Below are 61,135 nucleotides of genomic sequence, written 5' to 3'. Positions count from 1 at the left end.
CCTAGAGACTCAGGGTCGGTACCATTCGATCGGGCTTGGCCGAATTAGTGTACACGGAGACCACTTCCAAGTCTCTACCACCTTCAGAAAAAAAGTTATTCAAGAATATGTAATCCTCTCATGTGTAATCACGGTTTTCATCCCTATTCCCTAACCCTAACCCCTAACCCTATTTACATAGGGAGTCTATGGCAGCTATATCAAAGGAAGGTCCTAGAGACTCAGGGATGGTACCAATCGATCCAGAATGGGTTAGGGTCCAGAATGGGTTAGGGTTACCCTAACCCATTCTGGACCCTAACCCTAACCCGTGCCCTAGTTACTATAGATGTACACTACATTACATTACATTACAGTCATTTAGCAGACGCTTTTATCCAAAGCGACTTACAGGAAGTGTATTCAACATAGGTATTCAAGAGAACTACTAGTCACCAGAAGTCATAAGTGCATCTCCTTTCTTAAACAAGCATCTCAAAGCATAAGCCAGAGCAAAAGTATAGTGCAGAGGCAAATTACTATGAAAACAATAATTGCAACAGACTAATCCGAATATAGTAAGTGCTACAAACTACTACGAATAGGATAAGTGCAGTAAACAAATACAAATTCAATAAGTGCAGCAACTAATACGAGTGCAATAAGTGCTACGAGGAAGGCTCCGGGTAGTACTTCTTGAAGAGGTGAGTTTTCAGCCTGCGCCTAAAGATGGGCAGCGACTCTGCTGTCCTGACGTCAGTGGGGAGTTCATTCCACCACTGAGGGGCCAGGACAGAAAAAAGCTGTGACCGGGTGGATCGGCCGCAGGGACCTCTGAGCGACGGGGCAACCAATCGCCCCGAGGCAGCAGAGCGAAGTGGTCGGGCAGGGGTGTAGGGCTTGACCAAGGCCTGGAGATAGGAAGGAGCTGTTCCTACACTACAACCAAGTATGTAGGATCTTCAGCAAAAATGTTCAAAAAAGGATCAAGAATCTGTGGTTTTCATCCCTTATCCTAACCCCTAACCCAACCCCCCTTTACCCCATCCCTCTTACCTGCTACCAGCCACCCTTGTCCCCCCCGGCCGCTCCCCTGGCTCACAGCTGGAGCATCGGGGTGGGATGCAGAGTTGCCCAAACAGGCAGGAGAGGGTGTTCAGATGTAGACACATCACCCCTCTCCATCTCTGCTGCTTTGAATAGGAGCCACCGTTTATCATCTTCACTTCCCTAACCACTCACCGTCTTCCCTGCCCTAATCCCAACCAATGATGCAGCCAAATACCCAACCAGATTTTTTTCTACCACCTTTAACAACCACATACGACTTGCACACACCCCCATAGACTTTCACCTTTTGGGCCAAAGTACATACTGCAGGGGGGACTCAGAGTGACATGCGCTGGCCCGTGCCTTGCCTTAGGTCTCTATTCAACTAAGAAGTCGTTGGAGGACGTGGGGAGATCTATGGGAATACGCTACATCCTAGGACATTCAGAAGACCGGATATCCAACAATGACATGTTTATTACATGTAACGTGACACGAGTACTTTTCCTGAAGCCATTTCCATTAAGTCCGCACTGCTTGCTCCAAATTACCTGAAATTGTTAGTGTGTGTGTGTCAGACTTACCTTGATTTTTAATGAAGAGGGCAAGTGCCTACCAACTTCCCACGATACTTTTAACTAACCCCAACCACTTTGGAGATATGTCATAACTCAGAACTAACACAAGGTCCCAGACACTCAGGGATGGTATCATTTGATCCGCAATCCACTAATTAGTGGGGTTAGACACCACTTACAAGTCTCTAGCACCTTCAGAAGACCGGGTATTTATGAACGAGCTGTTAATCGAATATAGGGTTAGCGTTTTTAGGCACCCCTTTATAACATATTACAAGCACTAGTCTCTACCACCTTCAGAAATGTTTTATAAAAAAAATCCCTCCTCCTTGATCGGATTCGAACCGGAAACCACTAATTAGTGGGGTTAGAGACCACTTACAAGTCTCTAGCACCTTCAGAACAGAAGATACCACACGCGAGCACCTGATCACACGTTAGCATACACGGATTACACACACAAACGCACACCCACTCCCGAAGGTCCTAGAGACTCGGGGATGGTACCAATCGATCCGGAATGGCCCACTAACTGGGTGTAGAGACCACTTCCAAGACTGTACGACCTTCATAACAGACTTTATTCCTGAATGTCTGATAAAAAAACATTTAGGCGAATTTCCGGAAAAAATGAACATAGGAAGTCTATGGCAGCTATATCAAAAAGGGTACCAATCGATCCGCAATGGCCTCATTAGTGGGTGTAGAGACTACTTCCAAGACTGTAGGATTTGTTATTCAAGAAAAAAAAAATGTTTGGCCAAGTTCTACCCCTTCCCAAGGTCCTAGAGACAAGCTAGTCTTACATATTAATGCCTATTTGGCTTTGACCTGACCCTTTCTACCTTCATGGACACGCTCTCCGTCTCTGCTTTCCTCACACCATTCTAATCCAGACTAATCAATCAAACACACTTCCTGGACGCTTGTTACTCCCACTTCTTCCCTGTAAATTCTAGGCTGGGACTGTTGGCTGCAGAGGACCTGATAATACCCATACAGACTTTGTTCTGACTTTCTACAACCTTCATTTGGCAAATTATTCATTAAAAACTGCAAGCCACGCCCCTTTCCTTGAAAAAAACTAATTAATATATTAGTTTAGCTTTTTTTAGCTTAGATCTATGGGAATACGATTTCACCCTAACCCATAACTGATCGAACGGGCGTACCCGAATTAGTACAGACGGAGCACACTTCCAAGTTCAGAAAAAAAGTTATTCAAAAAACGTATGGTGAGATTGTGGTTATCATCTCCTATCCTAACCCTATGATAATTCCATTTAACCCTAATCCTGTCGACATTGCCTTAATGGCAAGATATAATACTCAGACTTGTCGTAGAGACATAGTACCCACACCATTGAAAATCCAAATAACTAAACTTTACATTCACTTTAAATTTATTTAGATAATAAAACAAACAAAGTTCATAGTTTATCAAAAAATGAAATTAAAAGTAAAAAAGTTAACACTGCACAAAAGGTGAGCAGCAGGTGAGATCAGAAAACAATGACGAAATGTTTGTTTGGAGCATCAAGACATCTTCTGAAAGATGAACACCAGATAGATACCTGGAAACAAGAGAGAGGACACGCAAAGGATTTACTCAAAATGACACATCTTTATCAGAATGATAGCAGATATCAGAATGAAGCTCTGGCATCAGTATGTGTACATGTTTGAAGTTGCCCTGTTATTCATCAAACTGTTGAAATAATTCTGCTGCTTTAAACTGTATCAGTTAAACTGTAACGGTGACGTAGAGATTAAACTGTATCAGTGACGTAGAAATTAAACTGCATCAGTGACGTACAGTATCAGTGACGTACAGTATCAGTGACAGAGATTAAACTGTACCGATGACGTAGAGATTAAACTGTGCCAGTGACGTAGAGATTAGACTGTACCAGTGACGTAGAGATTAGACTATCAGTGACGTAGAGATTAAACTGCATCAGTGACATAGAAATTAAACTGCATCAGTGACGCAGAGATTAGACTGTACCAGTGACGTAGAGATTAAACTGCACCGATGACGTAGAGATTAAACTGTGCCAGTGACGTAGATTAGACTGCATCAGTGACGTAGAGATTAGACTGTACCAGTGACGTAGAGATTAAACTGCACCGATGACGTAGAGATTAAACTGTGCCAGTGACGTAGATTAGACTGTACCAGTGACGTAGAGATTAGACTGTATCAGTGACGTAGAGATTAAACTGTATCAGTGACGTAGAGATTAGACTGTATCAGTGACGTAGAGATTAGACTGTATCAGTGACGTAGAGATTAAACTGTATCAGTGACGTAGAGATTAGACTGTATCAGTGACGTAGAGATTAGACTGTATCAGTGACGTAGAGATTAGACTGTATCAGTGACGTAGAGATTAAACTGTATCAGTGACGTAGAGATTAAACTGCACCGATGACGTAGAGATTAAAGTGCATCGGTGACGTAGAGATTAAACTGCATCGGTGACGTAGAGATTAAACTGTGCCAGTGACGTAGAGATTAGACTGTACCAGTGACGTAGAGATTAAACTGTATCAGTGACGTAGAAATTAAACTGCATCAGTGACGTAGAGTACCAGTGACGTAGAGATTAAAGTGTACCGGTGACGTAGAGATTAGACTGTATCAGTGACAATAAAGAAACTTACTGGCTGCTTCCCACTCAGATCTGCTGAGAGTGCCCTGTACACAAAGAAAGAAAACTCTTAGAACAAACATGACTCAAACCTGGACAGGCTACACTGAACCAACAGGAACCAAACTTGAATTGTGTGCATTCAAAAGTCCCACCAGTGGTAGTTTGACTCCAGCTCTGCCGCAGTGCTCTTCAGCATGGCCATACTCTCCTCTGCTGTCTGTAGCCTGTCGACCTCCGTCCTCACAAGGAAACGGCTGAAAATAAAAGAACATTTTCACTAAACAGAAACAACATGCAGATTCACACATTAAATGCATATCAACTGCATGTTCAGTACACAGTAGAATAATCTACCGAGTAAACCCGGGTTAACTGTGACACTACAAAACGAACCACGAACTTAATACACTGGACTTAGACAAAGTAGATTATAAATTATAAAGTAGAGCAGGGTTTTAATGGGTTAGCGGGTATTTTTACAATAAAGTTATAACTTAGATTTGAGTTGCAGAGTGCTGCTGTTCCGAACGGCTATCTGATCGTTGACTCCAGGTAAGTTAAGGAATGTTCACTTGTAAAGGGATTCAGCATTCATGTAGCAAGCGAGTACTGCAGTCAATGAGACACTGAAGAGCCCTGAAGCTCCGCCCACTCTACTACACAGAGCGCGGTGGGATTTCATTTTATTCACATTTATTAGGGCCGGAGCACCGACCACGTCAGTCCAGCGAAGGCCCTATTGAAACTGTAATGTTTTTTTCTTACGATTATTATGCTGCAAATGAATTGGCTTTGGACAGCCTTAAGACATTGATGATGCATTATGCTAAATATTGTGTTTTCTTTGAGCGCTGTTGCCAGATTTTTCTATGTCTTGGGGTTGTCAAAAACTCATAGAACTTTGCACAAGTGTCATTGCTGATGGAAAAAAAAGGTTTCATATGGGATTCGGGCTTCGCCTTTCAAAATTGCCCCGATAGCACCCCCTACAAATTTTCCAAAAAGCAGCCCCAGCACTAGGTTATACGTACATGTATGACATTTGGTATGCAAATGCATCACATGTATACTTAAAAAAGATTATCTTTGGACAATGCTCTAAAATCAAGTCATGTCGGACATTTTGATTTTTGTGTTCAATTACCCCTCATTTTGGACCATTTCTAGGCACTTTAATTTAATGAATTCCTCCTAAGAAATTCAAGAGATCAAATTCAAATTTGGACAATACAATCTAAAGACCTTCTGATTATAGGTTATCAAAAGCTTGTTTGGTGGAATGGCATGGCCCTGGTCTGCTGGCCATTTGACCTGATTCACCATTAAACAAGAAGCTGTGTGTGTTACATAGCGCAACATAGGGAATAAAGGAAGTTTTTGTATATTTGCACAAAGAAAATTCCAGCGACACCAACACATCTAACTCGTGTGCGCATTGTCCCCACGGCCTCTTCAGCCAGCGTCCTGCCGGTAACCGACATGCAGAGTGCCAGGCTCGTTCAACGCTGCTTACAGCTTTAATATATATTGAGCTAGTGGCAGATCAAAAGTTCACAATATCAGATGAAGAGTTCTCTAAATAAACAAAGAACGGACGAACAGACTCCTTGATTTAGTGTCTGATGTCTCTTACAAATAATTATTGATCGATAATATACTGTTGAACCTACAGAGACGATGTTTACGACTGATCATTGATTGATAATATGTTCTACCTACATAGATGATGTTTACGACTGATTATTGATTTATTGTATAATGTTCTACCTACATAGATGATGTTTACGACGGATCATTGATTGATAATATAATGTTCTACCTACAGAGATAATGTTTACGACTGATCATTGATTGATAAAATAATGTTCTACCTACAGAGACGATGTTTACGACTGACTATTGGTTGATAATTAACAATTTCATTTCCAGAGCTGCTTTTCCAACAGTTTTACCTGTAGAGCCATCATCTTCATCATGAGGCTGCGATGGTGCTCCTTCTTCACTTTCTCTTCAAAGAACTCAGAAAATCTCTGCTTCAACACCAACCGCATGTTGTAACGCTTCGCCATGCTGACATAAACACAGAGACACAAGTAGAGTGCAGGATAACCTTCAGAACGAATAAGGTATTGTACAGTAGTGACAGTTTAATTAAAAAATGATGATTAATATACTCTGTATGATGTGATTCAGTATGGTTTCTTGTGTGATTGTGTACTCCGTCCTCTTTATAGGTCACATGGTAAAGAGGAGGTTACTTGACTCAAGCTCCATCTGTTTGGAGACGCATGGAAGCCGCTTCATACCTCCTGGATGCGTCTTCCTCACATGTCTTCACATTATATGTATCATGTGTAATGCAGATTGATATGTTGTAATTGTAATATAGTTTGTATTCTATAGAGCTTTTCTCCGTCCTGCAGAGGGATCCATCCTCTGTTGATTTCTTACATTGTTTCCCTGTTAAAGCTTTTTTTCAGTTGAGTTTTTCCTTTTTCCAATGTGAGGGTCAAAGGACAGAGAATGTTGTATATTCTACAGATTGTAAAGCCCTCTTAGGCAAATTTGTAATTTCTTATATTGTCCTTTATAAATAAAATTGACTTGAATAGAAACTCTAGTTTTACAGTAAAACGGTTCATAATTTAGTCATCGGATGTCCATTATTCTTATTAGTCAAACATATTTGCTCTCTGAAAATATGAACATCTTTGGAAGACTTCTGCAACATGAGCATCAAAACAGTCTTTAAAACAGCACTGATTTATTTAATGTTTCATTACAAAACAATTTTTTTTAACATTACCATCTCTTAGTGAAGTGTTAATATTAGGAATAAAATCTTACTGTTCAAAAAGAGGAAAGTAGACGAGGGACTCTGGAACATCGACAACGTCCTCGAGGCTGAAGTGATACTGACACCCAAACAGAGGATAGGAACCTTTGGACTGAAAGGAAACCTTAAAAACCTCGTTACCAAACGACAGAGAGTCCGATGCCTCCAAACGTTTACTGCCGAGGAGGAGCAGAAAAGAAAAGGAGATACATTGTTAATCTAAACTTATGTTTGTGTATTTCTACATCAACAATCAGAATAACATTAACAATATCTACACAGGTTTAGGAATTATTCAATCCATCATGTGATTATTTCAGCATCTAAAAACAACATTAGTCTCTGAACTTCCTGGAAGGATACAGCAGGAATCACAGAGTAGTGTTGGAGATAAATCTTTATTCTTACACAAGTTCGAAGGCGTCAGGAGTCGTACCAATGAAGAAACCTCCAGGTTTCAGACGCTCACAGGCATTTCTCAACATCATGTCGGCCTTCTGTTCGCTCTCGAATGAGTAATGATAAACAAACTGACAGCTGCAGATGTCAAACATCAGCTCTGGGTCATCCAGCTTCTCTGACAAAACATCCTGTAAAGACAGGTCAAAGGAGATGTGATGTTAGGGCTGAAGTTCCATAGGGGTTGTTGTTCTAACTAGATAAAGGGCTGAACTGTTCTAGGTATGGTTCTAACTACCGTATTTTCCGCACTATAAGGCGCACTTAAAAGCCTTTAATTTTCTCAAAAAACGACAGTGCGCCTTATAATCCGGAGCGCTTTATATATGGATTAATTCTGGTTGTGCTTACTGACCTCGAAGCGGTGTTGTGTGGTACACGGCGCTCTGTCAACATGTTTTAGTATGACTTAGTAAACTACAAAGCAGCACCGCAGCAGCATCACGGCCACCGTAGTCAGGAGCGTCAGGAGTAATACATACTGTGCTTCACCATAATATTACAGTGTGTGTGTATAAGGACCAACATGGCTCCTGTCAAGAGACACACTTACGACGCGGACTGAACACTCAAGGCTGTCAGTCACGCAGTAGAACATGGGAATAGAGCAGCTGCGAGAGAATCCAACATTAATGAATCAATGGTACGGAAGTGGAGGAAGTTTGACTGACTGACTGTTTTGTTTCGCTTAATGCGTCTTATAGTCCGGTGCGCCTTATATATGAAAAAAGATCGAAAATAGACCATTCATTGACAGTGCGCCTTATAATCCAGTGCGCCCTATAGTGCGGAAAATACGGTAGATAAAGGGCTGAAGCTCTCTAGGTATTGTTCTAACTAGATAAAGGGCTGAAGCTCTCTAGGTGTTGCTGTTCTAACTCGTTAAAGGACTGAACTGTTCTAGGTGTTGTTCTAACTAGATAAAGGGCTGAAGTTCTCTAAGTACTGTTGTTCTAACTAGATAAAGGGCTGAAGCTCTCTAGGGTTTTGTTGTTCTCACTAGATAAAGGGCTGAAGCTCTCTAGGTGTTGTTGTTCTAACTAGATAAAGTGCTGAAGCTCTCTAGGGTTTTGTTGTTCTAACTAGATAAAGGGCTGAAGCTCTCTAGGTGTTGTTGTTCTAACTAGATAAATTGCTGAAGCTCTCTAGGGTTTTGTTGTTCTAACTAGATAAAAGGCTGAAGCTCTCTAGGGTTTTGTTGTTCTAACTAGATAAAGGGCTGAAGCTCTCTAGGTGTTGTTGTTCTAACTAGATAAATTGCTGAAGCTCTCTAGGGTTTTGTTGTTCTAACTAGATAAAAGGCTGAAGCTCTCTAGGGTTTTGTTGTTCTAAAAGGCTGAAGCTCTCTAGGGTTTTGTTGTTCTAACTAGATAAAGGGCTGAAGTTCTATCTAAATAAAGGGCCTTGCCTTGGAACAGTCTGCGTTGATAAATTGAGCACTGAAGATTTTTTCGTTAACGTGACTTTTCTTCCTCATGTCTTCGTACCGACTCTGACACTGCTCCACCGACACTCCAGCTATATCTGAAAAATAAAAACACATACGTTATGGGTAATTTATTCACATAAGACATTTCCTCTTTAGAAGGGTCTCTTGTAAGATGGTGCTATGTGAGTCTCTGTCAGGTCAGGATAGCCCCATCGGGATAGCCCCATCGGGATAGCCCCCGTCAGAATAGCCCCATCGGGATAGCCCCCATCGGGATAGCCCCCGCCAGGAAAGCACCCGTCAGGATAGCACCCGTCAGGATAGCACCCGTCAGGATAGCACCCGTCAGGAAAGCACCCGTCAGGATAGCCCCGCCAGGATAGCACCCGTCAGGATAGCCCCCGTCAGGAAAGCACCCGTCAGGAAAGCACCCGTCAGGAAAGCAGGATAGCCCCCGTCAGGATAGCACCCGTCAGGATAGCCCCCGTCAGGAAAGCACCCGTCAGGAAAGCACCCGTCAGGATAGCCCCCGCCAGGATAGCACCAGCCAGGATAGCACCAGCCAGGATAGCACCAGCCAGGATAGCACCCGCAAAGACAGCACCCGCCAGGATAGCCCCCGCCAGGAAAGCCCCATTCAGGATAGCCCCATTCGGGATGGCCCCAGTCGGAATAGCACCCGCCGGGATAGCCCCCGCCAGGACAGCGCCCGCCAGGACAGCACCCCCATCAGGAAAGCCCCCGCCAGGATAGCACCCGCCAGGATAGCCCCAGTCGGGATGGCACCCGTCGGGATGGCCCCAGTCAGGAGGGTTTACAACAAGAGGTAGAAGAACCTGAAGAAATGTGATTATAACAACAAATAAATAATACAAGTACCTGCACAGACCAGGTGATTGATTCCTCCTCTCCTCCACTTCAGCAGGTCTCCTCCTTTCCCACAGCCGAGGTCCAACACAGAAACCTGCTGAGGCCCTGTTCCCCGCACCTGGTCCAGGATCTCACCTGTCAGTCAAAGAAACAGACAATCGGATTAAAAAAAACACAGGTGTTTTTCTTTTCCAGGTAAATAACTTTCTTTGACCACCTACTTTAACAGTAAAGTTACTACAAATACAGATATTTCTTTTATTTTTGGGGTTCCTCATAACTGACATCCATCCATCCATTTCCTTCCGCTTATCCGGGGCCGGGTCGCAGGGGCAGCAAGCTAAGGAGGGTCCTCCAGACCTCCCCAGCAACACTTTCCAGCTCCTCCTGGGGAACCCCGAGGCGTTCCCAGGCCAGACGAGATACATAATCTCTCCAGCGTGTTCTGGGTCTACCCCGGGGCCTCTTACCAGTTGGACGTGCCTGGAAAACCTCTAAAGGGAGGCGTCCAGATCAGATGCCCGAACCACCTCAGCTGGCCCCTTTCGACGCGAAGGAACAGCGGCGCTACTCCGAGCTCCCTCCGGATGTCTGAGCTCCTCACCCTATCTCTAAGGCTGAGCCCAGCCACCCTACGAAGGAAGCTCATTTCGGCCGCTTGTATTCGCAATCTCATTCTTTCAGTCACTACCCAAAGCTCATGACCATAGGTGAGGGTTGGAACGTTCGCCGGAAGCGAACCATGGCCTCAGACTTGGAGGTACTGACTCTCATCCCGACCGCTTCACACTCGGCTGTAAACCACCCCAGTGCGTGCTGAAGGTCACGTTCTGAAGAAGCCAACAGAACCACATCATCTGCAAAAAGCAGGGATGTGATTCTGAGGTCCCCAAACCGGAAACTCTCCTCCCCCCGGCTGCGCCTTGAAATCCTGTCCATGAAAATCACAAACAGGATTGGTGACAATGGGCAGCCCTGGCGGAGGCCAACACGCACTGGGAACAAGCTCGACTTTGTGCCGAGTATCCGGACACAGCTCTCACTTTGGTCATACAAGGACCGAATGGCTCGTAGTAACGAACCAGGTACCCCATATGCCCGCAGTACCCCCACAGGACTCCCCGAGGGACACGGTCGAAGGCCTTCTCCAAGTCCACAAAACACATGTAGACTGGATGAGCAAACTCCCATGCACCCTCCAACAGACCTGCAAGGGTAAAGAGCTGGTCCGCTGTTCCACGTCCAGGGCGGAATCCACATTGCTCCTCCTGAATCTGAGGTTCAACAATGTCCAGAGCCTTTAGCATCTCCGGTCGAATCTCATCCACTCCTGACATTTGTTCCTCATAACTGACATTTGTTCCTTATTACTTACTCCCTGTGTCATTCCATTTTATTACATTTATGGCTCTACAGGTTTTTTGCTGAGAAAAATGTTGACGTGTTCAATACTTATTTTACCCGCTGTATATGTTCTCATAACTTGTATATGTTCCTCATAACTTGTATATGTTCCTTAGAACTGTGGTCATGGTGGGTATTTGTGCTCCACCTGCTTGCCAGGAGGACAAGAGCGTTTAGACATCACCGACTGAAATGGAGTTGCACGGCCAAACTAAAACACAAGCAACACGTAGTACGTTGCTACAGCACCATTTTGTTTTGAATTGAGAGTTAATACTAATTAATACCGTTAATTTCTTGCTGAACCTGCAATATCTGAAGCAGTTTGTTTAGTTAATACGTTCACATTAACACTTTGCTCAGTCGGCCTGCGTGTCACACAGAGTAATACAGTATATTACATATTATTAACTGTTTTAGCAAAGTTATTGTGCCACTATTTCAACTTAGAAGACGCAGCGGAGCCGTTTTGACTAGGAGGAGGTTACAGGTAAGTAACTTGGCCTGTGTTGTTGGCAGTGTAGAGGGAAACTTTCTTTTTTTGTTGGTCTACTCTACATCCACATTTGACAGTCAGTAAATAATTTAACGTGTGCTCAACAAATTTAAAATACTGTCAACATCTACTTCACAACCCTTGCATTTACTTCATGACCTGGCTGCTGTTAAAACCATTGTTTCTTGTCAAATTATATTAGAACTTTAGTGTCCTAATCATTAATAGGAAAGAAACAGGACAGTCCATCTATTTTCACTTGTATTCAAAAATAAATAATTTCGCGGCTCAACAAATTTAAAATACTCGGCACTCACACAACCCTAACGTTACTTCATGACCACTGCTGAAAACCAATGTAGCATTGAAACACACTTTAACACACACACACACACACACACACACACACACACACACACACACACACACACACACACACACACACACACACACACACACACACACACACCTTAATGCACATTAACATTAGTGTAACGTACAATAACGTACGTGTAACGTACACTAACATACACGTCTGTGTACGTTACACTAACGTACACAGACGTTAGTGTAACCTACCTTAATGTACGTTAGTGTAACATACATTAAGGTACGTTCATGTAACGTACCTCACTCCCTGCTAATACCCCAGAGAACGATGAGGGCAACGCAGCATCACTGATCGGTTTTCTCTTCATGTTCTCAGATCTAAATCAGCTCAGTGAGGCTGATGTTTTCATTGATAGTATTGAACGGTCAATTACCAATCAGGACACTCTTCAGCCAGTTGTTGAAGTTCCTCATGAAGAAGATTTTGCTTCGACTTCGCGCAGCCAGACCGACTTCCTGCAGGCTGTTGTAGTGAGTCGCTACCTTCACACTGTGATCAATCATCTGCTGGATAAATCACATATCAATAACTTCAGACAATCAATAATCTATCGGATGTGATCGGAAAATGTATAATCAGTGTGGAAATCTACCAGCTTCTTGGTGGGGGAGACCTGCCCTTCCTCTTCCTCTTCCTCATGTTTCCTCTTCATCGGTGCCTTCTGTCGTCCTCCTCCCTCCCTCTCTCCTCCCTCCCTCTCTCCTCCCCTCTGTGTCGCTCCTTCCTCCTTCAATGTCTCTGTCTTGGCAGAATGAAGCTCCATCGTTCAAACTGAAAGACAGAAACAGGAAGAGTCTCATGCTACATTCACACTTCAACACAGTTTTATAAATAAAACATACAAATAATCTTGTCTATATTGACCCCCTCGAAACGCATATCACATGACCACTCACGTACACTGGTGATACAGGTGAGTCTCAGGAAGTCACGACTCAGGCGAGTCCCTCAGTGAGACACGACTCAGGAGAGACCCTCAGTGAGTCACGACTCAGGCGAGTCACGACTCAGGCAAGTCCCTCAGTGAGACATGACTCAGGAGAGACCCTCAGTGAGTCACGACTCAGGCGAGTCCCTCAGTGAGACACGACTCAGGAGAGACCCTCAGTGAGTCGCGACTCAGGCGAGTCACGACTCAGGCGAGTCACGACTCAGGGAGGACAGGAGAGACCCTCAGTGAGTCACGACTCAGGCGAGTCACGACTCAGGAGAGAGTCCCTCAGTGAGTCACGACTCAGTCACGACTCAGGCGAGTCTCAGGCGAGTCCCTCAGGTGAGTCACGACTCAGGCGAGTCCCTCAGTGAGACACGACTCAGAGTCCCTCAGTGAGACACGACTCAGGAGAGACCCTCAGTGAGTCACGACTCAGGCGAGTCACGACTCAGTGAGTCACGACTCAGGCAGTGAGTCACGACTCAGGCGAGTCACGACTCAGGCGAGTCACGACTCAGGAGAGACCCTCAGTGAGTCACGACTCAGTCACGCAGGAGAGACCCTCAGTGAGTCACGACTCAGGCGAGTCACGACTCAGGCGAGTCAGTCACGACTCAGGCGAGTCACGACTCAGGCGAGTCCCTCAGTGAGACACGACTCAGGCGAGTCCCTCAGTGAGACATGACTCAGGAGAGACCCTCAGTGAGTCGCGAGTCCCTCAGTGAGACACGACTCAGGAGAGACCCTCAGTGAGTCGTGACTCAGGCGAGTCCCTCAGTGAGACACGACTCAGGAGAGTCACGACTCAGGCGAGTCACGACTCAGGAGAGACCCTCAGTGAGTCACGACTCAGCGAGTCGACTCAGCGAGTCACGACTCAGGCGAGTCCCTCAGTGAGACACGACTCAGGAGAGACCCTCAGTGAGTCGCGACTCAGGCGAGTCCCTCAGGTGAGTCACACGACTCAGGAGAGACGACTCAGGAGTCAGACCCTCAGTGAGTCACGACTCAGGCGAGTCCGACTCAGGTGAGACACGACTCAGGAGAGACCCTCAGTGAGTCACGACTCAGGCGAGTCCCTCAGTGAGACATGACTCAGGAGAGACCCTCAGTGAGTCGCGAGTCCCTCAGTGAGACACGACTCAGGAGAGACCCTCAGTGAGTCGTGACTCAGGCGAGTCCCTCAGTGAGACACGACTCAGGAGAGTCACGACTCAGGCGAGTCACGACTCAGGAGAGACCCTCAGTGAGTCACGACTCAGGCGAGTCACGACTCAGGAGAGTCCCTCAGTGAGACATAAATTGAGTTGATGATCTAAAACTAGAGGTTTGGTTCCTTGTTACTCATACTGATCAGAGGTACAGGTGGATAGAGATGAATGCGGTCTACACGGTAAAGGCATTCATATAGACAGCAAAAGAAATCAGTATTCAAAGTATAACATCAAAATATGATGTTAATTGTCTCTGAGGGGTTTGAGGAGCTAGAAACACAACAGTGGAGGAACCTAGAGCAACAGGGAGTCATCATCATCATCATCTTCATCATGATGATGCTGATGATGATGATGATGATGATGAAGATGATGATGAAGATGATGCTGAAGATGATGCTGATGGTGAAGATGATGATGATGCTGATGAAGATGGTGAAGATGATGAAGATGATGTGTTTCTCTTGTAGCTCAGTCTGTTGTTTTCTAGTTTGTTTTCATTATCAGATTTCTGATGAACTGAACCAACCTTCACTTTTAACTCTTTGACTTCTGACTGGTCTGACTGGTCCCTGTTACTGGGAGATCCAGAGACGAGGAACTGTGTTTTTTATTTAAAACAGCTGACTTTAAGTAAACCAGGAACAACAACAACAAACCTGTTAGCTGTCATACCGGAACCAGACGGTAACAAACACAAACATTCATTTGAATGTAATGTTAAGAAAACAACTCTGCTCTCCGTTAACGACACGATATCTCCAACACGTTAAAACACATGAAACACTAACACATGAAACACTAACACATGAAACACATGAAACAAATGAAACACATGAAACACATGAAACACTAACACATGAACACATGAAACACATGAAACACAAACACATGAACACATGAAACAAATGAAACACATGAAACACATGAAACACTAACACATGAAACACATGAAACACTAACACATGAAACACTAACACATGAAACACATGAAACACTAACACATGAAACACTAACACATGAACAAATGAAACAAATGAAACAAAAGAAACAAATGAAACACTTACGATGCTCTGCAGAACGGACGCGTGCGCGCTGAGCAGCTTCCGCATGTGTCCTTTATGTGGCTACGTCATAATACTGCGACAAACCAAACAGAACAGTCCCAGGGTACATCCCAATGTCACATTAATACTATTAATACTATTTAATAATGACACACAGTATTAATACTAGTATTAATAATGACACACAGTATTAATACTGTGTGTCATTATTAATACTAGTATTAATACTGTGTGTCATTATTAATATTATTAATATTAGTACAGTGATGATTACTGTGTTTCATTATTAATATTAGTACAGTGATGATTACTGTGTTTCATTATTAATATTAGTACAGTGATGATTACTGTGTGTCATTATTAATATTAGTACAGTGATGATTACTGTGTTTCATTATTAATATTAGTACAGTGATGATTACTGTGTTTCATTATTAATATTAGTACAGTGATGATTACTGTGTTTCATTATTAATATTAGTACAGTGATGATTACTGTGTTTCATTATTAATATTAGTACAGTGATGATTACTGTGTTTCATTATTAATATTAGTACAGTGATGATTACTGTGTGTCATTATTAATATTAGTACAGTGATGATTACTGTGTTTCATTATTAATATTAGTACAGTGATGATTACTGTGTTTCATTATTAATATTAGTACAGTGATGATTACTGTGTGTCATTATTAATATTAGTACAGTGATGATTACTGTGTGTCTTTATTAATATTAGTACAGTGATGATTACTTTGTGTCATTATTAATATTAGTACAGTGATGATTACTGTGTGTCTTTATTAATATTAGTACAGTGATGATTACTGTGTTTCATTATTAATATTAGTACAGTGATGATTACTTTGTGTCATTATTAATATTAGTACAGTGATGATTACTGTGTTTCATTATTAATATTAGTACAGTGATGATTACTGTGTTTCATTATTAATATTAGTACAGTGATGATTACTGTGTTTCATTATTAATATTAGTACAGTGATGATTACTGTGTTTCATTATTAATATTAGTACAGTGATGATTACTGTGTGTCATTATTAATATTAGTACAGTGATGATTACTGTGTTTCATTATTAATATTAGTACAGTGATGATTACTGTGTTTCATTATTAATATTAGTACAGTGATGATTACTGTGTGTCATTATTAATATTAGTACAGTGATGATTACTGTGTGTCTTTATTAATATTAGTACAGTGATGATTACTTTGTGTCATTATTAATATTAGTACAGTGATGATTACTGTGTGTCTTTATTAATATTAGTACAGTGATGATTACTGTGTGTCATTATTAATATTAGTACAGTGATGATTACTTTGTGTCATTATTAATATTAGTACAGTGATGATTACTGTGTTCTTTATTTATTTAGTGATATTACTTTGTGTCATTATTAATATTAGTACAGTGATGATTACTGTGTTTCATTATTAATATTAGTACAGTGATGATTACTGTGTTTCATTATTAATATTAGTACAGTGATGATTACTTTGTGTCTTTATTAATATTAGTACAGTGATGATTACTTTGTGTCATTATTAATATTAGTACAGTGATGATTACTGTGTTTCATTATTAATATTAGTACAGTGATGATTACTGTGTGTCTTTATTAATATTAGTACAGTGATGATTACTTTGTGTCATTATTAATATTAGTACAGTGGTGATTACTGTGTTTCATTATTAATATTGTTCTGAACCAGTTGGAGGCGAGAGAGTGACTTGTGGTTAATGCCAGAGAGGAGGGAGTTACAGTAGTCCAGTCTGGAAAACACAAATGCATGTATGATTTTTTTCCAGGTCTGGGGGAGTGAGGATAGGTTTTATTTTGGAGATGGTTCTGATTTGGAGGAAACAGGACTGGACTACTTTTGTGATGTGGGGTCTGAAAGTGAAGTCGGAATCAAACAGAACTCCTAAGTTCCTTGCCGTGGAATTTATATTTAAAGACAGAGGACCAAGTGCATTTACAATAGGAGTGATGGGGTTTGGGGGACTAAATAAAATGATCTCAGATTTCGAATTATTTAGTTGAAGAAAGTTTTGAGCCATCCAACAGTTGATATCCTTAAGACAGTCCATAATAGCAGCTAGGCTTCTTGGGTCGTCGGGTCTCAGTGGAAGGTATATCTGTGTGTCGTCTGCGTAGCAATGAAAAGAGACATTATGACGTTTGATGATTTGACCTAGGGGGAGCATGTATATGGAAAATAAAATTGGACCTAAAATAGAACCTTGCGGAACATCACAGGTAATGTTAGAAGTAGAAGATGAGTAATTACCTATGGTGACCGAGTGGGTTCTGTCAGTGAGGTAAGAATAAAACCAACTAAGTGCAGAGTCCTTGATGCCAACCCAGCTCTTAAGACGGTTGGTCTACCGTGTCAAAGGCTGCATTTAGGTCCAAAAGGATTAAAATCGAGCTCTCCCCCCTGTCAGCTGCTAAAAGGAGGTCATTGGACACCTTGAGGAGGGCCGTTTATGTACTGTGTAAAGCTCTAAAACCTGACTGAAACTTCTCAAACACATCATTAAGACACATAAAGGCTAGAAGTTGGGTTGAAACAACTTTCTCTAAAACTTTTGATAAAAACGGAAGTTTAGAAATAGGCCTGAAATTGTTAAGAACCGAGGGATCAAGATTCGGTTTCTTTAAAAGTGGTTGGACCTCAGCATGTTTAAGACTGGATGGAATATTTCCTGTTGCTAACGAGCTATTAACAATCAATAAAATACTGGGCCCGACTGTGTCAATAACCTGTTTGAGAAATTTAGTTGGTATAAAATCAAGGCTGCACGTGGTTGATTTCATATGGGATATGGTTTCTGCTAAAGAGGAAAGCAATACAGGATTAAAACTGCTAAAATAACTTAGAATATCCCTACTAACATGTAAAACACGGTCTGGGGGACAAATTTGTTGCCTAATGTCCTGTACTGCTCACACAGCTCTTGTGAGGCATCAGTGAAATGAGAGGGGGAGGGGTGACCATTGAGTCAATTATTTTGAATAAAAGTCTTGGATTTGAGTGGTTTGCTGTAATTAAATTAGAGAAGAAGGACGTTCTACTTCACCGCATCTTTCCAAATTTCATAAAAAACATGTAAGCCTGTTTTTTTCCATTTTCGTTCCTTACTCCTGCAGTCTCTTTTTAAGTCTTTGGTGACCTCGTTTAGCCAGGGCTGGGGTGTTGTATTCGACCTTTTGGTTTTCAAGGGGGCAACAGAGTCCAGGACATTCTGGCAGGTGTGATTAAAAATGGATACCAGATCCTCTAAATGAAGATGAGGATTAAAAGCAGTTAAAAAAGCAGTAGTAAAAAGCTCAGAAAACTTGCTAGCAGACAGAGAGTTAAAAACTCGGCAGCAGACAGGTGAGCTGTCAGTAAGTGTTAGAGGATGTAGTAAAACCACATTAAATAAAACCGCTTTGTGATCAGACACACAGATATCCTTTGTCTCAAAGTTGTCAGGGCAGAGACCACTATAAATGACCAGGTCTAGGGTGTGACCCTTTGAGTGTGTAGGCTCCTGTATACCCTGCGTGAGATTAAAAGATTCCAGGGTATCCATAAAATCTGGTCCCGATCCCGGTCCTGGTCCTGGTCCCGGTCCTGGTCCCGGTTCACTCGTACTCGGTGCTCGTGGTGATGGGGTCTCCGCGGCCTGCCGGGCTGCTTCAGCGGCTGCTCGGGCAGATAGCGTCCGATGAGTATAGAGCAGGAAGTCAGCGGGTAAAACGGACAGAAGAGAAGATAATGTACGCTTCCCTCCCGTGAGTAGAAACTTTGTTTAGTAAAATATAACTGTTTAAAAGTAAAGATAAAAGTCAAGCTGACGGAGAGCTGCGTCCATGCAGCATGGAGCTCCTGCTACTTTCAGGGGCTGTCGGAGACATGCTAGTCTCTAATGTTCTCCACCAGACTGTTATAGAACATAGTGGTGTCTAATGTTCTCCACCAGACTGTTATAGAACATAGTGGTGTCTAATGTTCTCCACCAGACTGTTATAGAACATAGTGGTGTCTAATGTTCTCCACCAGACTGTTATAGAACATACTGGTGTCTAATGTTCTCTACCAGTCTGTTAATTCAATTTATTTTGAATAGCCCAGAATCACAAATTACAAATTTGCCTCACAGGGCTTTACAATCTGTACACATGCAACATCCTCTTTCCTGGAACCCTCACATCAGCACAGGAAAAGCTCCCCTAAAAAAAACATTTAACAGGGAGAAAAAAGGAAGAAACCTCTGGGAGAGCGACAGAGGAGGGATCCTTCTCCCAGGATGGACAGAATGCAATAGATGTCATGTGTACAGAATGAACAGCATAACAGAGATACAACACATTCAATGTATATGACATAAATTATTCATATAATAAGAGTAGTAAGCAGAGTAACGAAGGAAAAAATTAAGACTACTTATAATAACAGCAGCAATTATTATAGTAGAATTATAATTATGAAATAGGGAATAGTAATAGTAATGTGACTAATAATAATAATGGAAGTAGCAGTGGGTGTCAGCCGAGTCACAGCAGGAGGCACGACTACGGTCCAGGTACCACAACGATTCATGGAAACCTGCGAAGCGAGAAAGCAAAAAGGGCTTCAGGGTGGAAGCAAAGCTAATATGCGTAATGGTACAGGTAATAGTAATAGTAATGTGACTAATAATAATAATGGTAGTAGCAGTTGGTGTCAGCAGGGCCATAGCAGGAGGCACGACCACGGTCCAGGTACAGCCACGATTTATAGAAGCCTGAGAAGCGAGAAAGCACCAAGACTCCAGGGTAGAAGCAAAGTCAATAAGCGTAATAGTACAGGGAATAATAATAGTAATGTGACTAATAATGATAGTGGTAGTAGTAGTGGGTGTCAGTAGGGCCTCAGCAGGTGGCACGATGACAGTCCAAATATAACCCCGATTCCTGGGAACCTGCAAGGCGAGAAAGCACAAGGACTCCGAGGAAGAAGCAATATCAGTGATGTGCATAAATAGGAGATTAATACATAAAGAAGGAGGGAGAGAGAGGAGAGAGGAGCTCAGTGTATCCTAGGTAGTCCCCCGGCTGTCTAGGCATATAGCAGCATATCTAGGGGCTGGACCAAGGAGAACCTGAACCAGCCCTAACTATAAGCGCTATCAAAAAGGAAGGTCTTAAGCCTGCTCTTAAAAGTGGTGATTGTGTCTGCCCCCCGGACTGAAACTGGAACCTGGTTCAAAGTCAAAGTCAAAGTCAAAGTGTGTTTATTATTGCATGTACCAAATTGCTTCAGTACAGCAAAATTCTTACGACTTGGCAAGCATCATTCATCTACGCAGTAGACGTCATACATATAACAAAAATAACATAAAACTCTATAACACTATGACAATAAAACATATAAAAAGTAACATTAACATACAACAATTTAAAAAAAAAACATATATCTCTGTAGCACTATGACATTATAACAATATAACATATAACATTAACATTCAACAATTAGAGTACAGTAGAAGGGCTAGCAGCAGTTTAAGTGTGAATAGAGAATAAGTTAAAAAGAAATGTTAAGGATAAGTTAAAAGTTTTTAAAATTGTGCAAATATATATCTATGAAGTGAAATGTATGAGTGGGGGAGCAGGGAGTAGGTGGAGGTGGCAACTGTTCAGAGGTTCAGTGTTTCTGATTCAGAAGCCTTACAGCCAGGGGGAAAAAGCTATTTGTGAGTCTGGTAGTCCGTGTTCGGATGCTCCGGTAGCGTCTACCAGACGGCAGCAATGAGAACAGTCCATAGCCTGGGTGGCTGTTGTCCTTTAGAATCTTTTTTGCTTTCCTCAGGCATCTACTGTTGTAGATGCCTTGCACGGAGGGGAGATGGCTGCCGGTGATACGCTCCGCTGTCTTCACCACCCTCTGCAGGGCCTTGCGGTCGGCAGCGGAGCAGCTACCATACCAGGCAGTGATGCAGCCTGAGAGGATGCTCTCAATGGTGCATCTGTAAAAGTTTGTTAAAGTTTTTGAAGACATGCCAAACTTCTTGAGTCTCCTCAAGAAGTATAGCCGCTTCTGTGCACTTTTGACTGCTGAGCCTGCCTGCATGGACCAGGTTAGGTCATCCTTGATGTACACACCGAGGAATTTGAAGTTGGAGACTCTCTCCACTTCAGCTCCCTCGATGTGTATGGGGTCCTGACCCCCCCTCTGCAGCTTCCTGAAATCCACGATCATCTCCTTGGTTTTGCAGACGTTGAGAGACAGGTTGTTGTCTTGGCACCATTCTGCCAAGACCCTTACCTCATCTCTATAGGCGGTCTCATCGTTGTTAGAGATGAGACCCAGGATGGTAGTGTCGTCTGCAAACTTCAGGATGATGTTGGAACTGTGTGTTGCCACACAGTCATGCGTGTACAGGGAGTACAGGAGGGGACTGAGTACGCAGCCCTGGGGGCCCCGGTACTCAGGGTCAGTGAGGAGGAGGTGTGGTTGCCCATTCTCACCACCTGGGGTCTGCTCGTCAGGAAGTCCAGGATCCAGTTGCACAGGGGTGTTTTAAGACCCAGGCCCCTGAGCTTCGGGACGAGCTTGGCAGGCACAATAGTGTTGAATGCTGAGCTGTAGTCCACAAACAGCATCCTCACATATGTGTTGCTCTTTTCCAGGTGGGAGAGGGTGGCGTGTGTAGCTAGGGCAATGGCATCGTCTGTTGATCGGTTTGGACGGTATGCAAACTGAAAGGGGTCCAGGGTGTTGGGAAGGGTAGAGCAGATGTGGGTTCTGACCAGCCGCTCAAAGCACTTCATAATTGTGGAGGTCAGTGCTACAGGGCGGTAGTCATTCAAGCAGGTTACTGATGTTTTCTTTGGTATGGGGATGATGGTGGCCTGCTTGAAGCAGGTGGGGACTTCAGACAGATGCAGTGATAAGTTGAATATGGAGGTGAATACTTCCGCAAGCTGGTCAGCGCACCCCCTGAGGACGCGGCCTGGGACTCCATCGGGCCCCGATGACTTCCGGGGGTTCACCCTTTGGAGCTCTCGCCTCACGTCAGCCACGGTCAGGGACAGAGTGTAGTCGTCCTGGTCCTCGGCCAGTCTTGCTGAAGGAAGGGGTTGGTTGCCTCAAACCTTCCGTAAAAGGTGTTGAGGTCGTCAGGGAGAGAGGCGGCAGGCTGATCATCACTGCTATTTCTCCCTTTATAGCCAGTGATGTGTCGCAGGCCACCCCACAGGCGTCGGGGGTCAGAGCTGAGGTAGGTGGACTCCAGCTTGTCCCTATATTCTCTCTTTGCATCTCTGATGGCCGTCCGCAGGTCACATCTGGACTTCCCCAAAGCCTCCTGGTCACCAGAGTTAAAGGCAGAGGACCGTGCTTTGAGCTTAGCACGGACATTACCATTCACCCAGGGCTTTTGGTTTGGGAAGGTCTTAACACTGACCCTAGGTACGACATCATCAATGCATTTGGAGATGTATGAGGAGACAGAGTCTGTGTATTCATTGATGTCCCCATCAGCTGCAACAAAGAACATCTGCCAGTCTGTTGTGTCAAAGCAGTCCTGCAGAGTGCTAATGGCTTCAGCACTCCAGCGTTGAACTGCCCTAGAAACCGGTTTTTCCTGTTTTAGGCGCTGTCTGTAGGTAGGGATAAGCATAATGGAGGTGTGATCCGATTTTCCGAAAGCGGGGCGGGGGAGGGGTTTGTAACAGTTTCGAATCTGTGAGTAGCAATGGTCCAGAATCTGATCACCCCGGGTAGGAAAGTTTATGTGTTGATAGTACTTCGGTAAAACTTTCCTCATATTGGTCCTATTGAAGTCTCCAACAACAATAGAAACCGCCTCAGGGTGAGCGTCCTCAAGTCCATTAATTACTCCGTAAAGTTCCTCTAACGCGCACGTTTTGTCCGCCTGCGGTGGAATGTATACTGCTGTGACAATAACGGAGCTGAATTCCCGTGGGAGGTAGAAGGGGCGAACTTTAATCGATAACAGCTCCAGGTCTGGTGAGCAGTGTGCTGAAAGTGCAGCAACATCCGAGCCCCAGCGAGAGTTAACCATCAAGCATACCCCTCCTCCCCTTCTTTTACCTGACTCGGAAGTCCTGTCCTGCCGGTAGATGGAGAAGCCGGTCGGAGTGACGGCAGAGTCAGGCACCATAGGATCCAGCCAGGTCTCGGTAAACGCCAGTACACAACAGTTTGCAATGTCCCGCTGGAAGTCAATCCGTGCGTGTAGCTCGTCCAGTTTATTGTCCAAAGATTGCACATTCGCTAGTAGAATGCTTGGAAGCGGTGGGTTGCAGTATCTCGTCCGAGATCTGCACAGGATGCCGGCTCGCTTGCCTCTCTTCTTTCTCCTCCGTCGGCGTATTGGTAGGCATACCGGCGGTAAGACAAAGGAGTCACAGCAAGCACTCCGGTAAGGTGAGTAAAACTCCGTTTTAAGTGACGAACGAATTTCCAAAAGTGCCAATCGATCATACTGAATGAGCGACAGTGCAGTACGTACAAAAAAACTAACAATAAAAACAATTATAAACATAAAGCTGCGTAGTGCATGCGGAGCCATTGTCAGTGCGACCATCCTCTCGGCGCACCACCAGATCAAAATTCCACAGACTGAGGAGCCTGATAACTGAAGGCTCTGGCTCCCATCCTACTTTTATATACTCTAGGAACCACAAATAACCCTGCATTGATTGAGCGCAGCTCTCTAGTTGGGTAATATGGAACTATAAGTTCCTTAAGATAAGACGGTGCCTGGCCAGTTAGAGCTTTGTAGGTGAGTAGAAGAATTTTAAATTCTATTCTTGATTTAACAGGGAGCCAGTGCAGAGAAGCTAATACTGGAGTAATATGATCTCTTTACTTGTGCTGCAGCATTCTGGATCAACTATAGAGATTTAAGAGTCTTATTAGAGCAGCCTGATAATAAGGAGTTACAGTAATCTAGTCTAGAGGTAACAAATGCATGAACTAGTTTCTCTGCATTGCTTTGAGACAGGATTTGCCAGATTTTCGAAATGTTACGTAAATGAAAAAAGGTTGTCCTTGAGATCTGTTTTATATAAGAGTTAAAAGACAGATCCTGATCAAAGATAACTCTGAGGTTCTTAACGGTAGTGCTGGATGCCAGAACAATGCCATCTAGAGAAACTATATCCTTAGATAATTGATTTCGAAGGTGATCTGGGCCTAGTAGAATAACTTCCGTTTTGTCAGAGTTTAACATCAAGAAGTTACAGGTCATCCAGGTTTTTATGACCTTAAGACATACTTGAAGTTTAGAGAACTGGTTAGTTTCATCTAGCTTAATCGATAGATATAACTGGGTATCATCTGCATAACAATGAAAGTTTATTGAGTGTTTTCTGATAATATTCCCTAAAGGAAGCATATATAAGGTGAATAAAATCAATCCAAGAACAGACCCTTGTGGAACTCCGTGACTGACCTTGGTTTTCATCAAGGTTTCATTGTTTACATATACAAACTGAGATCGGTCTGATAAATACGACTTTAACCAGCTAAGTGCGGTTCCTTTAATGCCTATTAGATGCTCCAATCTCTGTAATAAGATTTGATGGTCAATGGTATCAAATGCAGCACTATCAACAAGATGGTCAATCTGAGACGGACTAAAGTTAGAGTAGGAGTCCTCTGTTATATGGAGACAGACTAAAGTTAGAGTAGGAGTCCTCTGTTATATGGAGACGGACTAAAGTTAGAGTAGGAGTCCTCTGTTATATGGAGACAGACTAAAGTTAGAGTAGGAGTCCTCTGTTATGGAGACATGGTAATGAATTAAACGCTGATGGAATCGCTTCTATAAATTTAGCTACAGCACTATCAGATAGACATCTTGTGGAGAAACTTTTGCCTAATGGCGTACACTCTGTAAGTAAAAATTCTAAAGTTATTAGATAATGTTCTGATAAAAGAGAGTTCTGTTGAGATACAATAAAAAAATTATATTTCAATACCATAGACCAGAACAAGGTCGAGGGTTAAAACAGTGAGTCGGTTTATGTACACACTGACCGAAGCCAATAGAATCTAATAATGAAATAAACGCAGTACTAAGGCTATCATTATCGACATCCACATGAATATTAAAATCCCCTACAATAATAACTTTATCTGTTTTGAGGACTAAACTTGATAAGAACTCTGAAAATTCAGATATGAATTCAGAATACGCACCTGGTGCGCGGTACACTATAACAAAGAGAACTGACTTCAATGCTTTCCCGCTCGGGTTTGAAAGACTAAGAACAAGGCTTTCAAATGAGTTGTAATTTAATTTAGGTTGAGGGTTTATTAATAGGTTTGAGTCAATAACTTCAGTTTTGTCTGAGTTTAACATCAAGAAGTTGCAGGTCATCCAGGTTTTTATGTCCTTAAGACATGCTTGAAGTTTAGAGAACTGGTTTGTTCCGTCTGGCTTAATTGATAGATATAATTGGGTATCATCTGCATAACAATGAGGTTTACGGAGTGTTTTCTGATAATATTCCCAAAACGAATCATACATAAGGTGAATAAAATTGGTCCAAGCACAGAACCTTGTGGAACTCCGTGACTGACTTTGGCATTCATAGAGGATTCATGGTTTACATATAAAACTGGGATAAATCTGATATAGATGAATGTATCTTTATAAAGTTTTTATGATAAGCAAAATACATTCAACACGTTTGTTAGAGGTCAGTGATTCATTAAATTACTTTTTAGAAAAACACATTGAATATTTAAAGAAAACACCCCAAAAAGAAGTTTTAGGAGAAGATCCACAGAAGCAGAATAAATATGTTTTTCTCTCACTTTTTAACATCAACAGTTGGTGGATTGAAGGTAGAAGCTGTGTTTGGGAGGTTAAACGTCTTACAAAAGTAACCTGATTCATAAACTGGAGCTCCACTTCAGACTAACTTCTGTCTCTGCACTAACATTTTGAGCTCAACCTAACTGTAACTTAAAATCTGTTGTGAAGTGGAGCTGAGCAGCTGCCCATAATGAAATAAGGTAAGGTCAAATAAACTCATAGTGTCTGATCTGTGTTTCGATGGGATGGTTTGTGTTGTTGTTTCACTGGATTAATTGATGCAGACAGACACAGTGTGCTTCGGTTTCATAGCAGCTGATCCTGGATCAGTTTCATACACTTATCCTGTCTGGTATGTCTGTAATTCATCCTGCTGATGGAGATCTGAGAGATAACACCAAATACTCTGCTGGCAGAAGCTCCTTCTTGCTGCCGTTCAGCTGAATGTTCGCTGGCTCTCATTAAAGATCAGTTACTGTTGCAGGAATCCAGGGAGCTAATAACTGTCAACATTCTTCTCTGTAATAAGAAGAACCAAAATATGTCAGAGGAGCGTACTGTATGGTCATGTGACACATCAGACCAAATAAACATCTAGCTTGACCTTGAAGGAGTTTCACATTTAACCTCAGACAGCTACTTCAATACAAATCAGATCTGAGGTCTGTGGAGACTAAGGGGAAAAAGTTTCAGGGATTTCTAACGAAGGGATAGTACATACTAGTCTCTAATGTTCTTTACCAGTCTGTTATAGAACATACTAGTCTCTAATGTTCTTTACCAGTCTGTTATAGTACATACTAGTCTCTGATGTTCTTTACCAGTCTCTAATGTTCTTTACCAGTCTGTTATAGAATACTAGTCTCATGTTCTTTAGTCTAGTCTCTAATGTTCTTTACCAGTCTGTTATAGAACATACTAGTCTTATGTTCTTTACCAGTCTGTTATACATACTAGTCTCTGATGTTCTTTACCAGTCTGTTATAGTACATACTATGTTCTTTACCTCTGTTATAGTACATACTATGTTCTTTACCAGTCTGTTATAGTACATACTAGTCTCTAATGTTCTTTACCAGTCTGTTATAGAACATACTAGTCTCTAATGTTCTTTACCAGTCTGTTATAGAACATACTAGTCTCTAATGTTCTTTACCAGTCTGTTATAGAACATACTAGTCTTTGATGTTCTTTACCAGTCTGTTATAGTACATACTAGTCTCTGATGTTCTCTACCAGTCTGTTATAGTACATACTAGTCTCTGATGTTCTCTACCAGTCTGTTATAGTACATACTAGTCTCTAATGTTCTTTACCAGTCTGTTATAGTACATACTAGTCTTTAATGTTCTTTACCAGTCTATACGAGATACTATCCTATTCTTATGGTTGTGGTTCCTCCACTGTTTGTTAAACCCCCCCACACTAATAGAAATTATTTCAGGTATAAAGCAATGTATTCACAGGTGTTAGGAATTGTTATTTCACAGTCGTTATGTGTTGCAGGTCCGCCCTTCCTCCTGGAGGAAATCTTCAGACAAACAGAGGATGGAGGGAATGATGGATGAAAGGATGAAAGGATTGTGGACTGATTAATGGGTGGAAGCTCTATAAACATGTAAATCTGACCTTACACTGTTTCAAAGCTGCAGCGTCGGCTGAATGAAGCAGCACGGCTTTAAAAAGCTTCTTCAGTCGTTCAGTTGACTCTCCATTTACACAGAAAGCAGTTTTCAGACAGACGAGGCTTTGATACTCAGAAACCCTCCACTAACCCCCCTTCCACCCTTTCCCGCCACTACTATTATCACTCTGTGTGTGGGTGTTTGTGTGAGGGGATCTCTGGGGACCAAATCTATTCTAACTGCTTTTCCATTACAACAGTGTACAGACATGTACACACACACACACACACACACACACACACACACACACACCCACACGCACACTTTTATTACCTGCATCTATCCACATTGACAAAAAATATGAACAATCTATCTGAGGACAAAACAAGATGCCTCAAAGGACTGTTTTCAAGGTACACCTGTACACAACAGTAGAAAGTATGTTTTATATGTTTATCATCACTCAGCCGTTTTCCACCACCTGTGGATTGCCACAGTACTCTCTACAAGAAAGGAACTGGACCAGACACTGTGAGAACTCTAGTGTTAGACAGCATGTTTTACTATCTGTGTCCAACACAAGCTCAGTCACAAGAGTCAGTTATTTGTTACATTACATTACATTACAGTCATTTAGCAGACGCTTTTCTCCAAAGCGACTTACAGTCAGTAGTATGTTACATATCATTCACCCATTCACACACTGATGACAGGCTACCATCAAGGTGCCACCATCAGACTCTAACTAACATTCATCATCAGTCCACACCGATGGCCTTCAGGAGCAACTTGGGGTTAGGTGTCTTGCCCAAGGACACATCGACTGCCGGGTATCGAACCACCGACCCTCTGATTGGAGAACTACCTTGCTCTCCACTACGCCACAGCCGCCCCTGTTGTTTAAGTCAACAGGTTTCTTGTCATGGATACGTTCAACGTTCATGTCATTCATCAGTCTTATGACAGGCCTAACTATCAAATGTAATAAAACATCAACAGAAACAGGCCTAAATAATCATGCATGAGAATACTTTCTGCCCTGCATGAAATTATTAAATGAAATGAGAATTTGTGGGGAAGTTAAGAATGTTCTAGACTAATCTGAAATACTTCATACACAGGACCTGGTCTAGGTCTGGTCTGGTTCTGGTCTCCCAAGTGAAGCCTTACTGTTCTGCTCTGATTGTTCTTAAGGTTCTATGAAGGGGATCTGATTTAGGAGGATCCAGTGTTCTGATGTAACTTGACCTGCTGCTAATGTTCTGACTCAATGAGTGTGTTTGTTAGGGGGGATTCCCTGAACTGTTAAGATGTTAGGAAATTCCACAAAGAGGGGGAGTATGTGTTGGTGTGTGTGTTGTATTTCTATAATTGATAGGACCACTTTAAGGTTTACACAGGGGTGAAGATATTTCTTTAATGTGAAAAAATGTCAATGAGACGAGGACATTCCTATAAGTTCAGGTCATTTCTATTAGTTCAGGACATTAACATAAGAGTGGGACATTTATATGAGTTCAGGACATTTCCATAAGGTTAGGACTTTACAATAAGCAGCAGACATTTCTATAAAATGAGGATATCCCTATAAATTTAGGACATTCCCATAATGTCAGGACATGACAATAAGGTCAGGGTTTGACTAAGTTCATTTCTGTAAGGTCATTTTACAAGACAAGGAACATTTTAATTCATTCATTAAGTCATACCTTTATTTAAGACTTAGGAATCAATTGAGGGTGACCCTAATTTTAAATAATGATGAGACATCAAGCAAATCAGTAAACAAACCAGTTTAAACAGAAATACAATGATAAGAAGCAACAAACCATATCAGTTAGAACAGTAACTGAATGTTATCAGGTAATATCCAAAAATGATGAAGCAATATTTTTTTTGTCTGTTTCTATTAATGCCCAAAATCAAATTGCCCTTGTGGATTAATAAAGTTGTATTGTATTGTATTGTATATATTCAGTTTCAGGTCATGTTATAAGAGATTCTTTGTGTTTGCTGCACAAACCCTGAAAGCAGTCCTGACATTAACTACCGTAAGAACCAGCAAGTTAAAGTAGTGGGTTCAAATCTGAACAGGTTTCCAATGAAACATTGATGTACTATATGATGGTCATTTTCTAAACAGGGATTTAAAGGTATACAGTATTGTAGCTATCAAAGATAATAAACTTCAGGGCGGAGTGGAAAACAATGTCTGTACATCCCCATAATCCAAACTTGATGGGATAGTTGATTCACTAAGCCTCTTCCTACAGATCAAAAGAAAGATGGATTCATTTCTAAATAAAAAAGCAATCATTTGTTGTTATTTACCAACGAGGTAACTGATGTTTGTATTGAAATTCTCTCCTCAAATCTGGCACTGAGCCAGGTGCCAAGACACTTATATTCAGTGACCCTTTCAATATTTGATCCATTGACAGAAGAGATTGTCAGATTACAGTCCTCTTTGTTTTGGGATCTGGAGAAAAACATACATTTTGTTTTATTTGCATTAAGTACCATGTTAAGATTAATCAGAGCTTCCTGGAGACCATTAAAAGAAAGTTGCACGTTCTCCATGTCCAGTTGTACATGATATAATACACACAAAGAAGAGAAAAACAACCACACTGCTGGGTAAATATCGGTCTGAAAGGGGTTCTGCTAACCCAAGAAGATGGGTTGTTCATTTAGCCCAGAAAATTCAGTTAATCATTAAACCCAAATATTGGTTGACATTGACAAGAACCCTGAGTTCATTTGACCTCATAGGGGTTATTATTATTTTCCTGTTTCCTCCCAAAAAAAGTTCTGTAAAACTGTGCCTTGAAACTCCAACATGTTTCTTCCAACATGATTGAGAGAAAGAAACAAAAAGAAAAGACCAGAGGATGGCTTTTTTATATAAAAAATGGATTTGTATCTGAATTTTTAACATCTGTTAACATGTAATGACAGCCAATGCACTTTATTAAGCTTGAATTTAAAATACATTGTTCGAAGTGCAGTTATTTCCATGCATGTAGACATGTTGTTGGCTAGTAGTCTAAGAAAGTTGGGGTAATTTTGCTAGCAGCTAACGTTAGCTAGCTATCATTCCGCAGCTCCATGAAATTACTATCAGGATATGGACTGGTGCTTTCACTGTCCCTACTGTATTGACTTTCTAGGTTAAAAAGCGTATAAAAAACATTTTGATAACTTTGCAGAACAGCTGAAGGACAAAAAAAAACCGAGCATTGAAAAAACCAAAGCTTTTTTATGCCTGTATTTAACCCGCAAGTGTGGTTAAAGTAGCCTAGCTGATGGGTAAGTACCACATGGTAGTAGTGGAAGAGATGAGGAGGACAGTTTTATCTCCATTGTTTCAACTGGAGGAAATAACCCAATAAAATGACCAAGCAGGCTAGGCCAGCTCTTAGGTAGAAAAAATAATTCTGCATTTCTTAGTGTGTAACTACATTAAATAATATGAATTGCTGTGCTACCCTTTTTTTGGGGATATAAAGCTTTTGATACTGCTGATCATCCATACTTGCTTTTATTAAATGTATTTAAAATTGGTTTTGGTTGGAGGGGTGACTGGCTTCAAAATGATCACATTGGAAGTCAACATAGTGAGGTGTCTCGTAACAAAGGATGTGCCGCAAGATTTTTGAAATTCTGGGTCCAGTCTTTTTCACCATTTTTATCATTGATAGTGTCTCTTCTTTGAGTCCTCTTTGATACAGAAATACTAACCTGTGTGCCACCTCCTCCTGCCTTACATTAAGAAATCTGAAACTCTCTCTCTTTCACACACACACACACACACACACACACACACACACACACACACACACACACACACACACACACACACACACACACACACACACACACACACACACATAGTCTCTGGCTGGTCCATCCTTCGTCCTGCTGACATTCAGGCAGATATATAAACTGCTCTGCCAGAAGCTCAGAGCCATAAGATTCCTGCAGTGCAATACTGAAGTACTGTAATACTCACCTGTCTGCCTACCTGTTGTACTGATCCAGGGACCGGTCTGACCTCACAGCATCATGGTCACCAGGTATGTCCATCGTTTTAATCTGTTAAAAAACAATGATGTTAAAAACAGCAGAAAAACAAACTTAACACAACGCAGACACTGAGACAGAAACAGGACACAGATACTCCTTTTGTACATTGACTTAAAAATTTGCTTTATCAACTGTTGTGCTTGGTGAGTCGTCACTTTGATTTAGAGTTTGGGTTCAGAGGATTGAATCTCGACAGACTTCGATGGCAAGATGCAGTATATTTCATAAATCCGAAATTGTATTTTGTAAATACAAATGACCAGATTTAAATCAGCTCATGCAGATGTTTCCCGTAAAAACGAATGTTTTATAAAACTGATCAATACAATAAAATCAGGCTCTACCTAATATAGGTCAAGAAGCTGTTCAGCTTCCTGGTTTTTATCATATTTATCTTATTAAATCATGTTCAAGTTCTTGTCAGTACTGAACTTCTTCAATTTACAGCTTCCTGCACTCTTTAACTCTAAAACCACCAGTCTAAAGTCCTGTTAGCTACAGAGTTTATTACAGCCACAATATGGACAAATAACATCCTGCTGATTATCAACTCTTTAGGTCTGATGTCAGAAAGTAATATTTTAAGCTTTCGACTATTTTTTATTTTGTTTCTCTGTTATGTTGTAGTGAAATAACAAGCCAATCATCGCAGCACAGCTTGAGACAGGGGGTCTGACTGAAACAACAAAATAAAAATAGAATTAAATGGAAGCTGCTTCCTTTTAATTCTACTTTCATTTTCACTAACCCTAACCCTAACTGAACACTCAGCAGCATGCTGCTGAGTGTTCAGTCTGACCTCTGTATGGTAATGACTTGGTATGACTTGAATACCTATGTTGAATACACTTCCTGTAAGTCGCTTTGGATAAAAGCGTCTGCTAAATGACTGTAATGTAATGTAATGTAATGTAGGTTAAAAAAGCCACTGTATGGTGGCCTGGTGAGAACACAATGGTTGTTAGCTTGAAGGTTGTGTTTGCTTTGCAGGAACGTTATTCTTCTGTTCTCCCTGTTCATCCTGCTGGTGGAGGGAGACCTCGACTCCAATGGTGAGATTACATCTAATCCGATAAATATCTGTTCTGTTCATGGTTTGATCAACAGCTAACGTGTGTTGGTGTTTAATAAAACTGTTTGTGTTTGCAGATGCTGGAATACAAGTCCTGTCTACAGGTAAATCACCCATCTGTCACTCATTTCTCACAGATATGCTGAACCTGTCTGCCTGTCCTCTAACCCATCTATACATCTCTCTGCGTCTTACCTTTCTCACCTGTCTGCCTCACCCCTCGCCTGTCTATCTGTCTTGCAGATAAAGACTCAACATCTGATGAAGCACCCACAGGTGAATCAAAACTCTCCAATTACAAAATATAGCTGTAAATATTTTGTATACTGTATTTTCTTAAATGTCACACAAAATTAAAGCAGGGCCCCAAATAAAGGCAGGGTGAAAAAAACAGGGTGGATAAACTTAGTAACTTTCAGCGAAAAAGGTCGTTAGATAACAGAGAACTTGTCTGGGTAAAAACAGATATACAGTTGTGCATCATCTGTATATTGGTGTACCTGACATGATAATGACTGATCATTTTTCATGCTCATACACAATCCCTTCACATATAAGTTAAATAAAATAGGACCCAGAATAGTTGCCCTCAGGAACTCCATATTCAATATTAAGTGTTACATAACCATTTTCTTCCCCTTTGAAGAAGTCCAGACACAAGTCTTTTTGAAGTATGTTGATCAAAATGTGTTGACTTGTATTCGAATTGCATGTTTAATAAATCTTGAACTGTCACCATCTATGAACATGTCATCAGCTCAGCTACTGTTGAGTTTAACGTCAGAAGATATTCTGACTGAACTGTAATGTTGTTATTGTTGATCATGATGTCAATTTTGTTTTTTCAGAGAGTATGAATGCCATCTCTCCTGATCATCCCGGTAAGTCTTCAGATATAAACTCTTCTTTTAGTTTATTCAGAATGAACTCTGCAGAGAAACACCAAACACAATCTTATATAAACTCAGGTACACCATACACAATCAAAATACAAATATGACAATGTTAGAACGAGTTCAAATACAGTTAACTGACTTTCCACTTTCCACAGCTGACCAACAACATCCAACAACAAAAACACATGTTGTGTCAAAGTGCATTTAACGTGTGAAAGTGTGATTGACTTCCTGTGTTGCTGTGACATCTAGTGGTTTAACCTGATAAATGTTTTAAAAGTGGATGAATCTACGTAGTTCTGTATCCATTCCGGCATGAATTCATCCATTTGACTTTCATTCATTTTATTTTAATATTGTTATTTTCTGTAGCTCCAGCAGCCAATCAGGTGACAGCACCTGGTGAGTCCTCTTTTACCCTTCTAGCTCTGGATATCTGGATATCTGTTTAACTGTTTAATGTTCCTGTTGGTTGATTGAGTGATTGAGTGTTGATTGATTTCAGAACCTGCTGCAGTTGCTGCAAACAGTGTGGAGGAAGAAGACGGTAAGACAAAAACATGCTGTACATTATTATAACATACTTTATTTAACTCTATTATAGTTACCATACCAAGTCACAGCACTGTGTCACAAATAACAATCAAGCCTTCTATCAAGATTAAACAAAGTCTTTATGCATAGCTATCGGGGCTATTGAGGACTGGTTTCTGTATTTATTTCATTTTCTCATTACATGATTATTAAGAACCTATTGAAGAATTTGTAGTTTTCAAAGATTTGTTTTCTACAATCACATTTATTTTGAGTCATTTTTTTCGCTTCCAACTATCTTAAGGCCAATACACAAATTATTCGTTGTTTCCCCAGCAGGTTGCACTGTTCATGTTTTTATTGATTTGTGAAAAACTCAAAAGTTGTTTTTTGAATAAAACGGTCCTTACTGAGAGTACTTAAACATCTTCCACTATATAACAACATGAATGAACATTCAATAATTCAAATAGAGTAAACAAAAACTATACAAATATATTTGAAACTTTATTTTTGTTTTCAGGTTAGTTATTTCTGTGGGGAGGAGGAGTTAGACACAATAAGACCTTTCTACGTCCCTGGACACCATTTAATACAGTACATCCATCCATCCATCCATTTTCCGTAACCTGCTTATCCAGTTAAGGGTCGCAGGGGTGCTGGAGCCAATCTCAGCTGTCAATGGGCGAAGGCAGGGTTCACCCTGGACAGGTCGCCAGTCTGTCGCAGGGCTAATACAGTACAGTAGAACATAAAGGAACCAGACACCACGCAGGATTAATAGGGCCAATGTATATAACAATAGTATACAGGAACACAAGTAGGAGAGGGTTTGAATTGTTGGATTGTAATATATTATAATGTATCTTAAGCAAAACTGTGTGTCTTTTCACTTTGATGCTGAGTACTCAAGCTCAAGAACCGGCTTAGCCAGTTAATGACAAATTAGGCAGGTTTAGTAAAAAGTAGTTAAAAGCTAAAGAAGATTGGTTCTGATTAATCGGTGTACTGTTACATTTAAAGCAGCAGGCCGCATAAAGCTGGTTGATTCAGAACTGCTTTGACTTTGTTGTTACTTAAGCTAACAGGAGCATTCTGGCTTTTGAGCTTGCTAGCTTAAAAGGTGGGGGGAATGTAATTGTCTGAAAGGTGATGTCTGAAATAATAAATATATATAGATAATATAAATATAAAAAAATAAATAATAAATGATATTGGGCATTTTGTAGTAAAACTATCAAACATAACATCAAAATGATATCCAGTAATTCTTATGATGAAAAAAAGAATTATGAAATGTCTTCATCATATTGCCATGGCAACACCGTCGATATGAATTTGCCTCAGTGCAAATATCACTTGATGAAGTTTTTCACATTTCTTTGGTTCATTTATATATTTTTATATTCTTGAATTTTTTGTTTCAAACGGTTTTTCTTACAGAAGATGAAAGCTCCAACTCTGAAGAAGGAGGAAACATGAAGTTCCGCTCCCGCTCAGCCAAACCTCAGAGCCCCGCCCACCCACCACAACGTCCCGCCCACATCATGATAAACCAGAGCCCCACCTTCCCCTCTCAGCCAATCATTCCTCAGCTGAAAGCTCTGGTGAGAAACCGAACTGCCAAGAGGCGATCCAGGACCAACCGGCGTCAGATATAAAACATCAACACGTTCCCACGAAGGTATAAAAACATTTATCACACATGAGAGACAAGAAACCCCTCGGCAGATTTACACGTGTAAAAACACGCAGGTTAAAACACACAAGTTAATACATACATGTAAAAACACAAGTTGAAACATGCAGGTTAAAACATACATGTTATAAAACACATGTTTATGCGTGCACGTTGAAACACACATGTTAAAATACACAGGGAGATAAAAGACACATAGGCAGAATCACACATGTGAAAATATATGCTCAAATAAACACGTGTACAGTATGAACACACGTGTTAAAACACACATGAGAAAATTCTACTCAATGTATTTTTATAGAATAATATCACAAATCACAGATTTGCCACAGAAGGCAATCAGTACAGCATACGACATCCTCTGCCCTTTGACCCTGAAATTGGAAAAACAAAGAAACACAATTTAAAACAAACAAGTAAAATCACACATGTTAAAATAGACATGTTAAATCACACATGATAAAATCACGGAAGTCAAAATAACTTTATTTGTACAGTGTGTAACATGTATGAACATATGTTTTATGAATTGGACCCCTGGACTCCCTGCAAAACCTCTCAGTGTTAAATCCACTCAGTTTATCTGCTGTTTATGTCTTCTACTGTCTTTCATTCATAAGTTCATAAATAAACATTCAAACAACATGATGTTCACATGTTACTTTTGTTTGGTTTAATTTAAGTTTAACTGAACTGAAAATGACCTCCATCCGACCATCTTACTCTCCAGTCTGTCTAAATTTAACTTTTTGAGTTGTATAATGTTGAACGAAGGCGTAGTGGTTAATGGCTGCACTCGCCAGGTTCTTCTCTCCTTTATCGTCATGACGTTCCACGTCTGGTGGATGAATTCATTTATTACTGTGAACATACATCTGCTGATGCCTCTGGACACATTTTCAGTGATGTTCCTGGAATCATCAGGTGTTTCAGGTCTTTCAACATCAGACACATCTCCTCCAGCTTGTGTCCAGACAGCTGGCTACTCTGACTCCATGGCTCTCCTCTTTTGATCCACATCCATCTGGAGGCCTCTCTGCTGCCTCAGTTCTGCGGAAGAGCTCTCCTCTTCCTCTCTCCCTCAATTCAATTCAATTCAATTCAATTCAATACAATACAATACAATATATTCTATAGAGCCCAAAATCACGAATTACAAATTTGCCTCAGAGGGCTTTACAATCTGTACACATGCCACATCCTCTGTCCTTAGACCCTCTGCTGTGTAATATAGGTAGGTTGGATGTTTTGTAAAAAGCTTTTTACATCTTCCATGTATTGGAGAGCTTCCTTTCAAAGGCCTCTTCCAAGCGTTTATAGTCTGCCACAGAGACAACACTAGGGAAAGACACTACTCTGGCATTGTTTAGTTTTTATTTATGCCAATTTACAAATGGTGATGTTCGTCAGACAAAATTTGAGCTGCTGCTATCTGCAGATCAATGTTGTTATTAAGTGCTCTAAAACTCTTCCTTTTTTCTTTTTTTCCTAAGTTTAGTTTTTTGATAACCTGTGGAAATTTATTTAGTTGAAACAAATTTTCCATTTAACTGCAATTACTGTACAGATCTACTTAAGCAGAGAAAAGTCAGACAATAACAATAAAATGAAGTTCAGTAATGTCTCAATATATTGTTGTATTGTATTAAATCAGATGCAAAAAACAAAACAATATATCAACATTGTATATCGGCCATCGGCCGCCCTGCTCTCTACCACTAGTTGAAACCTAACTCATTGCTTAGATGAATTTGTGCCCAACTGCATCTACTTCTAGCTCAAAAAATCTCCGAAAGAGGCAACATGACAATAACAGAAAAACACTTTATTTGTCAATGGGGATTACAGTACTGTAATATATGAGTTCAGTGCTGATAGTAGGGTGATTCTATGACAAATCAGATACAATTTTTGGTTCACAGTTTAGATTTGGTGGGAATAGTATGTATGCTATGTGAAACCCTGAGAACGTTGTCATCTTTACCTTCTAAAAAAGATGTTTAGGCGGAAAACCTATTTTTAGGGTTCAATTACTTCAGGAATATAATTAGCAAAACAGTGCACAACAGATCCAGTTGCTTGAAAATCAAAACAGATGACAACACTCTAAATTGGAAAAAAGGTTTTGGAAGTCCCTCAAAGTGTAAAAATCTGGACATTTCCATAGTTTAGGCTAAAATACAGTGTTTGATTGATGTTGTACCAAATTTCAGGGGATCTAACGAGAAAAGAATCCAATATAACGCAAGTACATTAAGCCAAGTTTGCAATTTTTTGGAACATTTGGAAATGCCAAAATGGCGATGTGCACTCATTCCTTGGACCATAAAAATCAGTTTGAAAAGGCATCTGGACATGGATGTGGACATTTTTAGTGTAAAGTCACTGTCTCGTCACCTAATGGTTTGTGGACTAAGTTTATGAAGACTCCAGTTCTGCATTTGGCCATCACCATCTTTTCTTTCCGTCAACTTCTTGCTATTGGCGGTCGCCATCTTAGGTTTTTGCAACCAGAGGTGACACAGAAGGAGGAGGGTTGGGTTAAAGCATACCGTGCTTTGCGGTCTATTTGACTCTAAATGGACCATAATTTACTAAATGAACATCATGCTGTATTGAAGAAGACTTGAAACTAGAGATTGAGATCATAAACTCATGTTTCCAATGTTTACTGAGGGAATAAATCAAGAGAGAAGTAGAGTCATTTTCTCATAGACTTCTATACAACCAGAGGAGTCGCCCCCTGGTGGACAGACATTACAAGCTATGGCTGCTTTACAACTTTGTTTAATTGCTGTACAGTAATCATAAACTGCCATAAAAGAGAGTATGGTTGGTTAATTGGATGAGTCGTTCACACGGGGATGACAGTAACCGTAACCAGCAGGAAGGTGTGAGTGCCAATAAATTGCTGATAGAACACACACACTATTGTTGAAAAGTTCATAATGTGCTTCCAAAAAGCTTGATTGTGTCATTGAGGAAAGAAACTGGAAACTTAGATTTAAACATCAACAACTTCCTGTTTCAGTGTCAAGTGTTCCACAATAAAGCAGCCTTTTATTAGCAGTTCTTCAAAATTCACAACAGATATAGAAGGTAAGTCGAGGGTTAGCCCTGTCGGAATATCAGCTGAACATACCATGGACTGACAAATCATAGTTTAAACCTCTTCAGTCAACCCACAAATGCAAATGGCACATTACCTCAATATTTATAGTCCTGTTCAACGTTGTGGTTCAGTAATGATCGAGGGTATTATGGGGGAAAATGGTTGTAACAGCATTCCACACTGTCATGTAAACTGTGGGGATGTTAACTAAAGGGGAGTTTAAAAAAATATTTTTTCTTCTTTTTGTCTCTGCTAAAATAGTCAGTTTCAAGTAATGTTTAAAAAATATGTGAAGCTTCCCAACCTGAAAGAGATTTTTAACAGGCTTCCACTCAATGACCAAAAATATTTTCATTTTCCTCCACTATTTTGGTAGAGTTAGCAGTTGAATTTGATAAATCCATCAATCATAAGCCATTATGTAACAAACCAAATATATACAGCAGGTAAAAAATAAGTATTGAACACGTCACCATTTTTCTCAGTAAATATATTTCTAAAGGTGCTATTGACATGACATTTTCACCAGATGTCGGTAAAAACCCAAGTAATCCATACATACAAAGAAAACAAAACAAATAAGAAAAAAGTATTGAACACGCTTACTGAAATGTATTTAATACTTGGTACAGAAGCCTTTGTTGGTAATGACAGCTTCAAGACGCCTCCTGTATGGAGAAACTAGTCGCATGCATTGCTCAGGTGTGATTTTGGCCCATTCTTCCACACAAACAGTCTTCAAATCTTAAAGGTTCCGTGTTCCTCTTCTATGAACTCTGATCTTTAGTTCTTTCCATAGATTTTCTATTGGATTCAAGTCAGGTGATTGGCTGGGCCATTCTAGCAGCTTTATTTTCTTTCTCTGAAACCAATGGAGAGTTTCCTTGGCTGTGTGTTTGGGATCATTGTCTTGCTGAAATGTCCACCCTCGTTTCATCTTCATCATCCTGCTAGATGGCAGCAGATTTTTATCTTTCCTTCAATTATATGAAGTTTGCCAGTGCTGTATGCTGAAAAACAGCCCCACACCATGATGTTCCCACCTCCAAACTTCACTGTTGGTATGGTGTTTTTGGGGTGATGTGCAGTGCCATTTGACCTCCAAACATGGTGTGTCTTATGGCATCCAAAGAGTTCAATTTTGGTCTCATCTGACCAGACTATATTCTCCCAGTATTCCACAGGCTTGTCTAAATGTTGTGCAGCAAACTTTAAACGAGCTTCAACATGCTTTTTCTTCAGCACTGGAGTCTTGTGTGGTGAGCGTGCATACAGGCCACGGCGGTTGATGCATTACTTATTGTTTTCTTTGAAACAATTGTACCTGCTGATTCCAGGTCTTTCTGAAGCTCTCCACTAGTGGTCCTTGACTCTTGGACAACTCTTCTGATAATTCTTTTCACTCCTCTGTCAGAAATCTTGCGAAATCTCGTGGCCGGTTTATGGTGAAATGATGTTCTTTCCACTTCCGGATTATGGCACCAACAGTGCTCACTGGAACATTCAGAAGTTTAGAAATCCTTCTGGAACCAATGCCATCAGTATGTTTTGCAACAATAAGGTTGTGAAGGTCTTGAGAGAGCTCTTTGCTTTTACCCATCATGAGATGTTTCTTGTGTGACACCTTGGTAATGAGACACCTTTTTATAGGCCATCAGTTGGGACTGAACCAGCTGATATTCATTTGCACTGACAAGGGGCAGGACTGCTTTCTAATTACTGATAGATTTCAGCTGGTGTCTTGGCTTTCCATGCCTTTTTGCACCTCCCTTTCTTCATGTGTTAAATACTTTTTCCCTGTGTCATTCCATTTTATTACACATAACTTAATTTCTGAACTTATTTGTTTGGTATGTATGGATTACTTGGGTTGTTACCGACATCTGGTAAAAATGTCATGTCAATAGCACCTTTAGAAATATTTACTTAGAAAAATGGTGACGTGTTCAATACTTATTTTACCCGCTGTATATACTGTACTACTTGTACAACACAACTGCTTGAATAACATTACTAATGATACAACATGACTACTGGTACAACATAACTCGTACAACCTGACTACTGGTACGACACAACTACGTTACCTGACCTGACCTTTCTCTGCCATTTCAATGAACTTCAACCACTGCAAAAGAAAACTAGGTGATTAAAAAGAGTTTGAGTTAAAGCTTGAATGGAGGGAACAGCATATGGAAAACACGATGGAAATCTGCGTTGGTTTGTATCATGTGTTTTTTTCACTGCAGCCATTTTGACACAATGCAGGAGAGGTGTAATTAACAACATACATTTTGGCCCTGTTCAGTTTAATTTGGACAAGGTCCATGTGTTGTGTACGCTGGCTTACTGGAATGTCTGTGACACAAATAGAATGGGACCATAATGAATGTTTTCAATGGATCCTGTGTTTGTCCTACTATGACTGTCACGGATGTGGTGTGGACCCAAACAGTGGACCCCCTAGAACTCCTCCGAGGCCACAGAGTCAGAATCCTTGAAGGCTGAGGCAAGGTGGAGATGCAGAACCCCTCTGGAGGGGGCGAACAGGAGGACAACCAAGGCGGACAGGCAGAACCCCTCTGGAGGGGGCTAACAGGAGGACAACCAAGGCGGAGAGGCAGAACCCCTCTGGAGGGGGCGAACTGGAGGACGACCAGGCCGACAGGGCCTCTCTGGGGGTCGGCCACGAGGACGACCAGGCCGACGGGGCCTCCCTGGGGGTCGGCCACGTAGACGACCAGGCCGACGGAGCCTCCCTGGGGGTCAGCCACGAAGACGACCAGGCCGAAGGGACCTCCCTGGGGTCGGCCACAGGGACGACAAGGCCTCTCTGGAGGTCGGGCGAGGGTCTGTCGAGGTGGGCGGATCCTCTCTGGAGGTCGGGCGAGGGTCTCTCTGGAGGTCGGGCGGATCCTCTCTGGAGGTCGGGCGGATCCTCTCTGGAGGTCGGGCGAGGGTCTCTCGAGGCGGGCGGATCCTCTCTGGAGGGCGGGCGAGGGTCTCTCGAGGTGGGTGGATCATCTCAGAAGGTCGGGCAAGAGGCTCTGGAGACAGGGGCTCTGGAGACAGGGGCTCTGGAGACAGGGGAGACAGGGGCTCTCAAGACAGGGGCTCTCGAGACTGGGGCTCTCGAGACTGGGGCTCTGGCGGCAAGGTCTCTCGGACCTGGGGCTCTGGCGGTAAGGCGGGAACAGGAGCAGGGGACGCTGCACCCAGCGGGAACAGGAGCAGGGGGACGCTGAGGAGCAGGGGGACGCTGAGGAGCAGGGGGACGCTGAGGAGCAGGGGGAACAGCAGCAGAGGGATGCTGCGACCCAGCGCGAACAACAGCAGGGGGACGCTGCGACCCAGCGGAAGCAGGTGGACGCTGCAGCCCAGCCGGGACTGGGGAAGGCTGCGACCTAGCCGGGACGGGACCCAGGGAAGGCTGCTGCCCAGCCGGGACTGGAGTTGGGCGGTGCAGGAGTCGGCTGTGGCGCCGACGGGACGGGCGGTGCAGGAGTCGGCTGTGGCGCCGACGGGACGGGCAGTGCAGGAGTCGGCTGTGGCGCCGACGGGACAGGAGTCGGCCGGAACGGCGAAGGGTCAGGAGTCGGCCAGAACGCCGACCGGACAGGCGTCAGCCGGAAAACCGGCGGGACAGGAGGTGCAGGCTTTCCAGCCGACGGGAAAGGCGCAGTCTAGATAGCCGGCGAGACAGGGTTAGGGTCAGGCTGAGCGAAGGTCTGCAAAATGGCTGCTGAACCTGGTTAAACAGGGCACGCCTGGTTGCTGCTCGCCAGGGCGTGGCGAACGTCAGCGGTGTTGGTGACAACCTGGGTCTCACGTCTCTGGAGCGCCTCTTCAATGAACCCGAACCGGGCCTGTGACGAGGTGTCGAACGCTGGGTCCATGTCGTGGCCAGATCGTACTGTCACGGATGTGGTGTGGACCCAAAAGCAGTACGACCAGGAGGCAGATAAAGTTCTGGAGCTTTATTCAAAGCTGAGAACACAGCAGACAGACAGGCAGGGTCAGACTCACAGTGGGAAACAGGCAGGGGATCAGGCAGACAGAAACCAGAGGAAGCGGAGGCTAAACTCGTGGTCGGGGACAGAAGGCTAAGGTGGCTAACCGAGGCAAAGGCAAGGTAGGGGAATCCAGACAGGCAGGCAGGGTTGGCACCGGGAAATCAGTCCACGGGAAATTGCTGGAAGGTCTGACATAAATGCAACCAACGATCTGGCAGCGAGTGTGTGACTGACTGGGGTTTAAATACTGCAGGGTGTAGGTGCAGCAGAGTGAGCAGGTGAGAGGGATTGTGCTGATGAGGTGGGTGTGGCAGACAGGTGCACTGCATGAAGCTGGTTAGGTGAGTGGGACAGAGTGACAGGGAGTATGGAGCTCCTGACAGTATGGAGGAAGAACTGTGACAATGACATGTCAAAACGGTTTCAGTCTTCTCATCTTTTATTCACTAAGTTTTATCCAACAAGTACTTTGTCAACTCAGACAGGAAACACTTTTTAAAGATATTCAGATAATATTTTTTATTTCCTGGTGTTTCAACATCAAACTCTAGATGTGTATTCCCACTTAGTCTGAAGGTTTGTTGTTAACTGCTCCGGAATCTGGTCCGTCTGGTTCACAGCTTGTCCAATTAGGGTTAAGTGTAAATGGCTGTCTGTTAGACCCGCTTTGCATCATCAAATTCAATTGTTACCAACAAGTTTAATAATAGTAGTGGTGGTCCTTTACTGGAACTAAATGTTCAGTTGAATTTCTGATATTCAGTCACATAAACTGTCTCACTGCTGCAGAGGGATTCATCTAATGTGAACCTCAATGTTGAACAGTCAGTCCAGAGTGCATTAAAATCACAATTTGATCTAAAGTTTACAAGCTGTCTGAATGTGCCAGTAGGTAGTGAAGGTGTGGTGTGAATCATCAGTAACATGTTAATGACATATACTCTTTGTGTTTCTGGAACACCAGTTCTGATCTAAAAAAGTCTCATACCATACATAGCACACACACGCACACACACACACACACACACACACACACACACACACACACACACACACACACACACACACACACACACACACACACACACACACACACACACACACACACACACACACACACACACCTTCATGTCTCTGTACATTTCCTGGTAGGAAACTTTTGCAATCAGTTTACAGTCAGTCAGGTTTTTCTTAAAATTACTTTCAGTGTAAACCTGGACTAACTGAGTCTTCAATCTGGTCTAAAGCCAGAATAAAAGAATAAATCATACCTCAATCTGGTCTAAACCCAGAATAAATCAGACCTCAATCTGGTGTAAACCCAAAACAAATTAAATCTCAATCTGGTCTAAACCCAGAAAAAAATAGACCTCAATCTAGTTTAAAAGGCAGAATAAACACGATTCTGGTATAAACCCAGAAAAAAATTAAACTCAATCAGGTCTAAACCCAGAATAAATCAGACCTCAATCTGGTCTAAAGACCTGAAGCCCTTTTGCTTTCACGCCTCGCATGTTTCCATGAATCGTTGTGGTACCTGGACCGTAGTCGTGCCTCCTGCTGTGACTCGGCTGACTCCCACTGCTACTTCCATTATTATTATTAGTCACATTACTAATACTATTCCCTATTTAATACTATTATACTATTTCATTATTTTAATTCTACTATAATAATTGCTGCTTTTATTATAAGTAGTCTTCATTGTTTCCTTGGTTACTCTGCTTACTACTGTGATTATATGAATCATTTATGTCATAAACATTGAATGTGTTGTATCTCTGTTATGCTGTTCATTCTGTACACATGACATCTATTGACTTCTGTCCATCCTGGGAGAAGCATCTAAGGACAGAGGATGTGAGGGTCTAAGGACAGAGGATGTGAGAGTCTAAGGACAGAGGATGTGAGGGTCTAAGGACAGAGGATGTGAGGGTCTAAGGACAGAGGATGTGAGGGTCTAAGGACAGAGGATGTGAGGGTCTAAGGACAGAGGATGTGAGGGTGTAAGGACAGAGGATGTGAGGGTCTAAGGACAGAGGATGAGGGTCTAAGGACAGAGGATGTGAGGGTCTAAGGACAGAGGATGTGAGGGTCTAAGGACAGAGGATGTGAGGGTCTAAGGACAGAGGAGGTGAGGGTGAGGGTCTAAGGACAGAGGATGTGAGGGTCTAAGGACAGAGGATGTGAGGGTCTAAGGACAGAGGATGTGAGGGTCTAAGGACAGAGGATGTGAGGGTCTAAGGACAGAGGATGTGAGGGTAAGGACAGAGGATGTGAGGGTCTAAGGACAGAGGAGGTGAGGATATAAGGACAGAGGATGTTGCATGTGTACAGACTGTAAAGCCCTCTGAGGCAAATTTGTAATTTGTGATTTTGGCTATACAAAATAAACTGAATTGAAATGAATTGAACCTCAATCTGGTCTAAACCCAAAATAAATCAGATCTCAATCTGGTCTAAACCCAAAATAAATCAGATCTCAATCTGGTTTAAATCCAGAAAAAACATTAGATCTCAATCTGGTCCAAACTGGGAACAAATAAGATCTAAAAACTTGTTTAAACCCAGAATAAAGCCAGTAGGTAGTGAAGGTGTGGTGTGAATCATCAGTAACATGTTAATGACATAAACTCTTTGTGTTTCTGGAAACTATTGTCAAACCAGTTCTGATCTAAAGAAGTCTCATACCATGCATAGCACACACACACACACACACACACACACACACACACACACACACACACACACACACACACACACACACACACACACACACACACACACACACACACACACACACACACACACACACACACACCTTCATGTCTCTGTACATTTCCTGGTAGGAAACTTTTGCAATCAGTTTACAGTCAGTCAGGTTTTTCTTAAAATGACTTTCAGTGTAAACCTGGACTAACTGAGTCTTCAATCTGGTCTAAACCCAGAATAAATCAGACCTCAATCTGGTCTAAACCCAAAATAAATCAGACCTGAAGCCCTTTTGCTTTCACGCCTCGCATGTTTCCATGAATCGTTGTGGTACCTGGACCGTAGTCGTGCCTCCTGCTGTGACTCGGCTGACTCCCACTGCTACGACCATTATTATTATTAGTCACATTACTAATACTATTCCCTATTTAATACTATTATACTATTTCATTATTTTAATTCTACTATAATAATTGCTGCTTTTATTATAAGTAGTCTTCATTGTTTCCTTGGTTAATCTGCTTACTACTGTGATTATATGAATCATTTATGTCATAAACATTGAATGTGTTGTATCTCTGTTATGCTGTTCATTCTGGTCACATGACATCTATTGACTTCTGTCCATCCTGGGAGAAGGATCTAAGGACAGAGGATGTGAGGGTCTAAGGACAGAGGATGTGAGGGTCTAAGGACAGAGGATGTGAGGGTCTAAGGACAGAGGATGTGAGGGTCTAAGGACAGAGGATGTGAGGGTCTAAGGACAGAGGATGTGAGGGTCTAAGGACAGAGGATGTGAGGGTCTAAGGACAGAGGATGTGAGGGTGTAAGGACAGAGGATGTGAGGGTCTAAGGACAGAGGATGTGAGGGTCTAAGGACAGAGGATGTGAGGGTCTAAGGACAGAGGATGTGAGGGTCTAAGGACAGAGGATGTGAGGGTGTAAGGACAGAGGATGTGAGGGTCTAAGGACAGAGGATGTGAGGGTCTAAGGACAGAGGATGTGAGGGTCTAAGGACAGAGGATGTGAGGGTCTAAGGACAGAGGATGTGAGGGTGTAAGGACAGAGGATGTGAGGGTCTAAGGACAGAGGAGGTGAGGGTCTAAGGACAGAGGAGGTGAGGATATAAGGACAGAGGATGTTGCATGTGTACAGACTGTAAAGCCCTCTGAGGCAAATTTGTAATTTGTGATTTTGGCTATACAAAATAAACTGAATTGAAATGAATTGAACCTCAATCTGGTCTAAACCCAAAATAAATCAGATCTCAATCTGGTTTAAATCCAGAAAAAACATTAGATCTCAATCTGGTCCAAACTGGGAACAAATAAGATCTAAAAACTTGTTTAAACCCAGAATAAAGCCAGTAGGTAGTGAAGGTGTGGTGTGAATCATCAGTAACATGTTAATGACATAAACTCTTTGTGTTTCTGGAAACTATTGTCAAACCAGTTCTGATCTAAAGAAGTCTCATACCATGCATAGCACACACACACACACACACACACACACACACACACACACACACACACACACACACACACACACACACACACACACACACACACACACACACACACACACACCTTCATGTCTCTGTACATTTCCTGGTAGGAAACTTTTGCAATCAGTTTACAGTCAGTCAGGTTTTTCTTAAAATGACTTTCAGTGTAAACCTGGACTAACTGAGTCTTCAATCTGGTCTAAACCCAGAATAAATCAGACCTCAATCTGGTCTAAACCCAAAATAAATCAGACCTGAAGCCCTTTTGCTTTCACGCCTCGCATGTTTCCATGAATCGTTGTGGTACCTGGACCGTAGTCGTGCCTCCTGCTGTGACTCGGCTGACTCCCACTGCTACGACCATTATTATTATTAGTCACATTACTAATACTATTCCCTATTTAATACTATTATACTATTTCATTATTTTAATTCTACTATAATAATTGCTGCTTTTATTATAAGTAGTCTTCATTGTTTCCTTGGTTAATCTGCTTACTACTGTGATTATATGAATCATTTATGTCATAAACATTGAATGTGTTGTATCTCTGTTATGCTGTTCATTCTGGTCACATGACATCTATTGACTTCTGTCCATCCTGGGAGAAGGATCTAAGGACAGAGGATGTGAGGGTCTAAGGACAGAGGATGTGAGGGTCTAAGGACAGAGGATGTGAGGGGTAAGGACAGAGGATGTGAGGGTCTAAGGACAGAGGATGTGAGGGTCTAAGGACAGAGGATGTGAGGGTCTAAGGACAGAGGATGTGAGGGTGTAAGGACAGAGGATGTGATAAGGACAGAGGATGTGAGGGTGTAAGGACAGAGGATGTGAGGGTGTAAGGACAGAGGATGTGAGGGTCTAAGGACAGAGGATGTGAGGGTGTAAGGACAGAGGATGTGAGGGTCTAAGGACAGGGAGGACAGAGGATGTGAGGGTCTAAGGACAGAGGATGTGAGGGTCTAAGGACAGAGGATGTGAGGGTCTAAGGACAGAGGATGTGATAAGGACAGAGGTGAGGGTCTAAGGACAGAGGATGTGAGGGTGTAAGGACAGAGGATGTGAGGGTCTAAGGACAGAGGATGTGAGGGTCTAAGGACAGAGGATGTGAGGGTCTAAGGACAGAGGATGTCTCATGTGTACAGACTGTAAAGCCCTCTGAGGCAAATTTGTAATTTGTGATTTTGGCTATACAAAATAAACTGAATTGAAATGAATTGAACCTCAATCTGGTCTAAACCCAAAATAAATCAGATCTCAATCTGGTTTAAATCCAGAAAAAACATTAGATCTCAATCTGGTCCAAACTGGGAACAAATAAGATCTAAAAACTTGTTTAAACCCAGAATAAAGCCAGTAGGTAGTGAAGGTGTGGTGTGAATCATCAGTAACATGTTAATGACATAAACTCTTTGTGTTTCTGGAAACTATTGTCAAACCAGTTCTGATCTAAAGAAGTCTCATACCATGCCATGCACACACACACACACACACACACACACACACACACACACACACACACACACACACACACACACACACACACACACACACACACACACACACACACACACACACACACACACACCTTCATGTCTCTGTACATTTCCTGGTAGGAAACTTTTGCAATCAGTTTACAGTCAGTCCGGTTTTTCTTAAAAACACTTTCAGTGCATAAAGGAAATAAAGAAGCCTTTCTGGAACAAAAGAGATCAGGACTGAATCTGGCCCAAACCTAGACTAACTGAGTCTTCAATCTGGTCTGAAGCCAGAATAAATCAGACCTCAATCTGGTCTAAACCCAGAATAAATCAGACCTCAATCTGGTCTAAACCCAGAATAAATTAGAACTCAATCTGGTCTAAACCCAGAATAAATTAGATCTCAATCTGGTCTAAACCCAGAATAAATTAGAACTCAATCTGGTTTAGATCCAGAATAAATTAGAACTCAATCTGGTCTAAACCCAGAAAAAACATTAGATCTCAATCTGGTCCAAATCTGGCTTTAGCTCTTTGTACATCTGATCTGAATATTGTGATTTAAGTAGAAACAGAAAACAACAGTGTCATCTGGTCATTTTTTACCTCAACTTGAGATAGAAACGTTTGAATCGGTGCATTTAAATTAGATTGGAGAGCATTAACCTGAGTGTAGACATTCAGACAGACAGATGATCAGAGGTAGGAGGGAGGGGGAGGATGGAGGGAGGAGGGAGGAGGGAGGAGGAGGGAGGAGGGAGTGTGAGTATATAAAAAGCTGCTGCTCTCTTTCAGCTGAGTTCAGAAACTCAACAAACACTGTAGTTTCGTCACAGTTACGTTTCTTTCCTGTCGACCTGTCAAACAACAAAAATGCTCCAAAGGTGAGTTTTTGATCTCCTGATGAACTTTAAAGAATTCACTTTATCAAACCATTTGACAGAGTTTACTTCAGAATACTGAAGGAACAAAACTAGTCATACGTCACAACCACAACTGTTCTGCTAGACATGAAACTGAACAAACTAAATGAAGCACTTTGTAAAACCTAAGAACACAGCTTTTGTGAAATGTTTTATGAAATATGATGAAGCTCGTGGGAAGTTACTCTTCTCATTCATTATACCTGAAATAATTACCTGTAATTTCTCTCATGACTGAAAAGGTAATGGCACTGCTAATTATGTGATGTTTCCTTTGTTGTTCCTATTTAGACTCTCATGTCGTCTCGTAGTCTACAACAGTTTGATTTGTCTGATACATTACTGGAGTTTTTCCATTTTGGGACTTTGGACTTTTCCTCATCGACATTTTAAAAGGAAATATTTTACTTTTATTTATCTGGTGGCAGAGTCATGTGATCAAATGAGAAATTAAATTGAAAAGCTGCAGTTGAGGATAATCAATGTAAATTAGTTTATTTATTAGGAAAACCGAACTCTGAACTATTCTTTCCTGCTGATATCTGTTTCCTTCAGGACGTTTTCCTCGCAGTGCCTCTGTTCTGCTGTCTTCAGTATTCAGGTTTTATCTGAGTGTCGGCTCTGTATAAATCCAGCAGAAGGACTTCAGTGTTTCAGCATAAAGCAGCAGTCTTCTCTGGTTTTTAACCTGACACTCGACTCTCATAATGAACCTTAAAGCTTTTCTGTCTCTTCGAGGATCTGAGCAGGATCTCTTGCAGTTTTTTTCTCTCTATACGTTGGAAATGAAGAGACACTTTGTTTTATTTTTCTCTGTGGAGGAAACAAAAGAATGACATGTCATTTAACCCTTCTGGCTGGAGACGGGTTTCACCCAGCGGCGACTCAACACTCCAGGCATTGTTTACTTTATTTACTTTAAGGACTTTACTTTATTTTCTGTCTTAACTTTACTTTATTTACTTTAAGGACTTTACTTTATTTTCTGTCTTAACTTTACTTTATTTACTTTAAGGACTTTACTTTATTTTCTGTCTTAACTTTACTTTATTTACTTTACATTCTTCACTTTGCATTACTCACTTTAGGTACTTTTTGTTATTTATTTATTTTACTTTCTTTACTTTAAGGACTTTACTTTATTTTCTGTCTTAACTTTACTTTATTTACTTTACATTCTTCAGTTTGCATTCCTTGAGTTAGGTACTTTTTGTTTATTATTTATTTTACATTCCTCATTTTGCAATACTCACTTTAGGTGATTTTTGTTTTATTTACTTTACTTTCTTTACTTCAAGGACTTTACTTTATTTTCTGTCTTTACTTTATTTTATTTACTTTACATTCATCACTTTGCAGTCCTCACTTAAGGTGATTTTTGCTTCACTTACTTTACTTTATTTACTTTCTTTACTTTTAGTTTTTCACTTTACACTTTTAATGTCCAATTTTTTACTTTCTTCACTTTTCATTCTTAGCTTTGCATTCCTTACTTTAGCTACTTTTGTTATTTATTTATTTACTTTACTTTCTTTACTTTAAGGACTATACTTTATTTTCTGTCTTTACTTTACTTTCTTTATTTCTTTACTTTTCATTCTTAACTTTGCATTCCTTACCTTAGGTAATAATTTACCTAACTTCTTTTACTTTCGGTACATTCTTAAACTTCATGTTTTTTATTGTCTAACATTATGATTTTCTCAACCTAATTCATTTATATTATTTACCCTACAATTTACAGAGACCCAACATTTCTCCCATGAGTAAACACTGGGTTACTTTACGTTCATTACTATATTTCACTTTGCGTTTTTAGTTTCTTTACTTCCCGTTCTTAGTTTTTTCCTGTCCTTACTTTATTTCATTTTATTTAGTTTACAGTCTTTAGTTTACATTATTAACTTGAAAGTCTTTAGTTTATGCTCTTTAGTTTACCTTCTTTGGTTTACCATCTTTAGTTTACATTCTTTAGTTTACGTTCTTTAGTTAACGTTATTTAGTTTACCATCTTTAGTTTACCATCTTTAGTTTACGTTCTATAGTTTACGTTATTTAGTTTACAGTCTTTAGTTTACAGTCTTTAGTAGTCTTTAGTTTACGTTCTTTACTTTACAGTCATTAGTTTACTGTCTTTACTTTACATTATATAGTTTTAAGTCTTTAGTTTGCTTTACAGTGTTTAGTTTACAGTCTTTAGTTTACATTATTTAGTTCAAAGTTTATGTTCTTTACTTCATAGTCTTTGGTTTACGTTCTAAAGTTTACAGTCTTTAGTTAGCACTTTTTAGTTTATGTTATTTGGTTTACAGTCTTTAGCTCACTTAATTAACTTTATAGTCTTTATTTTACTTTCTTTAGTTTACAGTATATAGTTTACGTTCTATATTTACAGTATTCAGTTTACAGTATTCAGTTTACAGTATTCTGTTTACATACTTTAGTTTATGCTTTATAGTTTACAGTCGTTAATTTACAGTCGTTAGTTTACAGTCGTTAGTTTGTTTTATAGTTTACAGTCGTTAGTTTACAGTCTTTAGTTTACAGTTGTTAGTTTACAGTCTTTAGTTTGTTTTATAGTTTACAGTCGTTAGTTTACAGTCGTTAGTTTATAGTCTTTAGTTTACAGTTGTTAGTTTACAGTCTTTAGTTTGTTTTATAGTTTACAGTCGTTAGTTTACAGTCGTTAGTTTATAGTCTTTAGTTTACAGTTGTTAGTTTACAGTTGTTAGTTTACAGTCTTTAGTTTGTTTTATAGTTTACAGTCGTTAGTTTACAGTCGTTAGTTTACAGTCTTTAGTTTACAGTTGTTAGTTTACAGTCGTTTGTTTATGTTTTATGGTTTACAGTCTTTAGTTTACAGTCTTTAGTTTACAGTTGTTAGTTTACAGTCTTTAGTTTGTTTTATAGTTTACAGTCGTTAGTTTACAGTCGTTAGTTTACAGTCTTTAGTTTACAGTTGTTAGTTTACAGTCGTTTGTTTATGTTTTATGGTTTACAGTCTTTAATTTACGTCCTTTACTTTGCAGTCTTTACTTTACAGTCTTTCGTTTATGTTCTATAGTTCACAGTCTTTGGTTTACATTCTGTAGTTTACAGTCTTTGGTTTACAGTCTTTGGTTTACAGTCTTTAGTTTACAGTATTTAGTTTACAGTCTTTAGTGTACAGTCTTTAGTTCACAGTCTTTGGTTTACATTCTGTAGTTTACATTCTTGAGTTTACAGTCTTTGGTCTACATTCTATAGTTTACAGTATTTAGTAAGCACTCTTTAGTTTATGTTATTTGGTTTACAGTCTTTAGTACACGTTAATACTTTACAGTCTTCAGTTAACACTCTTCAATGTACGTTCCGTAGTTACACATTTTGGTTTACAGTTCTTGGTTTCAATTATTTCCTTAAGGTTTTTTGCTTAAATTCTTAACTTTACAGTATTTAGTTCATGTTTTTTACTTTTCATACTTTCAACTAGAAACTCATTCAATGCTTAAAATGTTCTACATATATTACACATTGTAATACACATATTGGTATCATCATTTTTTAAAAACCAGCAATGATTACAATATTTATTCATTTTGAGGCAGTGGAAAGTTTTTGCTCTTCTCTCTTTCTGTGTCACATCAGCCTGAAAAACAAAATGCAAACAGGTTTCAGTAAAATCCACATGTTCACTTTGTGTGTGTGTTTCCAGGTGTGTTATGGTGCTGCTAGTTGCCATGACAGCTGTTTGTTTCGCAGCTCCAGTCTCAGGTAAGCTATGACAACATCTCTCTCTCTCTGTCCCTTTGTCCCTCTCTCCCGGGTTTTTTGTCTCTATCTGATCTTGTGTCTTCTTGTCTTGCAGAGGGAACAACAGCTGATGGTAAATATAAACTTTTTAGTGAATCTGAATGAACCCTAGAGTTAAGTTGAAGCCTTGACCTTTGCCGCAGTAAAGAAGTGGCACCTCCTGATGACATCAATTCCATAGGGCTAATTTAAACAACAGAGCAGCCAATTAGAGTGCAACAGGATCCCTGTAAAGACATCACATCAAAGTACCAATCAGTTCTTTGGAGAGGAACTGCACGTCGCCTGGAAAGTGGACGAGATCAGACATCAACAGGGGCTATGAAAATGTTTCAGCTGCCTTCAAAGAATAAACAGAAAGTCAAAGAAACAGTTACTTCCTGTTAGATCTGCTCTGTAGGCTACTTGTGGTTTGCAGACAACATTTGGATTCATTACGTGTTTGTAAATATATATTTACACATATATATACACTTTGCTGCTCGTTTTGATATGTGATTTATAATTAAGCTTTATTGTAATGATTATTATTATTATTATTATTATCAATTACTATTATTATTACTATTTATATTATCAGTATTGGTATTTATATCATTGCACAACATGAAACCCACAATCTAATGTTAAATATTACAATTACACAGAAAATTTGGATTTTCTACAAAACGTGGTGTTTGTTGTTAAATCCAGATACCAGTCAGCTCTTTGATCAAGCGACAGCCAGGCGTTTCCCATCATGCTTTGGGTAGCGGTCGGTGGGGAGTAACTGCAGCTCATGACTCTTTAAACTGTGGGTCACACAAATCTAAGCAGCGTGCATTGTGCGCCGATAAAATTAATTTTAATATGACATATTTATTTCACTTCATATTTGTTTTAATTTGTTTGACAACAATATTATTCATTATAATTGTTCAATAAATATAGTTTAATTATAGGTATGTTTGTTTTTACTATTTCAGCGATAAGTGCAACTCTGCTGGATCAAACAGCCAACGGTAACAAAAACACAGACACACCACACAATGTACTGTATACTAAATACTACAAAATAAACATAACATGTGAGCTCTGGTGTACCGTCTCAAGGTAACCGGTCTGTCTGTTCACTTGTCTGTCGAAAGCTAATGTTCTACTGCTAGAACTACTATTACCAACTAAATAACTACTGCTACTACTATCATTACTACTGCTACTCCTATCATTACTACTGCTACTAATGATCTACTGCTAGGACTACTATTACCAACTAAATAACTACTGCTACTACTATCATTACTACTGCTACTACTATCATTACTACTGCTACTAATGATCTACTGCTAGGACTAGTATTACCAACTAAATAACTACTGCTACTACTATCATTACTACTGCTACTACTATCATTACTACTTACTACTGCTACTAATGATCTACTGCTACTACTATCATTACTATTGATCTACTGCACTACTATTACCAACTAAATAACTACTGCTACTACTATCATTACTACTGCTACTACTATCATTACTACTGCTACTAATGATCTACTGCTACTAATGATCTACTGCTAGGACTATTATTACCAACTAAATAACTACTGCTACTACTATCATTACTACTGCTACTACTATCATTACTACTGCTACTAATGATCTACTGCTAGGACTAGTATTACCAACTAAATAACTACTGCTACTACTATCATTACTACTGCTACTACTATCATTACTACTGCTACTAATGATCTACTGCTAGGACTAGTATACCAACTAAATAACTACTGCTACTACTATCATTACTACTGCTACTACTATCATTACTACTGCTACTAATGATCTACTGCTAGGACTAGTATTACCAACTAAATAACTACTGCTACTACTATCATTACTACTGCTACTACTATCATTACTACTGCTACTTCTAATATGGATGATACTATCCCTTAAAAAAGAACAGGAAACACATTGTTCTGTTCATCTGTCTGTAACTGAAGTACAAGGTCACGTCCAATATCATTCCGGCTTATACTGCTTTTCTATGACTTATACTCTAGGAAGTACTGCATTACTTCAACTTATGCAGGAAGTAATGCATTACTACTACTTACTACATATACTGTTGGAGTTACTGCATTACTAAGACTTATGATGCAGGAAGTACCTCATTACTAGGACTTATATTGATGGAAGTACTGTATTACTACGACTCATACTCAAGAAAGTACTGCATTATAACGACCTATAATGCAGGAAGATACTGTATTACTACGACGTATACTGTAGGAAATACTGCATTCCTACGACTTATAATGCAAGAGATACTGCATTACTGTGACTTATACTTCAGGAGGTACTGCATTACTGTGACTTATACTTCAGGAGGTACTGCATTACTGTGACTTATACTTCAGGAGGTACTGCATTACTGTGACTTATACTTCAGGAGGTACTGCATTACTGTGACTTATACTTCAGGAGGTACTGCATTACTGTGACTTATACTTCAGGAGGTACTGCATTACTACAACTTTTGCTGAAGGAAGTACTGCATTACTGTGACTTGTACTGCAGGAGGTACTGTATCACTTGGATTTATTTTGTAGGAAGTACTCCAGTACTAAAACTTATATTGCAGGAGGTACTACTTTATTACAACTTACACTGCAGGAAATACTGCAATACTACAATTTATACTGCAGGAGGCACTGCTTTACTTCAGGATGTAGTGAATTACTACGACTTTTACAGTAGGAAGTACTGCATTACTGTGACTTATATTGCAGGAGGTACTGCATTACTTTGTCTTATACTAAATTTAGAGTTTGAAACTTGACTTTATATTTCAGTGTTTCCAAAGTACAATTTCCGCCTCTCATTCGCACACCCAAACACACACACACACACACATACACACACAGGAGCCATGATGTCTCCATGTGCTGTGTTTTATAATTGTAACATTAAAAAGAGTTTGAAATGTTTTTGTGTTCAGATGGAAGCGATGCTCTTTCAGTCCAGACTGATCCTGATGGTGAGAATAAACTGTTCTTTAGTATCTTTATGTGAACAAAGTACTTCTACTACAGTAACTATCACTACTATATTAACTACTGCTTTTCTATCCTCACACTGAAGGAACTACTACTATTGCTAGTTTTACTACTGCTACTTCAGACATCTGACTTAATATATGTGCTGGTTATCAACACATTGTACTACACTAACTGTCACTAATATTTCAACCACTGTTTTGCGACTCCTCACAATAAAGGAACTAGAGAGGGAATTATGACCTGTTTAATTTCCTAACTATAGATCTATAGCTCAATATTTAAATTGCCAATGCCCCTAAAATAAATGTAATCAAATAATTCATATCCTATCCATTTTCATTGTTTGTTGCTCATCTAATTCCCACAATGGATGAAAATAAAGAAGTTAGAAAAAAAGGATGTCTGAGCTCCTCTCTCTAACTCTAAGCCTGAACCAAGAATCCCTACGAAGGAAGCTATTTTCAGCTGCTTGTATCCGCAATTCCGTTCTTTCCATCACTACCCAAAGCTCATCATCATAGCTGAATGTATGACTTTCCTGGGGAGAGTCCATGGTACCACGACCACCCCAGTCTGCCTCTAAACAAGCACTGACCCCGACCTCCATGCGACACTGAAGAGACGTGTCTCAGAGAGAATCTCATACCCCCTGGCACCTTGGTGCTAAGGAGCTTTATGACTCACTCGATAACCTCTGCCAGGCATATGGATGAGTCTTCCCCCAGGGTCTTCAGACTCTGAGACAAGGCCTGCTTTTCCTTTCTGAGTCGTTTCAACTTCTTTGAGGCCCAACGATAGTCCTTCTGCATGGTCTCCCCAATCTCCTCTTACACCCGGGTTTTTGCCTCGGCAATCACCGCAGCCGCAGCCGCAGCCGCAGCCCTACTGGCCAACCGGTACCTGTTTGATGTTTCCAGAGATCCGTGGGCCTGAAAACTCTGAAAGGCCTCCTTTTTTCTCCTTGATAGACTCCATCGACACTGGTGCCCACCAGAGGGTTCTCAGGTTGCCGCCAGGCACCGATGCCCTTTCTACCACAGCTCCTAGCAGCAGCTTCCACAATGGAGGCCCACTCCATTTCAATGTCCCCAGCCTCTCTTGGTATGCACTAAAAATTCTTCAGGAGTTGGGAATTGAAGACCTCGCGGACAGGGTCCTCAGCCAGACGTTTCCAGTTCACCCTCACCACATGTTTGGGTTTACCAGGTCTATCCAGCAGCCTCCCCGGCCATCTGATCAAACTCACCATCAGGTGGTGATCAGTTGACAGCTCTGCTCCTCTCTTCACCAGAGTGCCCAGGACATAGCGCCGCATATCGAATGATACAACCACAAAGTCGATCATAAAAATAAATCCTAGGCTTTTCTGGTAACAAGTACAGTTATGATGCGCGCTAATCGTGAACATGGTTTTTCTTTTTGACAATCCATGACCAGTACAAAAGTTCAACAACAAAGAACAGTTGGGTATAGATTAGGCATGCCATTCCTCCTGATCACCCCTCCAGGTTTCTCCTTCATTTCCCGCATGAGCATTGAGGTCCGCCTAGCAGAACTATGGAGTCCCCAGTCTGCGCCACCAAGAGACTCCAAGAAGACTCTAGACTGCTGTTCGGTGCATAGTCACAAACAACATTCAAAGATTTCCCCTCAGTGATTCACAGTCACATGGAGGCGACCCTCTCATTCCCTGGGGAATCAAGTGAGTACCTCCACACCCGGAAAAGGATAGAGTCCAGCTCCTCTCCAGGAGTTTGGTTCAAGGACCAATGCTAAGCGTGAAGGTGAACCCAACTATATCTAGTTGGTACCGCTCCACCTCTTGCACCAGCTCCACTTCGTTCCCCGGCAGGGAAGCGATATTCCAAGTCCCCTAGATATTGTCTGTGATGCCAGGGGTCGGCAGGCCTGGGTCCCAGCTCCTGCCTTCCGCCCAGCTTACATTGCACCCCACCCCAATGCCTACCCTTGTGAGTTGTGGGCCTACAGGGCGGCTGCTCCATGTAGTTTTTTTGGGCTGTGCCAGGTCGAGCAACATGTGCCAAGACCCGGCCACCAGATGCTCACCGGCGAGCTCCTCTTCCAGGTCTGGCTCCAGAAGGGGGCCCCTGTTTCCCTTTACTGGGTGAGGTGCGACAACTCTTGTCCAGCTGATTCACTAAGGGTCAGTGAATCGCTCTTAGTATGCCCCCCCTCTGAGAACACTTTGCCTTGGGAGACCATACTAGGAACTATTGCTTCCGAAACACAGCTCTCAGGGTCACTGGGGCACACAAACCCCTCCACTACGTTAAGATGGAGATTCATTCGAGAGGAATCGCCACCATGTCTTCAGAGTGGTTGAAAAAATTTAACAGTGTTGGTGGAAAGAAATGGCTGTAGCCTTTAAACCCAGAATGTAATACATCACTTAAATGCACTCAAGTTTCAGTTTTAACAGATATTATATTTGCATGCAATTTAAGTTGTCAATGAATTGGTGGAATAATTGCTAGAATACACAGTGACATTTTTAAGTTCAACAGTGTGATAAACTCAATATGAGCTTCCCAAAACCACATTTATTTTCTTGAAAGAATCTAAAAGAGCAAATAACACTGTTATATACAATGGGCAGAATACACCCCTTAAACTACTATTCATAGCCATAAGAGCAGCACAATGATTGTCACATTTATCAATAAATTAGACCTCTTTAGACAAAGACTGACCCCAGACTATCATTTTTGACATATACCAGAAACCTGATAACAAATGATTGATACTTGTGCAACATCTTTAATCCGCAGATATGATCTCAAACGAAACTGATGATCAGACTGACGTGGACTTAGTGGAGGGCGCCAGTGACAGCCAGCAGGAACTCAGCGAGGCAGAAAGTGAGGAGCAAGCAGTGGAAACAGCTGGAGATGATAGCTCACCAGAGGAGGACCTCACAGAGAGTGAGGTGCAAACAGGGGAGTTGGCTGGAGATGATAGCTCACCAGAAGAGGACCTAGCAGAGAGTGAGGGGCAAACAGGGGAGTTGGCTGGAGATGATAGCTCACCAGAAGAGGACCTAGCAGAGAGTGAGGTGCAAACAGGGGAGTTGGCTGAAGATGATAGCTCACCAGAAGAGGACCGAGCAGAGAGTGAGGTGCAAACAGAGGAGTTGGCTGGAGATGATAGCTCACCAGAAGAGGACCTAGCAGAGAGTGAGATGCAAGCAGTGGAAACAGCTGGAGATGATAGCTCACCAGAGAAGGACCTAGCAGAGAGTGAGATGCAAGCAGTGGAAACAGCTGGAGATGATAGCTCACCAGAGAAGGACCTAGCAGAGAGTGAGGGGCAAACAGGGGAGTTGGCTGGAGATGATAGCTCACCAGAAGAGGACCTAGCAGAGAATGAGGTGCAAGCAGTGGAAACAGCTGGAGATGATAGCTCACCAGAGGAGGACCTATCAGAGAGTGAAGTGCAAACGGGGGAGTTGGCTGGAGATGATAGCTCACCAGAAGAGGACCTAGCAGAGAGTGAGGGGCAAACAGGGGAGTTGGCTGGAGATGATAGCTCACCAGAGGAGGACCTATCAGAGAGTGAGGTGCAAACGGGGGAGTTGGCTGGAGATGATAGCTCACCAGAAGAGGACCTAGCAGAGAGTGAGGGGCAAACAGGGGAGTTGGCTGGAGATGATAGCTCACCAGAAGAGGACCTATCAGAGGGTGAGGGGCAAACAGGGGAGTTGGCTGGAGATGAAAGCTCACCAGAGGAGGACCTATCAGAGACAGTGGAGTTGGCTGGAGATGATAGCTCACCAGAGGAGGACATATCAGAGACGGAGGTGCAAGCAGTGGAAACAGCTGGAGATGATAGCTCACCAGAGGAGAACTTAGCTGCCAAAGATGTTCAGGACGGGAGCCCAGAGATGAACAACAGCGAAGGGATTGATGACAATCTAACCAGCGAGACTGGTAGTGAAGACAACTCTGATGTTTTGGACGTGACAGAAGATTCTCGCAACATCGAGGAAACTGATCAACAAATTCAAGAAGCTGCGCCCTTTACTGAAGGTAAAACTGGATACCTGCATTGGTCAGAGTTCATAAGTTCTTTGTGTTTTTAAAACATTCAGAAGTGAGAAAAGGTTAATTTGGTCTTTTTTTTTTATAAAAGGAGAATAAAGGTACACAAGGTCTAGATGAAGTTTTCAGAATTCAACATGAAGAACATAGAGACCAGGATCAAGAAATCAGAGTTCATGTACTTTAAATTAAGACTTTTAATTTTCAAAGACCAAGAGAAATAAAAGAAGTCAGAGGTCAAGTTTTATAAAGGTCTGGATAGAAAATTTAGAGATCAAAGTGAAGAATTAAAATACTTAAATACATGAATTCAACAAATACCACAAAAAGTGAAGGTCTCAGATTTAGAGCTAATGTAGAG

The 61,135-nt window shown here is 41.2% G+C and overlaps 2 protein-coding genes across 3 annotated transcripts in view; one reads left to right on the top strand and one right to left on the bottom strand.

The window, feature by feature from the left end:
- Positions 1–2,992: 2,992 nt before the first annotated feature.
- LOC129097431 (mRNA cap guanine-N7 methyltransferase-like) lies at positions 2,993–15,455 on the bottom strand. 2 transcript variants are annotated; one of them, XM_054606284.1, is made up of 11 exons: positions 15,365–15,455; positions 12,742–12,920; positions 12,523–12,655; positions 9,868–9,993; positions 8,968–9,083; positions 7,509–7,690; positions 7,112–7,276; positions 6,217–6,334; positions 4,417–4,518; positions 4,275–4,308; positions 2,993–3,181 (listed from the first exon to the last, which is right to left on the bottom strand). In XM_054606284.1, the coding sequence occupies exons 2-11, from the start codon at positions 12,910–12,912 to the stop codon at positions 3,144–3,146; spliced, it is 1,185 nt and encodes a 394-aa protein (XP_054462259.1). In that variant the 5' UTR covers positions 12,913–12,920; positions 15,365–15,455; the 3' UTR covers positions 2,993–3,143. The 2 variants fall into 2 exon arrangements, with proteins under 2 accessions (XP_054462259.1, XP_054462260.1); XM_054606285.1 differs by having other exon boundaries at positions 12,523–12,652.
- Positions 15,456–59,820: 44,365 nt separating this feature from the next.
- The window catches only part of LOC129097007 (sodium/potassium/calcium exchanger 1-like), a 1,559-nt gene continuing 244 nt past the window's right edge, over positions 59,821–61,135 (top strand). The window contains exon 1 of the mRNA XM_054605678.1: positions 59,821–60,762. Coding sequence (XP_054461653.1) covers positions 59,916–60,762 — 847 coding nt within the window. The 5' untranslated portion in view covers positions 59,821–59,915. The remainder of the gene's footprint in view (positions 60,763–61,135) is intronic.

Source organism: Anoplopoma fimbria, chromosome 10 (genome assembly GCF_027596085.1).
Source record: "Anoplopoma fimbria isolate UVic2021 breed Golden Eagle Sablefish chromosome 10, Afim_UVic_2022, whole genome shotgun sequence".
Classification (NCBI taxonomy): domain Eukaryota; kingdom Metazoa; phylum Chordata; class Actinopteri; order Perciformes; family Anoplopomatidae; genus Anoplopoma; species Anoplopoma fimbria.
The sequence above is the reverse complement of the archived record's forward strand: the minus strand, read 5'-3'. Positions and strand labels throughout refer to the sequence as shown.

Coding starts and splice junctions, on each gene's coding strand:
- LOC129097431 (XM_054606284.1), bottom strand. CDS start 12,912: ATGGAGCTTCATTCTGCCAAGACAGAGACATTGAAGGAGGAAGGAGCG. Junction 4,309..4,416: donor CTGGAGTCAAACTACCACTG/GTGGGACTTTTG, acceptor CTTTGTGTACAG/GGCACTCTCAGCAGATCTGA. Junction 3,182..4,274: donor ATCTGAGTGGGAAGCAGCCA/GTAAGTTTCTTT, acceptor TCTTGTTTCCAG/GTATCTATCTGGTGTTCATC.